The sequence below is a fragment of the Chenopodium quinoa genome, unplaced genomic scaffold (assembly GCF_001683475.1).
Source record: "Chenopodium quinoa cultivar QQ74 unplaced genomic scaffold, ASM168347v1, whole genome shotgun sequence".
In the NCBI taxonomy this organism is placed as follows: Eukaryota; Viridiplantae; Streptophyta; class Magnoliopsida; order Caryophyllales; family Amaranthaceae; genus Chenopodium; species Chenopodium quinoa.
The window spans coordinates 1,772,327-1,833,274 of NW_018742418.1; the positions used below are offsets into that span (position 1 = coordinate 1,772,327).

The following is a 60,948-nucleotide window of genomic DNA, read 5'->3' on the forward strand; positions in this document are numbered from 1 at the left end:
ATATATATTCATCCACTACATATTAATATTTTGTATTCAATAATAAATAACATAAAATGTGGCATAGCTTGGTGGTAAGACATTTAATGTTAGAGGTAGAGATTGCATGTTTGAATTTTTTTATTTTATAATGATAACATGCATGCAATAAGAAACAAATAGAAGAAAAATGATACGTGGCGCATGCAATAAGAAACAAATAGAGAAAAGTGTCACGCGACACATAAACATACTTTAAAACGCCTTTTAATATATATATATAACGTTTAAAAAAATTTATCAAATAATAACGTTTAAAAAAAGGGGGAAAAATCTGGAGTTTCATCATTTCCATCATCAGAATTTGATTTTAGATTAGTCATGTGCAAAAGTTAAATTGGAGTAAATGCTAAAATTGAAAATAATATAATGCACCCGAAAAGAACATTAGGCATATTTTAAAGAACATGGACGAAAAAAAGAACATATTAATGTTTAAAAAAGAACATACTAGTGTTTGAAAAAGAGCATACATATATTTGACAAACGAACATATTTGTCTTTGACAAAGAATATGCCATTACAAATAACATAAAGTCTTTAAAAAAAATGATAATACATTAAAGAACATGTTATTTTTCATGGTTATTCGGGTAGTTGAATGTGTTTTAAGAAGAACCTTATGTTGGACAAAAGAACATGTTTGTGTTTGACAAAGTAGAGGTGTTCATTGGGCGGGCCGGAGTAAAAAAAAATCAACCCACTTCTTAGGCCGGGCCGAGTCGGCAAAGCTTTGGGCCGGAAATTTTGTGCCCAACCACGCCTAGAATGGTCGGGCCGTGTGGGGTTTTTGGGTCAGGCCAAAAAAATCAATTAAAAATGCATTAAATGCATTCCCAAACCCGCACAAAAAAATAAATTTTCAGGCCGGGTCGGACCCGACCCAATTCCGGATCGAAAAATTCTGCCCAAAATCGGGTCGGGCTAACTATGATCACCATTAGACAAAGAACATAAAGTCTTTACAAAAAGAACATGATAATACATTAAAGAACATGTTTTTCATGGTTACTCAGGTGGTTGAATTTAAATTTTTTTTTTTTTACGTACAAGCATTAAAGAACATATTGTATAATGTAAAGAACATATAGTTCAAAATCAAAGAACATAATAATCAAACCCAAAGAACATATTATGCTCGCGTTCTTTATAAATATCTATAATGTTTTTTTTTCGCCCACGTTCTTTTAAATATACCTAATGTTCTTTTCGAGTGCACCATGCGGGTGCACCAACCACACATTAGCCAAAACTTCAATAATGTTACAACCGATTACTTCTCAAATATTTGAGTTTGGACTCGTTTATATACCTCAATCTTCAATATATGCAGAAGTACGGAATAAAAAAATTTCATAACCTCCACAGCAACAAAAGATCTGATACAAAATGTTCTTTCATTAGCTTTACATGGAACCAAAGATTTTCTTTACATTTTAAAAACATTAGCAAACTATTCAGCTATGCTATACTGTACAAATGATGAACAAGCAGATGAAGAGGGGATGAAAAAGGAGCAAATAAGAATAAAAACCCCTGTTGTAAATGCACGATTATGAACAAATTCACCTCCTTCCTTGTCTTGGCATCCCATCTACCATATGAAGAGGACGGAAATTCTTGCATCATGAATCCAATACCTAGAGAAGCATGAAAAGCCCAAGCCTGCCATTAAACACAGATATTTAAACAGATTCAATCTAATCTGCAAGAAATGCATTGACAGATACAAGAAAGTATGATGATAATATCACCAAAGAGGATGGGAGATGTGAGGTGTACTAGGTGAGGAGTTAAGACGATATAAGTAATTTTGCCGGAGTTAGGGGGGGGGGGGGGGGGCGGTTCTTGACTTCAAAAAACTAGAGTCGGGTCTTATGTTTGGATGGAAGTCATAACATGTTAGAAATAAGAGTTATCTCAAACTTTAGACAGTACTATAATTTCTTAGAAAGAACAAGTACCAATGAGGCAATGAAGTATATACAAAACAGCTACTTAGAATGAAGGAAGAACCCAGCAACAAACATTGACTTTCATCCAAAAGGGACTTATTTATAACTCTTAATTAAAAGAACCTAGCACAGCACCAAATATCAGGAATTGATTATGGTCTTAACTCACTAGGAGTGAGCTTTGAACACTAGTCACAGCACCAAATATCTAACTGCATAGGATCGTTCTCCTGAGACATGACAGAGATGATCTAATGAGTTGCCAAGCTAGTTCCCATAAAACTAATATTTCAAATCTGCACCCCCCCCCCCACCCCCAACAAAACCCCCACCCCACCAAAAAAAATAAAAATAAATAAATAAAGCCCCACTAAGAACTGGCCAAGTCTCAGAAATTTATTCTCTTTCAATTGGGATATTTTGCTAGACCAAATTGGATCCTCATTCCGAAGGAGCCCAACTCAAGGAATCTTGTTCAGCATTTACATAGATGAGGAAAACTTGAGGAACCTTACCTAGCATCTGCATTGATGTTGTTAGCCTCACAATCAATATACAGATCAACGCCAATACTGAGCCCATCTATGAATCGTCTCAACCATTTGTGGGAACAAGGCACTAACACTGTCATTGATGAGATCTTGGAAAAAGTGTATGCTGGCTTCATCATCCAGGTCCAACCGGAACTTCTCTTGCAGCTAGAACATCAATGGAAACTTTAGAACTTGGTAAGAAAATAACCATCAGGTTGATCCACACAGTAAATGGAAACAAATGTTACCTTAAGAATACCCTTTTCAGGATCTGAGGCAATGTCAGGAATGTTAGAACCCGCCATCAAATGGAACAAATTCAAAATTAAGTTGCTGGATTTGCGAAGAATATTGTACGCTTCACAACAGTATTGCTTGAATCTTGTGTAGTATTGACTGAAAGAACAAAATAAATAGTGTGAATTTTTAACCCCTGATTAAAAAACATTGATGCATAAAGTTCAACCTAAAGCGACACAAAAAAATATAGCGAAGCAGCAAGCTATTTGTAGGCCAATTTGACAATGGAACCAAAAAGAAGGCCACCAACACAAGATAGCTAATGCATGTGTTTGCAGTTGATTGGTTTTACTGGCATTAAATTAATTTGTTATTATAAAAAAGATAAAATTAATACCTTTCAGCTCCGCCCATTGCCTCAACCATTTCTTTACAAAGTTTCATGGGTGGTGGAAATGGTTTAGGGTCTCGACCTAATATGAAGCCAAAATCTACATGAAACAGTCGTCCATCATCTCTCAAGAGAAGATTGTCTAGATGCCTACAAAGCAAAATATCAATAAATTTATAACCCATCTATTAGTCAAAACACCCAAAAAAAAAAAAAAAAACCAGCATGCAAGAAAGTAACGAAAGAGAAACATCAACAGAAAAAGTTCTAGTCACTGAATGTACAACACAGAATAGGACAACCTGAAATAATTACAGTGCCCCACAGCTTAAGGTTTACTGTTTAAGACTTCTATATTCAACGTTGAAAAAGGAACAAACAAAATCTTCAATAAGGAATGATTTAATCTTTTATGCTTTGACAGCTTTTTGTCGAACCAAACTTAGCTGAACAGCCAAAGAAGTTACAACACTTACAACAAAGTAGGTATATATCAGCCAAAACCACAAGGAATAAACTAGTACATGAAAATAATATTAAAGCTGGCAATTAATAGCTCAGGCTGTAATAATATTTTTTTAAAGCTGATGGATTACCTATCTCCGACACCCAGTATATATGTGATAACAGAATAGCCAGCACAACTCTTAATAAACGTTTCAAGACAGGTAGCAGTTATTCCAAATGGTCCCTCCTCATCAGGATGAAATTTCTGCAGAAAACCAATGATACTGCGATGTTCGGAAAGAATCTGGAGATCAAACAGAATAGACTTTTTAGATAGGTTTCAAATTTCAAGTAACAAAATCCAGCGCCTTACGAAATGCAGGAAACACTGTAGACACCAAAATTTTGTCAATTGTAGGTGTCAAATTTATGTAAACAAGGAGATTATATCACAAAAATATGTGATAATAACTTTACGACCCAAGAGAATATGTGATAACTATATTATCCTCTAACCTACGACTCCCTATATAAAGAGGATCGTTCTTAAAGTTTTCGGAGGCTCAAATAGAACAAGTCGCACAAACCCCATAACCTCCCTACTACCAAACATGTAGCCATATAGTATGGAATAAGTCGACAAGGCCCTGTACTATAATTATGTATCAAAACCCTAGCCTTTCTTGAGAGAGAAATCAATAGATCTATGAGAGTTGTAATCCGACGAATTATCAATAAATATATTGTTTCCGTAGATTTTCGCACCTTTTTATTTTCATATTGCGGGTTTGAACTTTTATGGTTGACAAATATGCAAGAAATACAAAGACATACAGAATAAGCATACTGCCATGCTGCTTGGCCACAAGGGAAAAAAAACATGGGAAGATTCAATACCTGAGCTAAAGAACGCGATGGTATAAATTCCATCATGCCTTCATCTTGCCCAGTTGCTAAGACTCTATATGGAGTAAGGTGGAGGTCGAGATTCTCCAATTTAAGCAATCGATCCATGAGAGAGACCATTTGAATCACCTACAAGATAGTAAGTAACATCACAATATTAGAATGAAACAGCAAAACAATCATTCCTCCAAAATAGTACATACTTCCTCTGTTCATTTTTACTTGACTTGTTTCTTTTATCACGCTTGCCAATGCAAAACTTTAATAATCAATAACTTTAATTCTCTAAAGTAAAATTATAAAAGTTATATATTATGATAGTACTTATTGAGACGAATTCAAAAAGATCTCACATGAATATGTTTTTCCTTACATATTATTCACAAAAGACGGTCAAAGGAGGAGTGGTGAATAGTGTAAAAGTCAAAGTGGGTCAAGTAAAAAGAACGAAAGAAGTACATTATAAACTTTTTACATCAGTTAAAGGTTTAGAATAAAATAGAACTGTAGTATACCAATTGGTCTTGCCGCATATCATCTCCCTTCTTAAATATAATTTTACAACTTTCTCCGCTAGATGTTCGGAAAGTCAGACGTAACGGATGCAACTGACTTTTAAATAATCCACACTCATTTGGCAAAATCCCGGTAATGAGCACTTTGGGATGCAAGGGAGATCGAATTGGCTTCATCACCAACACAAACATGTCAGTATTAAACAAAAGAGGCAATTGCTAGCTTTGACATGGGTACATTAATCACAAGGCTTCAAAGATTATGAATTAGAAGCTCATCTAAGAAATTAAATTCATACCTCCTCAAAATAGGTAAGCTCACAAAGAAGACCTGAAAGAAGCTGTCTAAGCTTTTGCATTTTCTTTTGTGTACTACCACGCACATTACGAACATCCCTCATTATAGAACCCAGCTGAGCTGTCAGTTCTGTTTCACGAACCAAACTTTGCCACAACTTGAATCCATCCTCCCCTCCAGTATTAGCAGTTGATAGCTGCCAGCACATAGATGATAAAGGGTAATTACAACCAGCCAGAACAATACAAAAACATGCTTACCAGTTACCACATTGTAACAACGGTCTACAAAATACAAAATAATGTAGCACATAATCCCAGTGACACAAACATTCAATAATATCTAAATACTTTCTTGTTTTTTAGTTGCACTATTTGGAGTTTCACGCTTGCAAATGCAAAACTTTGGACATTAATATCTTTACTTTGGTTTTAGTAAAAATTACTAATAAAAAATTATATTAGAATAGCATAAAACAAGACAAATCTAATAAGATCTCACACGACTATAATTTTTCAACGTCGCTTAATACATATTTCAATGTAGGAGTCCATTTATTAGTGTGCTATTTACAATTGTTTCATTTTTTAAAGATAAATTGATAGGTTGTAGTTGTAATGTAGAAGCTTCTAATATTCAAATTTCAAAATTGTTAAATATGGTAGCTCTCCCAAAATAAAAAAAGAAAAATAAAAAAGAAAGGCATCATCATTGCATTTAGGCGGGAAAAAATTTATTATGTGAGTGACATGTGGACAGTGATGACGTCAGCAACGTTTTGTTTTAGTAATAGTTAATAGATTTCCTAAAACTTAACTCACTTTCTTAAGGAGAACGCCAATAATTTCTAGGTCTTGTAAATTGCACATTATAAACACAACCAGCTTACATATACTACATCAGTCACAGAACAAGCATTTCTTTCAACAATACTTAAAATCTTAAACAGTTAAAAGCACAGTATATCATTGGTACAGCCATACACATGTTTTCAAAAACCGATAGCATAGACTTCTACCAAAGCCACATATATAGGATGGTTACATTGATGCAAAGATTTTCACAAAATGAACTTCATAAAAGTCATAACAAGGTGTTCTGTAACTTTATAATAAATCATATGAAGACAACTCATACATATAATACGGCTATTTGTGCAAAAACTGTATGACTACAAAGCATTTGACTATTCTCACAACAAGAAATGTCTACCTTCAACATATTCTCTTCCAGCATTTCGTAAGTAGAATAAAAGCGTTTTGCATATGCAGGATCGTGTAGTTCCACAGCTACATACCAGCGAAGAAAACTAGCCAACTCAATATTTCGCAGGGCTGCAAATAGATTTTCAAATCACGTCAACAATCCATAATAGAAACATAATCCATTGAACAAAAAAAGTGGACGAGAAAGTACAGCGCTGCACAAGGAATTGAGAAAGGTGTGATCTATCTGAGCGCTCAAAACGAAGGGCCTGGACTAACTGAAGAAGATAACACTGCAGTTCATCATCATCAGCTCTTTCAAGAACACTCACAGCATAAGCACGAACCTGTTAAGAGACATCAATTACCCTTACTGTTGCTCAATAATGTAAGTAAGAAAAAAAATAATAATAATAATAATAATAATAACAGGAAAAAATGAGCCGCAAACACTCAATCTCCCCTATCCGAATGAAAGAGGGACAAGGTAATAAGATGATAAAAGAAAAACAAAAGGAACCATCCTATGTGTGTAGTACCACAAGAATGCATCAACATCAAGAGAGAGCTAGAGACCTAGAGTATATCTAAAAAAGGCAGATATTGTTTCAACTAATCTATATATTTAAACAAATCAACTACTGGCATCACTGACCTCTTCACTTTCAAATACAGGAGACAACAGCTCTAGTGCATCACAGACATCTATCGTCTCCCATCTTCCCATCAGTTCAACTGTCTGCTTCGCTTCCTGAATATGCATCAATCACACCAACACTTAGACTGATTAATTCTTACAATACTATAGTAGAATGTGGCAATCTAAAGATAGAACATCAGATTAACACAAGCCAAAAATCCCAGTGTCCTAACCTGTAAATCACTCCATTCAACACACCTAAGAAACTTTGTGAGAGCTTTCTTCTCTGACATCAGTGAGAACCGAAATTTCCACAGAAGCTGCTTTTCATCTCCACTAAGAGTCCTTGTTGGTGGGTATTTTAATATCCTTTGTATCACTCTTAATGTAAGAAACAGAAAATTGTTATAAACCTTTAGATTTTGTTATGAAGGTGTATAAGAAGAGCAATAGGTAAGAAACAAAAAAACAAAACCAGTAAGAAAAAGCATGTATAATTAATGCCTATGAACGCACATTTTTACCATGTACGTCAACAAAAAAAAAAAAAAGACATTGAAGCACTGTGCTGTAAACTTTCAAATGCACATCAAATGTGCATAGTATACATTATGGGCAAGTATCAGAGTTATGAATGAAAATACAGAAGAATTATTTTGCAAGAAACAATGCCAACTATATCTTTAGGTTCTTCAGCTGCAAGCCAGATTCAGATGGTACATGGTTATGGCAGTGAGGGTACAAAACAAAATTTCCTGCCTTGAGGAGGGAAGGACAGCTATGAAGCATTGGAAATATCACAATCTCTTTCTTTTCAGAGCAACAGGTATTACTAAAAGTCTCATATACTTAATAATAAAATCCAGATATCAAAACTTACTTCCTTTCATTAGAGCTTGGTTTCAGATCTCGATCAATAATACCACGAGTTAAGCTCCTAGCAAGTTTTATTTGCTTGTGTTCAGAAGGATTTATCTTTCCCACTTCGGGATCCCACACAGTAACAAGTTCATTTGCACCAATTGGGGATGGTAAAAACATATTTGGCCCAGATTCCTACATAAGAAGAAAGGAAACCATACCAACTGTTATTTAAGGGTAAAGTCGTATTCCTTATACAATAACACCAATAACAAAGCCTTAGTCCCAAAATGATTTAGGGGCGGCTAACATAAATCGTCATAAGGTACCATCCGAAAATAAAAAAAGAGCATAGAAAAATAATCAATTGAATAAAAGTTGGGAACAAATGTGTAAAGTGAAAAACAGAAAGAATATACAAAAAAAAAATTACGAGAGAAAACAACAATAAAAATCTCATACACTCAACATTCTTACTATAGGAAACCACAATGTGATTTTACAAACCAAAAGACATACAAGCTTCTTTAGCCTGTTATGGAGATAAAACTATCAAGATTAAAGTTGCCTCAGAGCCCAAAAACTAACAAACAGTAATGTACAAGACTACTCGTTCACCTTTAACAGTCAAGAGGAACATCAGAATTTATTGAAAAGCTAGACAAAACTTTCAAGTTCTTAAAAATTAAAAATAGCAAAATCCCTTGAGAGAAATCCAATAAAGCAATGACGAGCAATAAGCATACTTAAAAAGCAAAGAGCTGATATTTAGTAATTTTATTATTTTTTTCATTTTTAATATAATATATTGAGAATGTGCTGGACTCCATCAGTTTCATGAATATACAAAATCTCACAGCCATTGAAGTCAAACTTTGAGTGATAGTTTCTCTTAAAATATACTTGCATATTGTTAAATTCATACAAAAAAAAAAAAAAAAAAAAAAAAAAAAAAGAATTGAAAACATGAAATGTATTTGGGGATATCAATATCTTATAAACTCTGTCAATATAATTTGAGAGAGATCAACAGGTTAAAATTAAACCTTGAAAAATATTGGTGCCTAATGTATAATGTAAAACTGGCAGGAGTGTATCCATCACATGGAAAGAGGAGTTTTAGGGCACAACAAGGAATATATAAGTTCACAAGAGCGTAAGACAAGACAATATTTCCAAACCATAATTGTCATCTTCCAACAAATTAGTTGTGTTACTGAGAAAGGAATGCAATATCCCCAAACAAGTTTTAAACTTTGAAAGGCAAGCTTATAGTCAAGTAATTAAAGAAGTCATATATCATAAGAACCCAAAGTGCAGAATTTTGTCAATAGAAGACAGTATCATTCAGTAAAAAGACTTACAAAGCTTCAAGTCAGCATAAAGGATGTTTACCTGGAAGACAACCTGATGCTCGAAACTGCAAAAGTCAACAACAATATATAATTGGGAACTCCTGCTTCCACAACTTTCACGATCCTTGATCTTCTCCATTGCTTTAAATGTGAGCCGATCTAGCCAATCAACACGTGGAATTTGTCCCCTTTCATATTTATTCATAAGTTTCTCCAGGCGCTCCAACTCCCCCCGCTCATGCCTTGGTACCTATAAGATCAGATTTTCCACTAAGCAATATAAATTCTGTAGATTGTCAACTTCTTAAAGAAAAAAACAATACAGCATGTGACTAATCCAAAACAAAATAAAATCGATAACCTTTCCAGGTGTGGAAGAAGGAAATGCTCCGTCAGCTTCTTTCCCCAGCCAAAGCCTAAGCTTTTGCTTCCCAGTTCTAAGTTGCTTCTTGCTGTTAAAAAGAAGAATGGTTGCTCCACCAATAAGCCCTTCCTCTTTGCAACAGGAAACATCCCATACCTACATTTTGAGAAAAGCAATCAACAAATAGATCTCAGGTAAACAATAAGAAAACCCACGGCGTATTAAAATGAAATGCATACTTCTCCAAAGAACCAAAGGGAGAAAACGGGATAACCAATTAACCACCAAACCAGAAAGACTAAGTGCAACAAAGGAAAATTGACCTAATGAAAAGGAAAGCAATGCATTTAGACATTCAACAATGAACCAACTTGCAAGTGATGACAATAATGATTGACCTTCAAAAGAGCTAAAACTTAGTGGCATCATTACACAAACTAATGGTGTGTAAAGTGTAATATTCAAAGCAACATGCTGGGGTTGATCCTAAACAAAAGAATATGGCAGAGCCTGGAAGGACACGGATCCTTGTTACATTTGACTCAATGGCAAAAAGGTACAAACTAGATAGTGTAAATCTGCAGTTCTCATTTAAGGTTCCTCAAAAGCCAATGCATAAACAGAATATAAAAACATGCACTTATGCATTAAAGAGGAGAAAGGTGAGAAACTTAGTACGACAGCAACAATACCACATATCAATTTGCTTTAAAAGCAATCAAGTGTACAAATTGGAAGGTCTAGGTTACCGTGAAAGAAAGTTGCGAGTGAGCAGTGAGGTCTCGATATTTAGTACTCAATGTAATTAGCTCACTCCAGCAAAAAGACTGCCCAGATTCCAGCCTACAAGAGCATTTAAAATCTTAATAATTCAGATTTGCAGTTTAGCTCACAGAGAAAGGTGACAGGAGAATGTGCATAAACATCAGACAGAATGCAATATTGTTTCGCATCTATTTGAAATAAGCTAATAAAAAATAGGTTTGGAAAATAATAATAAACTGAGAGTATTCATAATATAAATCAACAAAACCCGAGAATGACATAGGACCCTAGGAAGAAGATTTACGTTCAGCTCTCATCTTGTTTTATTGCCTAGAGCCAAAAGTATATCACCCTTTAAAAAGCAATGAGTTTTATCTAAGATACAGAGACTGTCAGTTCACAAAAGTAAGCAAATGAAGGCTATTTGATGACAAAGAATAGCAACAAAATCACATCATATTTATATTAGACGTCCAAACCAGTTGGCAAATGCCAACAAGATCATTGCTAACTGAATCTCCCTACTAAAATACTTGCAGAATAATCCACCAAATGACCAAAAATCCATATCAATCACATCTTTTCTCACCAAGCATACAAGAAATGTCAGTCAGGACAGCAAGCCAAACATGTAGGAAGACTTCAATATGTAGTGACATTAACGGTTCAAGATCCCAAGGCAATGAAGCAACACATGGCCCGAGTGGAGTTCCTGTGCGCTGAGCCAAGCTACACAGCCAATTTCCAGGCTCCCAGTATAGTATGATGCATCTTTCCAAGAATAGCATGGGTATGCCATGACTATTGACATGGTCATATACAGAAGCGAATTCACATGATTAGCTTCTTTTTAAAAAAATATTGAGCGGAGTTTTGACATAATTTATTCGCAGCCTTTTAAGAATATTCAGGACATAATTTGAGAAATAATGGTAAACAGAATTAATTCTGTGTAACTATGGAAGATTAGGATTTTAGTTAAATCAAAGCCTAGATTCCTAGTAAATTCCAAAGAATACTGGAATGTTTTGTAGTAATTGGCTAGGAAATGTCGGAGCTTAAAATTAAGGGTGTATAGACTAACAAATGTTGCTCTACGGTATCAATGCAACATTACAGGTCATTCAATAGTATTCAACACAACATCAAGGTGGAGCTTCACGATCCCTATGCAAATTTTTATAACATTGACCAAAGTTGTAATACTAATGAAGATGACTATAAGGAGTTAAATTTTGTATCAGAGATTAAGATAGTCAAACCTGGTTCTCATAGGAAGTCCAAAAGGAGCACCATCGACGTACAAGGCACATTCAACATAAAGCTCTCCTCTCCTATCCTCAGTTGCATAACCAGTGTCTACAGCGGCTTTAATCAAAAACACACAGACGATACTCTCAATCGTTACAATAAACACCACCAAAATCACTTATCAAACAACAATTACTTGCTTCGGCAAATATATCCATAATCTCAGAATAAATAAAAGTCCTCTAAATTGTATCAAAATACGAAGTAATTATAAATATGCCTTGCATTGAGGTTTCTTTTAATTAATTTACCTCGTGAAAGTGCTTTAGAATTGTATCATAATTTTAAAAGGAAGGAAATTTTTCGGGCTTCTTCCATGAATAAAGGCAGTAATAATGACAGGATTTGATCAAAGAACTCGCTTCCCTCCTAATTCTTTAACCAACTAAGCTAGTTCACATACACAATGATTAAGATGGGTACTTTTCCACACAAAAATAGAAATTTAACAAATTTGACTGAAATTGAGCAATTAAATTCTGCAAATAAACAATCTAATTGGAAGAAAATTACAAAAAAAAAAAAAAAAAAAAAAAAATCAAAACAAAACAAAACAAATTTAGAATTATGTACCTGAAGTTGAAGATTTGAGAGGGGGCAAAGTAACTTCCAAACGATCAATTCGGAAGGTAACAGGAAGATTGATATCGCAAGATAAGAAGAATCTGAACTCGTTTCCGCTCATCCTTTGCTATATTGATCAGTGTCTTTTACAAAGCATATAATTAATTTTGGAAATATTATCTTCGATTGAATTATGATCTTCCCCAATTTGAATCCCAGAAATTAAATTAAAGGAAATTTATTCGAATCAGAAACCCTAATTCACCGTGTCGCCTGAGATTATCTGTTCTTGCGTGTCTATCGTTTGTATTTTAGATTAGAATATGGTGCGAGTATTTGTTGAGTGTAATTCATATATGAGGAACATTGTTTGAGTTCGTTAGAGTACCAGCATTATTATTAGAATGTTTATGAAGTGCAACACCACCTCAAACTATGAGAAAATGCAAGTTTATCTTCGTGATAAACAAAAACTGTTTATTTTAGGGTATAAACGTTAATTTATGTCTTTAAATTATAGATAATTATATAATTTAACTCAAAATTTTGACTTTTTTGGTTGATGGCTGTTATTATTGGAAAAATTGACAAAAATAATCTCAACTTTTGCCGAATCCGTCAAAATAATCCCAACTTTAGGAGTCATTAGCTCAAAATGATCTCAACTGGTCACTTAACTTGTTATAACAGGTTAATGTGACACATATTGCTATTTAATAGGCTGATAATAAAATAAAAAAGAAAACAAGAACAAAAAAAAAAACCAAAAAAAAAATCTAGTTGCCTGAAGCTCCATCCACAACCACCTTCTCCACCACTTAGCCATGACCCCCTCCCGAAACCCCATCCCCGCCGGCGCCTAAACATTCCTCCCTTACACAAGCGTCGGCGACGCCTCTCCCCAGAACCACCAAAGACCAAACCACCCAAAAATCGCAACCTGAAATCCCAAAAAACCCTCCCCCACCACAATAAACCCCCAAATCGGCCCTCCCCCACCCTCCAAACCCTTGCGAGCAAGGGTTTCGGGTGAGGGAGGGCCGATTTGGGGGTTTAATGCGGTGGGGGAGGATTTTTTGGGGGTTTCGAGTTGCCATACGGGTGTTTTGGGTGGTGGTTTATTAGGTTAGGGTGAGGAGTGTGCCGGCGCCACCGCGAGGAGGAATGCCGATAAAAGATAAAATTGTAGTTATTGTATTTTTATAACCTATTTTCTTATTTGATAAATTTTTATAAAATTATAAAATCCTATTTTTTTTTTAATCTAGTTGAGATCTTTGTATTTATATCCTTTTATCTCTAAAAAAAAAAGAAAGAAAGTTGTCGTTCCGTTATATTGTGCATGAGTTTCATAAACAAAACCCAAATCTTTAGCTTTATTCATATACGACTTACAATAATGCTTTTGATTCCTTTTATTTACCCATATTCTTCCAAACACTTATTTTGCTGATACTGTTAATTTGGATCACGAAGTTTGGTTGTGCGATCAAGTAATTTGATCTACAAGGTAATCACACACACGGATCTATTTTGAAGTTGTTTGTATAATTGTTTTATATTATTATTGTATGATTTGCTATTTATATGCTTGAGTTTATATGTATGATTAATGTAAATAATTTTATGATTTGATCAGATCTAATTGTCTTGTTATTATTGTTGTATATGATTGATCATATCATTATATCAATATGTTAGAATTCTTAATGTTTTTGCTCTATGGAGTATTGTTATATTGAGGCTTTAGAGTTACTCATATTGTTTTTGGGTTGCGAGTTAATTATATTTGGGAACTAGCTTTATTGCCCTATAAGAGTTGAGGTATTTTATGAACCGAAAATGTCGTGTTATATTATATGGGAACATGTGCCATTGTTGAGATATTATTTATTAATCAGTGAATGATTATTTGATCAAGTATGAGATCAAAAGGTTGAGAATTATTATTTTATAGACCTTAGTCCTTGGCATGTTGGTAAAGAGATGATAATCATAAGTTAAGAATGAGGTACAATCTATTTATTTTTCTATGATCCCCTACAATGGGATTTGGCCTGTATGTGGTCTGGTTCAAGGTGTTTGAGAGTATTCAAGTTTTTATACTTGTTGATTTGTTATTCGAATCACCCATGTCCAAGGCTAGGTATAAAACAAAGAGCATGGCATACTTGTGGGATAAACAAGTTAATTGAGTAAAGGTTCGTATTATTATTTGAGGTTGGGTTTAATTTGACAAAGATTATTTTCAAAGTACAATGTGTAATGTAGTTTAGAACTACATTGTTTAATTGAGTTAGTAATGCTAATTATTCCATTATTTTTTATATTATGATATGTGGTGATTACTCAGCTTTTTGCTGACGTGTGTGTGTTGTTTTGTTGTGCTACTTGTGTTTGCGGCCATGTCTTATTCTTATGGTGGCCCTGCGACGATCTATTTTGGAATTTGTCCTTAATGGTGAGCAGTCAAGTTTGTCTAAGCTGGTTAATCGATCGTAGTTAAAGGAGCTCAAGTGTTTCAATTTGTCTGTTATAACAAGTTTGTAGAGTTGTATAAATAGCTCACCTAGTTTATTGAGTTGTAATTATTAGAATTTTGTAAGCCTTAACACTTGACAGGTTGTTGAGTGTGGCGGTAATATCTTTGATTTAGGTGTGTGCTTTCGCAGTTTTATTTAAAGGTTGTTTATTTTTTCCTTTAATTCTTATTTATTTTCAGTTAGTCAATCGGGGGTGTTACAGCCTGCACCCCGGCAGGGTTAGGGGTGGGCGGATCTGGGCGGGGTTAGGGGTTGCAAGGTGGTTTCGTGGTGGTTTGTGGGCTGGTAGGTGCTTGTCGCGGCGGAGTGTTGGTTTCGTGGTGGTTTGTGGAATTTACAGAAATGATTGTTGTGAAGTGGTGTGGCTCGGTGGTTAGCGTACAGGTACGACAATTTAGGTGGTAGGGGAGTGCGCCGACGATGATGGGGGGTTCTAGAAGGGGGTTGTGGCTGTCTGGCGGTGGGGAGGGTGGTCGTGGGTGGGGCTGGGTTTGTTTTTTTAATTTTTTAAAGTTTTTTTTTTTAAGTTTTTTTCTTTATTTATTTTTTCAACTTATAATGTGCTGATAACGTGTCACTCAAAACTAAATAAAAAATAAAAAATAAAAAAAAACCACTTTAACAAGTAACCGGTCACTTGGGATCATTTTGAGCGAATGACCCCCAAAGTTGGGATTATTTTGAGCGAACCGGCGAAAGTTGGGATTATTTTTGTCAATTTTTCCATTATTATTTTATCATGATAATTTTATATGTTATCACCCACAAATAACTCACTTATTGATATTACTACCCAAACATTTTTTTTATAAAATACCACCCAAAAAAACAAAATATTTAGATTTCACCACCAAATATGTTAAATCTAACGTTTTAAAAAAAATTCTTCGATTTTTGTGCCAAAAACATCTTCTTTAGATGTTTTGGGGTCATTTTTGCCATTTGAATCTGATTTAAGCTTAAAATTTGCAAAAAATTATAGAAAATGCCTCATATTGAATGTGTCACGCAAACCGAGGTATTTTTTAGTATGCAAAACGAGATATTTTCAATCATTTTTTGTAAGTTTTGACCTCAAATCAGATCCATAGGACAAAAATGACCCCCAAACCCCTAAAGAGCATTTTTTGGCACAAAAATCAAAGAAATTTTTTAAAACGTTAGATTTAACAGAAAGTGTAAAATAGTGTGAAATCTTTTTTTTTCCTTACTTTTTTGGGTGGTATTTTAAAATAATTTTTTTTTTGGGTGGTAATTTCAATAAGTGAGTTATTTGTGAGTTGTAAACTATAAAATTTCCTTGATTTAATGGGGGGGGGGGGTTGATGGCTATTATTATTGGTCAATTTTGACAATGAATTTAGAATAAACAAATTGTTTTTCTTGTTGCAATTTATGGACTATGGACGATTATGACAAATTTTTTCATGAAGACTTTATTGGATAATAATTATTCCTTGGTTGACAAGTCACGTGTTTTCGGTGAAAGTAGGGTAAATGGGTGGTGATTTTAGGGAAGGTGATGTCTCTGTGAGTGGAGGTGACAATGGATCCAAATTCATTTTATAAGGTAGTTTCTATAATTTCAAACTCACTATTACTTTTTTATTATTTCTTTTCTTCTCACACCTCTTATTTTCAATAAAATATTAACTCCATTATCTTTTATTATAATTTTTTAATACCCCAATTACCCCACTTACATCTTATTATATTAAATTTAATTAAATCACTTCAAACTATGGTCTTGTTTGGCAATTGGTTGTTAGTTGTTGGTTGTCGGCTACTTCACTTGACCGGTTTGACTGGTCGTTAACATTAGATGTTTGATCAATATATAGTTGTATGCAAAAATAATTGGTAAAATCGACTGTTAGACATAATTTTGTGTACTTATTCATATATTATGGGTATTAATAACTAAATATAAACTACTAATTTACACTACATACTTATATATTAATTATTTATCTATTAGGTCATATCAAATTAGAATTATACATAATTATTTATCTATTAGGTTATATGAAGATATAATTACAAATAACTATTTATAAACCTTTTAATATAGTTAATTTTTGAAAAGATATATTCCTCTGTTTTTTTTATAGTTGCAATAGTTTGACTTTTACACTATTCATGTGTTCATCTTTGACTAGCTTTGATGATTTATAGCTATGCAAAAATATAGTCATGTGGGATCTTGTTAGATTTGTCTCGATTTATACTATTTTAATATCAACAGTTTATAATTTTTACATATAGGTAATTAACGATATTAACGATTGAAATCATGCATCGGTAAGCGTAAAGAGAAGTGTTGCAACTATAAAGAAACAGAAGAAGTAGTTAATTTATTATTTTAAAATGATTATTATAGAGTGTTAAGCAATTATTGTAACACCCTAGAAATTTCTATCCTTTAAAATACCTGTTTTGCCCTTTTAAAAATACGAAATAGGAAAATCTAAGACATTACCACCACCGAGATAATGGCTAAGACAATTATCAAAGACACACAGCGGAAGACTTGTTTCAAAAATCAGTCAATATAAGACTAACTTCAAAAGTCAAACTAAACGAAAGTAAATTCAAACCAAAGTCAAACAAAGTCAACCTACAACTTGAAACTATTGTAGGCCCTTTCAAAACCCAAACCAATAATTAAAATATTGCGTTAGTCTAATAAGCAAATAAATAATATTCGAAGCAAATAAAACACATTATATTCTTATAAGAACTAAACAAGATTCGCTCTTCACTCATATCCCAACAGGAATATGCCGCATCACTTGAAAAGCTTCTCTTTACTTTGTCCCCACTACTCACCATAAGAAATGGGTGTCGTAGGGCCAAGATAAAGATAAGGTCAAACAAACACACAACACACAATCAGCAATGTTGAGTACATAAGCGTAAACGAAACACACTAACATGCTTACAACCTAGCATCACATAACTAACCTTTTTGCACCTGTTTACAAGCACATAACAAACAACTCAGACAATAGACAATTCAATTGCTTATTTATTTGTTTACGCATCGAACGGGTTTCCCCCCAACCTGCCCCAATAAAGGGGTACTAACACGGGAACTAACCGTTCCAGTATAAAAAATAAATAAAATAAAATAAAAAAAAAAAAATTAAACACTCATAAGTAGCGGAATTCATGCGCACAATAAAAAGGAAAATACAACGTCCTATACTCCCAGAAGAAGTTATGGTCAAATATAAAGTCACATAACTCCCCCCATATCTTCATACTCAAGGTATATACGCTCCAAGAGTTTCGGTGCTTAACCTCTTTCACTTTACGTTACTTACATATTAGACTTGGTGATGACTCTCAATCCACAAAACAATCCATCAACAAAATTCATTCAATCAACCAAACATTCCAATTTAATTCTTGAATAATTAGTGAGCACGAATAATTTAATGTTGAACCCTTTTCAAACTATCTCGGTGTAGAAACACCTTAAGCGCATAATGCACCGAAAATCCTATCCCCCAGTGTTTAAAACATCTCAAGTGCTCATAGGCACCGAAATATAATTTAATCTTCGTGTACTTAGACACTTAATAACTCAATTCCCATGCTTATAGCATCAATAAAAATTTATATGAACCATAATGAAATTTCTTTTCATTATTCCAAACCAAATTAAACATGTAGTTTAATTAATCATGCTTTTAATCATACCAATAATTAAAGTGTGGTTCATACATAATATACCAATCATCATCGATTCCAACAATAATTAATCATTTAACAACATTCATGCCTCATAAACAATCCACCACATCAATTCAATTCCATCCAACCAATTAAATCCAACAATTTCAACCATTTCCTAGCATGATACTAACTTGGAATCAATCAAAATAAATCCTAGCATGTTTCTACACGTTTAATAAATACCGAGTACGCGTACGTACCTCGAATATGATCTCAAAATTGCCATAACTACACGAAATCGCTCACTTGGAAGTCTCCTTGATAGGTCCTATTTTGCACATGTTTTAGGTGGGTATCTAAGCTCATTTGATTACAAAATTAGAGATCTTTAGTGCAAATTTGCATTATTTGCTTAAGTTGTGCTCTACTACTCTTCGTTTGTGTGTTTTGATGAATTTCAGGTGATTTATATGCAAATGGAGTATGGTTGGCTAATCTTGAGTATAATAATCATGGAGTATGAAAACATATTGATTAAGAATATCAAAACATGTGTTCGAGACGAACTTGAGTGAAAATGAAGCAAAACGTTGATGAAATACTTGACAAATATGACACCTGTTCACTATTATGCTCATAACTTTTGATATACAAATTATAATGGAGTGATTCAAATTTCATTGAAAAGTAGACTTGAAGACCTTTCCAACGATATATTACACGCCTCAAACGGAGCTCCGGATATGAAGTTATGACTGATTTAAGATGAGTTAAATACAAACTATTTGCTGCAGCCTCTACGTGCCCGATCGGGCATGGTCCGCCCGGTTGGACCGGGTACATAGGAGTTAGATGATTTTTGGTATTTTCAAAGGTAGCAAGCAATTTATGAAGACCGCCCTACGCGCCCGATGGGGCAAGGTCCGCCCGGTTGGACCGGGCACGTGGTGGAAGAAGTGCTACGAAGGAAAGCAACTCCGTACTCTCACCGCCCGATCGGGAGGTGCTTGCCCGGTTGGACCGGGCACAGTTATGCGACACTCCGTATTATTATTTTCTTATTTTTAGGTCATTAAGGGTATAAATACCCCTTGTAATCTTCATTAGAAAGGGGTTTTTCAGTTTTCCATTATTCCTCTTTCTCTCTCTAGAATTCTAGTTTATCATTTTGAAGCAATTTTAATTCCTTGCACAAGATTTGAGCATTGTTCTTCAACAATTTAATTCCTTTCAATTGAAGAATCCTTGGTATTCACTTCTACTTCATTCTCTTTCAATTATAATTGCTTTTCAATTATGTTTTCCATATTTATGATTGTTATTGTTTCTTTCAATATGTGTGAGTAGATTTTCTATTCCAAGATCTAGGGTAGCCCAATTATGATTGATGCGTGAATTAAAACTTTAAATTCTCTAATGACTTTTACAATTGCTATGCTAAATTGATTGTGATTATGCCAATACTAGGTTAGACGTAATCTTAGTATTGTGATTATTCCATTGTTTCTATCGCAGCGAGAGTTGGATTTAAACGGATTTGAGTAGATCAATTTAGGGTTTGATTTTCAACATGAGAATAGTTGGGTTGATGATTGGGAAGTTAGAGTAATGTTTTTAATGTCTCTAATATGCATGATGCCATGAGAATAGGCTTGATTGTATGTCAGAGAAGCCATTGATACTCGAGAGAGGTCCTTAGTATTGATTAGGGTTTACTTTTCCCCATTCAATTGGAATTGTATGTTAGAGGTAGAAATATAATTGCATCATTCGTAATTGTGGTGATACTTGATCTTGGATGTTTTAATTATTTGATTTCTTCATATTCTTTAGTTTATTTTCGAATTTTCCATACATTAGTTCCTTAGTTAATCGATCATTATTGATTCTTGCTTAGTAGGAATTTGAGTCTATTTAATTATTTTTGAACCTTAGTCTCTTGGGATTCGACCCTTGCTTGCCTTGCTACATAGTAGTGGCCAGTTAGGTTATATTTTGTTAGGTACGCGACACGCCTATCTCTCGTACAACCAACAAATACCAAGAGACATTAATACCCACTCTTATTAAATTTCCAGCAATATAAACTCACTTTAAAACACTTTTGAACCTCTCAAAATATGCTGAAAAATATTTATAACTACTTAGTTTTATTCCCAATTAATGGGTAATTAATATTCTTTCAAGAAAAACCTTAATTTCGCTTCTATATAAAAATTCCAGTAATATAAAACTCTTAAAACTTGCTGTAATTTGCTTCAAAACATTAATTTCAATAATACAAATCAACCACAATTAATTTCCTTTAATAACATCAATTTAGAAACCTAGGGTTTAATCAATTTGGGGCTTTTTTATATAAAAATCAAATCTGAAAATTATATATATTAAACATCATTAAAAACATCATAATTCCCTCACACAATACCCAAAATCATTAATAATCAAAGCTTAATTAAAAGAAACAAAGCAAGAACATTTTTTAAAAAAAAACACACACCCCGCACGCATAAGGGAGGGGCTGCTGCTGGTGGCAGTGGCCGACAGGTGGAGTGGTGGTGTTGGCCAACCACCTTAGTGCGGCGTGTGTGTGAGTGACGTGAGGGTAAAGGGAAAATTGAGGAGAGAGAAAAATAAGAGGAGAGAGAGTTTACCTTTGGACATTCTTCACTTTGGGCAAAAATCTAATTTTGCTCTTAGGTGGGTATTTATACTCCCTCTTAAAACCCTCATATCTTAACTTTCCCTTCTTACCCTTAATGATTCCCACTTTCTCTCAAAGTGGTTATTTGACTTTATTTAAAGTTCCTTTGACTTTAAAACTCCTTTGTAAATTAAATATACCCCAAAGTTTATAAATATAGATATAAAATATTTTCAAAGCCATATAAATAAATAATAAATGGGTTCTTTGATTAAATACACTTTTAAAAATATTAAAATATAAGGAATAATTCATTTCAAATTACTTAAATACGTTTATAAAATAATATTTTAATTTATAAACCGTATAAAAATACAGGGTATTACAATTATTATATAATTATTAATAAATAATTAGCATTAATTGATGAATATTACTTATTTATGTAATTAGTATGGAGTAATTAATTAGTTTATTACTATTTTCTTATTAATTACTAATAATTTATTACTATTAGTTCATAAGTACTTAAATTTTTAATTACTCCATACTAATTATTAACTATTACTTAATTTTATCAACTACTATTTGCTAATTATAGATATTAATCACTAATTATTAATAATTAGTAAAAAGTAAGGACATAAAAGTAAGGAAAATTTAATAACAATAATCCAACCTTTACCCCGTTCTCCCAAAATAATCCAACCTTTCGATTAACCCTGAATAATCCTAAGTTTGCTATTTATTTTCTCCCAGCAACCCTAGCAGGTCACCCAACCCTTTATCACAGGTTACCATGCACGTGGCACTTCCTTATTGGCCAATTTTTATTTTTAATTTTAAAAAGATTATTTTTAATTTTGAAAATTGAAAGAAAAAAAAAAGCTTCTTCTCTCTTTCCCCTTCCTGCTTGTTTCTCTCACCTCTCCTAACCTCCATTATCACCCACCATGGCCACCAACACCACTCAACACACTATCCATGACCATCACCACCTACAACCACCTCAACACACCAACATCACCACTCAATACAACAACCATGACCAACCCACAACACATCCGCATACAATACCCACAACATCAACGGCTTACAACCACCGACAACTCACAACTACGTGCCGCAAGCAACACCATCAATAAATAGCCAACAAAAATAACAACCCCTACTTATTCCAGCCCATAATTGAAGACACATGCCCCAATTTAACCCCAAATTCAATTGAAAGAGAGAGAAGAGAAGAAATAATAAGGTTTGACGGGGAGGTAGTAAGTGGAATTTGATAAAGGAGGAGAGGTGATGGCGGGAAGGTTCAGGGAGGTGAGGTTGGGATTTCGGCGTTGGGTAGGTGGGGTTGGGGTTTCGGGGTATGGGTGGGGGTGAGGTTAGTGGTTTCGGCTAGGTGGGGTGGTGGTTTTGAATCTGGGTAGGAGTGAGCGAAGGGTTTTGGGTCTGGGTGGGGTAAGTGGTGGCGGTGGCTGAAGTTCAGGTGGTGGCGGAACCTGTAATGGAGTTAAAGAAAGGGAGAAGGAAGGAGGGGAAAAATTAAGGAAAAATAAAAATATTAACCTGAAGTTTAGGTAATCGGTCAAATTGGCTTGGTATAAGAAAATAAGTAGTAAATTTAGGATTATTCAGGGTTAATCAAAAGGTTAGATTATTTTAGGAGAACGAGGCAAAGGTTGGATTATTCTTGTTAAATTTTCCTAAAAGTAATTCTAATGATGAAAAGTTAAAAGCCAACTCCAAAAGGCTAACTTTTGACTTTTTACTAAACACATAAAATGGTTGTTTTAACCAAACAAAAAAGTCATTAAAAAAGCCAAGAGCTAAACAATCCTATATATGCCGATTAGGGTGTAACACTAAAAAAATAAAATAAATAAATAAATAAAATAAAATTGAGTGGTAAGAAATTATGAATTTCCCTAATAAAATTAATGGGTAATAAGCTCAAGAGTAAAGCTGAGCATGGGCCGTGCTAGCCTGCGGGCGACCTAGCATGGCACGGTCGTCGTCCAGCGGGCCATGGGTCGTGCCGGTGCAAGGTAAAAAAAATTGGCACGGCCCGACACGAGCCTGCCGTGCTGACCCGCCATTTGGCACAACAGGTGGCCCGCCAGGCACAGCCCGCGTGCCAGCCTGAAAAATATGGCCGTGTTTAGCCGTTTTTCCCACCTTTTCTCCAACGGCTAATTGGCCAAAACTCTATATATACCTCCATTTCCCAAAATTCCAAATCACAACTCAACTATTTCTTAATCTCTTATCTTCTCTTAATCTCTTATATTCTCTAATTATTATTTATTAATATCGAAAAAATTAAAAGTTCGTAATCGTAATTAGTGGAAAGCGTTGAAGCACGATTGTAAGATCTAACTAATCTTTATTATTGTTATTATTACTTATTATTATTGTTATAATTATTGTTGTTATTAATTATTATTATTGTTATTGTTATAATTGTTGTTATTAATTATTATTACTGTTATTGTTATTGTTATTGTTATAATTATTGTTATAATTATTGTTATTAATTATTATTATTGTTATTACTAAAATTGTTAATTTGTTAATTATGACATCACCAAACATGAACAACCCATCATCCTCTAGGAAAGCCCAATTTGTCCGTGGTAATAGTTCTAGGGAATCGCTTAATCCAATGACCCCCCTAATTTCGAGTCCGACCAATGACCCAAGAACCGCCCCCTAGGTTTTGAGCAATATAGGCATGATGGTACTTCCGGTTTTCAACCCTATAACATGAATATGCTCGGATTTCCATAAACCCAATTTCCACAGAACTAATTTCCACCACAAAACCAATTTCCACAATTCGGTCAATTCCCACCTAATTTCTTTGACCCACAAAATTTTTATACTAGCCTAGATAACGAACAAGATAGCCCATTTGCATCCGATTCTACTACTAACCAACAAACCCCCAAATCTACAAACACCCAAATCCGAAACACACAAGAGCAATGGTTAACCGAATAAGACATGGTAAATATTAAAAGTCGCAAAAGTGATGTATGGAATTTTTTTTTGCTAAATAAAGAACAAACAAGAGCAAAATGTAAAACATGTGGTAAAATATATTCGGCCACATCCAAGGCCGAGACGAGACACTTAAGTAGACACTTTAAAACATGTGTACAACCATCTAGTGATCCAACCTATTTCGGGGTTTTCTGATGTCCTGCGGGAGAGTTACAATTTCGGGACTGGTATCCTTGCGCCTATGCCTGCAAAACAACGGAGACTCCTTGTGGCGGGAGCTCCGCCTCCGACGGTCAAGTTAGTACTTGTTTGAGGAGTAAGTAAATGCGGAAAAGTAAAGGTGGGAGATTTGGTTCCTCAAGGGGAGGAGTGATCAGTGTGCTTAATTTTCTCTAGGTGAGAGTAATTAATTGCTGAATTTATAGTCTTGGGAAGCGTGCCCAATCCTAGGTTTAGGTCAACCTAGAGCTGATTGGGCTTTTCCTGGAAACTGGGCCTAGGTGGCCATTATCATAGGTGGCAAATAGCAGGCCACTTGGGGTGGCATGATTGGTCCTTGGTGGACAAATGACTGTGTGCCATGTGGTAGGCCCTAAGAGGTCCAAATGGAGGGCACTTGGCAGGACATGATTGGTGCACGTGGCGTACACTGATTGGGCGGGGAAAAACCCCCTAATCATTTGCCCCTCACAGGTGGCACATGACTGGGCACATGTCACCTGTGACAGGTGTCGGCCTGTAACAGGCGACGGCCTGCTACAGGTGTCGTCCTGCGATTGGCCAAACGTTTTTTCCCGCTTATTTTTTGAATTTGGAAGTGACCCTTCGTATTCTCATTTTACCCTATATAAGGGTATGTTGACCAAGTCTTTTGTTCACATTTTGCGAACTTTGCAAGAGAACTCTCGGACCCCTGAACTTGAGCTCTGATTTTCTGGACGACTGATTTCACCAACCGCCTGCTTTTATTAGATGCCTGTTCGATCAAGCTCCCTTTCAGAACTTAAGTTTCAGGTAACCGTCTGTTCCTTTATCCTTTTCTACTTTGCTTTTGCATTTTTTCTTTCTTTTTGAAAATGAGACCTCAAAAGCATCCGGCACGGCCTAGGTTAGCAATCAGCCGGTCACCGAGGACGGCTGAGTCTAGGACTAGGGGTGCCGACTGCCCTGCGGTACTTCAAACTTTGCGCAAGTCCCGGAATCCAACTGTCTTTGTATCTATGCAGGACAGTATGGCAAGAACCAAAAGAACAAAGAGGATTGAAAACTCTAATGGATCTTCATTCCGGGTTCAAGTTAGTGAGCTATCGGACCAGATGCCTGACACCGCCGGGACTCGAGGTGGCTCTGCTGCCGAGACCTCTGAGGAGGGAGCCAAGGTGGCCCCTTCCCATTTTAGAGTTGACTTAGCTGATCAAAAGTCGGCTCCTTTTGAAGAAGAGGGGTCGGCCACCTCAGGCAGAGGGGAGTCGGACTCCTCTGATAGCGAGTTCGAAGCCAGCTCTTCAAGCCGCCTCTCCCTTAGCTCAGAAGAAAGACATTCTCGCCTACATGAGGCAAGACTAATTCATTCAGTCGAAAAAGGGGTCGACTGGTCAGAGCCATCTTCCTCCCATAGGGAGTTAAACACCCCCTATTACTGTCACGTCCCAAAGGGCCGAATCAAGGCCATGAAAGAACGAATAGAGACTTTTTTGCCGGACCATGTGATGGGTCCGGATTTTCAATTATTCGTGCCGGATGCTGAAGATGCAGTCGTTTGGCCTGAGGGGTCTAGCTACGGGGACTCCTGTTTTGGATGCTACGAGGCGGCCATTAAGGCTAGCCTTCGAATTCCTTTGCATCCGGCCGTTCCACAAATCCTCGATGGGTACAAGGTGGGGCTATGGCAGTTAGCCCCTAATTCCTGGTTTAATATCCTTGGCTATGTAGTAGGATGTGAAATGCATGGGGTGGAGTCGAATTTTGAGGCGTTCGCTCATATGAACTATTTAAGTCGGACCCCCAAGGCAAGCGGTACCGGCTGGTACCAGATAACGAGCCACAAAGGCTATCTGATGACTAGGGGGAAGGAGAATCAGTGGAAGGATTGGAGAAACACTTTCCTCCTAGTCTCTAGCCCTGATAAACTCCTGAACAAATGGTATAACAGGTGGAACAGGGATCCGCTTCTTCTTGAAGGCGGCCGCAGTATGCCGCCTGTTCCTTGCCGGGCCAAGGAGGAGATCCTTGACCAAGGACTATTAAAGTAGAGATAAGGGCAAACTCTACTACTGGGGTACGGGAGCAGGTGCCTTTAAACTGTGTTCCCAGATTTCAGTGGCTGTATGATGAGTACTTTTTGGCCGCCAGTGGCCTTTGCAGTCGGACCTCCAGAGGTAGCCGGCCTCTTGTGCCTCTACATGTATTTCGTGATTTATTTTTGCATTTTTCTCACTCTTTGTGGTGTTTTCTTTCAGCCGAAGCTATGGACCATATTTTTGCTTCCAAGAAGGTGGCCGCTTTGCTGCGAGCCTCGATCATGAGCCAGAGGCGGTCTTCTACTGACTTTGCCAAGGAGGGCCCCCCCTAGTGAGTTCCGAACCTTCAAATTTTTTTTCTTTGAAAGCTTTTCTTTACCAATATTAATCTTCCATGGTTTTGCAGGTGGGCTCGTCCAAACCCTCTTCCTCCCAGCAGCCGGACGCGAAAGCGCACAAACTGGCCACTGGAAGTACGCCTGGCTCCTCCTGGAAACAGGCGGATGAGAAGCAACCGCAAACCCCCAAGAGTGGGGGAAAACAAATACAAGTCCCAAGAGACAATCGGCCACCAAGAGGTACAATTCGGCTCTACCAGACTTATCTTGACCTTTTCTTCAATACTCTCTTCATGTTCTAATGCTTTCATTTTTGAATACAGGTGGCCCTCAAGAACCGGACTTGGTCCAAATGGCCAAGTTTATGGTTAAGGCCATCCCTCTAGAGGAGAGGGATGCGGGCAAGGGAGTCGGCACCCTTGACCTAGACGGTATCATGGGTCTCCTCTCCGAGGTATACTTAGCATTTTTTGTAAAATGTTGATTGGCTTTGCTTGCCGCCTGTTTTTTCAAATCTGACGCCTGGTGCTCCCTTTTCAGACCATGCTCCGTGTACACGGCCTTCGTAGGCCGATCAGCGCCAAGAACAAAGAGGTAAAGGTTGCTAAAGCTATGGCCACCTCTTACATTGATAAGGCATTGTTTCAAATTGCCCAAAATGAAATATTGACAACTGATATTCTTTATTGTCAGGCGCTTGCCACTTCAGCAATCAGAACTGAGTTGGAGGCGGCCAAAAAACGGAATGAGGAGCTGGAGAAGACGATCAAGACTCTTCGAGACGAGTTGCGGCCATTAAAAAACATTGCCCATAAGGCTGAAGGTCTGCAGAAGTCTTTGGACACAGTCAAGGGGCGCCTGGAGGAGCAGGAGGAGGCCATCACAAAAGATCTTAATGCGAAGGCCGAGAGCAAGAAGCTGGCGCTAGCCCAGGCGATGATGGAGGACTCGGCCAATATCATGAAGATGACCTGGTCGTCCCTCTTCCCCAAGGCTAGCTATGCCGCATGGGATAAGAAATTCAACGCTTGTACTAAAGAGTACAACAGAAGAATCATGCAGCAGGCGGCTGATGAGGACGAGAAGGAAGAGGAAGCGGCCGGCTCCAGCTCCGAGGAGGAAGAAGAGGTGATGGCCCTATAGCCAATGGAGGAGGATGCGCCTAAAGCTCCTGCCCCTGAAGACGAGTCAACAAAAGAGGATGCTTTGAAGAATCAAGCGACCGTCGTTGAGCTCGATCAGCCGGCAGTTGAGACCCAAGCCCCTCCCAATGTTTAAAGCTTTTATTTTTTCAAATTTCCACCGGCCTGCGGGCCGTTGCTTTCCTTGTATCTTTACCTGGCCAAGGGGCCGGGTTTATGAATATTTTGCCGGTATTTGTAGCCGGCTGTTTATATATGAAACTGACGACCACTGTTTGGTCGTCTTGTCTATGATCACTGAATTTTGTTTAATTTTTGCCAAGTATAGAGGCTCTTTGATATCCACTTGCATGCCATACCGACTGTTTCGTTGTTTAGAATTTAGAATTTTGCTTAGAATTTTGCAAGCAAAGTTTATCAAGTACCGACTGCCTATGCCCATGGACAACTTGTTGTCTTGGCTCTAGATTGACGACCAGTCGGCCACGTATCCAGTCGGTTTCCCAACGCATTTTAGGAAACACGTTAGGTCTGTTTAATTTTTTCAAGTTAGAAGGAACAGGCCGCTTGTAATCGGGCCGCCCGTTTGTTTAAGTAGAAATAGAGTCCGTGCTTGCCTTTAACTAGGCAGACTCGTCATAGCTTTTTGGATCCACACTAAGTATGTGGGAGTGACTATGAGTAATCTTTGAGATTACCCAGTCGTCACCTCTCTTTCTTGAGTAGTAGAGGTACCAGGCAACGGAGGCCGGCTGATCCCCTTGATTCGCCAATTTTTGTTGGCTATTAACTCAAGAGGCACCCCCTGTACTTATCCCAAGTAATACAGGCGGTTATCCGACTCGGATGTCAACTGCTAACACTTGTTTTGGTTAGTGTTAGAGTTATCCTTGTCTCGAAACGGCTACGTGGTTTGTCCTTGGGGACAGTCGTTTAGGTGTCGTGTACTTAGTTTATAGAGCATTATTCCACCCAAAAGGGAGCTGCTCTTTGCGACGCCTGCTATGATGTTGGGACAGGTTGTATTAGTTTAAAAGAGAGGATCAGTTGGCTAGGTGCCTAAGCTGATCATCCGGCCATAGTCTTTGTTTTGTTCATGGTGAACAAGTATAGGAGAGTAGCCAACTGTAAAGTTACAGGCGGCATGCCCCTCTGAAATAGTACAAAGTAAAGAAAATGGAGAGTAGCCGACTGCCCATAGAACAGGCGGCATGCCTCTCTGTTTATTTAACATAAATGAAGCAAATTTTGCAAGTTTTATTAGTTGCTCTCGGCAATTACATCATTCAAAAGTAATACTTCTTTAAATTATCTACATTCCAGGTTCGAGGTAAGGGTTGGCCGTCTGGTGTTTCCAGGCGATAAGTGTCGTCCCGAACCTCTTCATAGATTCGGTAGGGTCCTTCCCAATTGGGAGTTAATTTGCCTAACTCATTAGCCCTACCGAATGCTTCCATCTTTCGTAGTACAAAGTCCCCCACTTTGAGTGGACGCCTGTGTACCCTTTTGTTATATGCTCTTGTCATTCTCAGGCGGTAGATTTCATGGCGCAGGGCTTCATTGCCCCTTCGTTCTGGGAGTGAATCCAATGCTAGGCGCATGGCTTCCCAATTTGCTTCTTTGTCATACAGCATTATACAAAGAGTCGGCTCATAGTGTTCAATTGGAAGAACAGCTTCTGCCCCATAAGTTAGGAGGAATGGAGTCTCTCCAGTCGCCCCTTTTTCAGTCATCCTAATGGCCCAGAGAACATGTGGTAGTTCGTCTGCCCATAGGCCGCCTGCTCTTTCAATTTTCTTCTTAATATCGTATGATGATTTTATTGAAAGCTTCTACTTGGCCGTTTGCTTATGATCGGCCGACTGATGCAAAACAGTGTGAGATGCCTTCGTCTCCTAGCCAATTTTTGAGAACAGGCGTCTCAAATTGGGGACCATTATCAAAAACCATAGACATGGGCATCCCAAACCGAGTGATGACATTTTTCCAGATGAACGAGATCACATCCTTCGTCTTGATACCCTTAACTGCTTCTGCCTCCACCCATTTGGTGAAGTAGTCAACTGCAACCAGTATGTACCGCCTGCCGCCTGTTGTAGGCGTATAGGGGCCTAGGATATCCATGCCCCACTTAGCGAAGGGTATGGGACTATGGATGGTCGTGAGGTCTATGGCCGGACGATGGATTAGCTTGCCAAACCTTTGGCACTTGTCACATTTTTTAACCATTTCCATGGCATCAGCTTCCAATGTAGGCCAGAAGTAACCTAGCCGCCTGGCTCTTTGAGCAAGCGACCTGCCGCTTACATGAGAAGCGCAGTATCCTGAATGTAGATCTTCTAAAACCTCTCGTCATTTTTTTGGGGTAACACATTTCAGGAGGGGCTGAAGATACCCTTTCTTGAAAAGTTCCCCTTTACACATCTCAAAGTTGGACGCCCGTTTTTTCAGCAGGGCCGCCTGGAATTGATCACTCGGCAAGGTGCCGTTTGTTAAATATGCCCTGATTGGGTCCATCCAGGTTGAACTTCTATCCAGAACTCCAATGGGATTTTCTTCCATGCTTCTCTTTTCCATAACTTCCCAGAAGACGGTCCTTGGAGTGTCACAGGAGGCTGAAGATGCCAGTTTTGAAAGAGCATCCGCCTGGTTGTTCTCGGACCTGGGTACTTGAGTTAGATGAAACTCTTCAAGTGACCCAGCCGCTTGACGTACCGCCTGCAAATATTTAATCATGGCCAGATGGGTTGCGTCGTATTCGCCGTTGTATTGGCTTACTATCAGTTGTGAGTCAGAGAAGGCGTCTATTTTTCTTGCCCCAGCCGCCTTGCTTCATATTCCGCCTCATTGTTCGAGGCTTGGAAATTAAAACATAGAGCATACTCGTACCTGTCGCCTTCTGGCGACTGACATATTACGCCTGCACCACAACCATTCGAAGTGGAGCTCTCGTCCACATAAACCTTCCAGACTTGGTCTGGAATTTGAGAATCAGAGGGCCGATTCATCTCTACTATAAAGTCAGCAAATTCTTGTCCCTTCATGGCTTTTCTTGGCTCGAATGTAATTTCAAGGCTCTGAATTTCTATCGCCCATTTGATCATTCGGCCTGACGACTCCATGGTTGTTAGTGGCCGCTTGATTGGCTGGTTTGTGTATACCACGACCTAATGTGCCAAGAAGTAAGGCTTCAATTTTCTAACTGCCATGAAGAGGGCAAGGCCAAAATTTTCCACTAGGGGGTACCTCAACTCGGCATTCTTCAACACGTGACTGACAAAATAGACCGGGAGCTGGCAGCCGTCCCTTTCAGCAAGGAGGACAACACTTAGAGCATGGTTGGACACTGCTAGATACATATAGAGGACTTCTTTTGGCAAAGGGCTGACCAGCCTTGGTAAGGAGTGCAAGTGTGCTTTCAGCTTCTGGAAGGCCGCCTCAGCATCTGGCCCCCATTCAAGCATAACATTCTTTTTAATTGCCTGAAAGAAGTAAAGGCATTTGTCGCCTGCCCAACTGAGAAATCTCCCCAGGGCCGCAAGACAACCTGTTAATTTCTGAACCTCTCGGACAGTATGGGGTGACTGCATGTCTATGACCGCCTGCACTTTTTCGGGGTTATCCTCTATGCCCCTTTGATTGATAAGAAATCCGAGGAACTTCCCAGACTTAACTCCAAAAACACACTTCTTGGGATTGAGCATGACTTGGTGCCGCCTGAGTATGGTGAATGTTTCTCGGAGGTCGGCCAAATGGTTCGTCTTGAGCTTAGACTTCACAATCATATCATCTATGTACGCCTCGACGTTCCTCCCAATTTGGTCAAAGAAGACCGTGTTTATCATTCTCTGGAAGGTAGCCGGGGCGTTCTTCAAACCAAACGGCATGACCGTGTAGCAGTATAGGCCCTGATTTGTGACAAAGGACGTCTTCTCTTGGTCCTTCTTCTAAAGGGGAATATGATGGAAACCAGAGTATGCGTCCATGAAACTCATTAAGGCGTGGCCGGCTGTAGAGTCGACTAGATTGTCGATCTTGGGTAATGGATAACTATCTTTAGGGCATGCCTTATTCAAGTCTGTGTAGTCCACACACATGCTCTAGGTACCATTTGACTTTTTCACAAGTACAACGTTTGCAACCCAGTCAGGGAAATAACACTGCCGAATGAACCATGCATCAAGTAGTTTTTTAACCTCGACGGCGGCCGCCTGGCTTCTTTCTTCACCGTGGTTCCGCTTCTTTTGCCTGACCGACTTCTTTTTCGGATCCACAGCTAACTTATGAACTGCCAAGTCTGGACTTATACCGGGCATCTCATGTACTTCAAATGCAAAAATGTCCTTGAATTCCTTTAAGAGTTGGTGAAAATCATCACCAAGTGCAGCAAGGGCAGTCGTCCCAACCTTAACTGTTCGGTCAGGACGTGACTCGTCCAGGACGACGTCCACATGTTCACCAGCCGGCTGGGGGCGAAACTCGTCTGACCGCTCCTCAGCCAGTGATTGATATCGCTTTTCTTTTCTTTTGGGCCCCGGTTGGGCGGCCTTTCTTTTCTTGCCGCCTGCTGCTTGGGCAGGCGCATCCTCCTTGATTTGTTCAAGGTCCGTTTTCTCTCCACTTGGGCCAGCAGTTTCCACAGTGGGTTTAATATCCGAGAGATAACATTCTCGTGCCATTTTCTGGTCTCCCCTTAGGGAGTCGATTGTTCCATCATCCTTCTCGCACTTGAGCAGCATGAGAGATGGAATGATGACATCTTTGGAATTGTTCAGGGTAGGTTGCCCTAAGATCATGTTATAGGTTGAGAGCTCTTCAACAACTAAGAACCGAACCACCATGTGGCGGCCCTCCCCTTTCTCACCCAGACGGATGGGTAGATCCACCCGTCCCACTGGGTAACGCTTCCTCCAAACCCTACTAAAGGGTGAGATACTGGATGTATGCAGTCAGGTTTGTACTTGAGTTTTTCCAAGCACTTGTTGCTGATTAGATCAGAGGAACTGCCGGTGTCTATGAGGATCCGGCCAACTCTCTGGTTGGCCACTTTACATTCAATAACAATGGAATCGTCATGCGGCCTCCTAACACCTCCCAAATCTTCCTCTGTGATGACAATTTTTGGGAACGAACTCTTGGAGGTCCGTCCTTGGTTGACGGAATTAACATCTAACCGCCTGATATTGTCTTTGTTGCCCCTGATAGTGGGGCCGCCTCCTGCCAAGCCGCCTGCTATAGTATAGACGACTGCCTCGTCAGTATCAGAACTGTCAGCCGACCGGTGCTTCTTCTTGGCCGCCTGTTTCTGTTTTGGAGGAGAATTCCCCTTGGACTTCTTGACATAGGAGTCAAGATCGTCTTATCTGCCAGGCGGTCCAGAAAGCGTTTGAGGCTTATACACTCATTGGTTTCATGATCAATGTCTTCATGAAAATGGCAGAATTTTCTTTGGTTCCGGTTGCTAACCGAACCTTTCATGGAGTCCGGCTTCTCAATTGAGATCCGGCCCTTGATTTCATTGAGGATAGCGTGGCTATCCTTGTTGAACTCATACTTGGGAGAGTATGGTTTATATTCTTTCTTCTTTTTTTGGGACGGCTGTTCAGAGGAGTCGGCCGCCCATATTTCTTTTCTCTTTTTCTCTTCTTTATTTGCCGACTGCTTTTGTCGGCTTTCTCTTTTGTCGGGCCTCTTGCTGTCCGACTGCTTCCCAGTACTACAGAGGTCGGTTGCCTGAATACAGGCATCCGCCTCCATCATGGCCTCTTGGAGGGTAGTCACCCTCTTTCTGACAAGGTCAAATTTGAAGTTCGACCCGTCTTTAAGTCCTCTGAAAAAAAATCAGTATAGGACTACCTCATCCGGCAGCCCTTGTATCTGAATCCTCATTAGGTTAAACCGCCTAATGTAGGAATGAAGTCCCTCCTTCTCTCCCTGCTGTATGGTTCCCAAATCAAGGGTCGTCTTCTTAGCAGGAATATTCATCGCAAAATTGGAGGTAAACAAGTAGGCGAGGGTCTTGAAATTGTTTACGCAACCAGTCGGCAAATTGCCGAACCATTGTTGAGTAATGCCCTTTAATGTGGCTGGGAAGCACTTACACCATGTGGGATCATCCAACCCTTGAAGGTACATAAGATTGGTGAACGCCATCATATGATCTTCTGGGTTTGTAATGCCATCATAGGCTCCTACCAACACATTATTCACTTTGGCCGGCTGGGCGGCCTCAATTATTTCCTTGGAGAAGGCGGACGGCTGTTCTCCAAGTCTAAGCAACCTAAGTTGCCAGTCCAAAGGTTGGACGTTTCTTGCCGCCTGTCCTCCAAACAGAGTAGGCTGCATGAAATATTGAGGTTGCGGCACGTATGGCTGGGGTAGCACATACGGAGTCGCCTGGTTTTTCTAGGAGCCGGACCGGTGGGAGGTACCGCCTGTCTGGCTCTTAGAATTCGAATTCGAATACCTCAAGGAAGTATTATTTAAACTGTCTTGAAAATCAGACGTAGAGGCCGACTCTGACAGTCGGTCATTCTTCTTCTGCTCTAGCAACATTCAAGCATCGGAATATGTTTTCTTCGACCCATCCGGTTGAATATGACGGATGGGCTTTCTCTTTCCTGGTGAGGGAAAGCGATACTTCGTTAGGTCGATCACTGGCGGATGCCTTGCCTCAGGCTTTGGGTAAGGGGTCGCCTCACGATCTTTTACAAGCTTCTTCCTCCCAGACTGGGAGGGTCTTCTGGCCGACTGCTCCTTGGATGAAGCAGACGTCTTCTTATTGATGAGATCCTGGATCTCCCCTTTGAAGCTATTCATGAAAGTCATGAGTTCACTTCTAGTGATGGGGGCAGATCCCTCGGCCGCCTGTTGATGATCAAGCGGCTGGCCGACAGATTTACTAGATCTAGCCAGGCAATCCTGTCGTTCCTTCCTTTCGGAGGAACGAGTTCGTCGAGCTCTTAAGGTCCCGTCTAGGGCCGTGTGAGTCTCGACCTCAACCTCATTGTCAGTATCCTGGTCACTATAGACCTGAGGGTCGTCCATAGGACGCTTCTCGCTTTGATTCGGTACAGACTGTGATGCCATCTCGAAAGTACTCTCCCCACAGACGGTGCCAAAATGTTTCGGGGTTTTCTGATGTCCTACGGGAGAGTTACAATTCTGGGACTGGTATCCTTGCGCCTGTGCCTGCAAAACAACGGAGACTCCTTGTGGCGGGAGCTCCGCCTCCGACGATCAAGTTAGTACTTGTTTGAGGAGTAAATAAATGCGGAAAAGTAAAGGTGGGAGATCTGGTTCCTCAAGGGGAGGAGTGATCAGTGTGCTTAGTTTTCTCTAGGTGAGAGTAATTAATTGCTGAATCCCCCTTTAATGAGGATTAATTAATGTATTTATAGTCTTGGGCAGCGTGCCCAATCCTAAGTTTAGGTCAACTTAGAGCTGATTGGGCTTTTCCCGGAAACTGGGCCTAGGTGGCCATTTTCCTAGGTGGCAAAAAGCAGGCCACTTAGCGTGGCATGATTGGTCCTTGGTGGACAAATGACTGTGTGCCACGTGGCAGGCCCCTGAGAGGTCCAAATGGAGGGCACTTGGCAGGACCTGATTGGTCCACGTGGCGTACACTGATTGGGCGGGGAAAAACCCCCTAATCACAACCCAGCCAAAAATTTCCCAATTCCATCCATACGACTTTACCTACAACTATGAGAGGGATAGGGATGAACTAGGGAAAATGATAGTACAAGCCGAACAACCTTTTCTTTTCTTCGAAAGTGACCCATTTAACAGTTACATTAATAAAGCATTACAACCCCAACATAAAAGAATGTCTAGGAAAACCGTTCGTTCCGTCGCCATGAAAAACTTCCTACAGTACAAAATGCGGTTACAAGACATATTGAGTGAATTTAATTGTAGAGTGTCTTTGACTGCCGATTCTTGGGATATTGGTTATAAATATCACTATTTATGTGTGACTTGCCATTGGGTAGATGATCAATGGTTGTTACAAAAACGAATAATCCATTTCAAAATGCTAGAATACCCCCACATTGGTATTAACATTGTTCTCCATTTAATGGAAGCTATAAATGAATACAACCTTGGAGAAAAAATCATGTCTATGACATTTGACAATGCAAGCTCAATGACATATACTGCTAATTTAGTGAAACAAAATTTAACCGATGTAATATTAGATGGTGACGCACTTCATACTAGATGTGTTTGCCATGTTCTTAACTTATGTGTACAAGATGGAATTAAAGCAATTGGTCCATATTATAACAAAATAAGAGAAGCTATTATGTCTATTAATAGCTCAAATATGAGATACCAAGAATGGAAAGGTTTTCTAAGACAACAAAAGATAAGAGCAATAAAAATCAAAACCGATAGTCCAACTAGGTGGAATTCCACCTATGACATAACAATTGAATATAAGAATCCCTTAACAATTTTTTACAACGGAAAATTTTCAAACAATGCTTTATATGAGGATGATTGGTATAAATGTGAAAGATATATGCAATTTTTACAATTATTATATAACATGACATTTTGTTTTTCTTCTGTTTATAATTCTTATGCTCAAAACTTTCTTTCAACTTTATGTTTACTCGCCCAGCTTTTCTCTAATCATCGCAACCAAAGTGATTATGATCAATATCTTCCAGCAATGGAAACAAAGTGGCGTAAATTTTATACTGAAATTCCTTTAATTTATATTTTTGCTTCCATATTAGATCCTAGGCAAAAGTATGAAAATACATTTATGTTAGTTAACATTTATTTTCAATGCATGCTTATTGACGATAATGTAGAAACCTATAAGAGTAATGTGAAGGATTAATTTTTTGCTTTATATAGAGTTTATGAAACCAAATATGGCACCGTTCCTCGCTCGGGCCCTTCCCAACCATCCAAAAATGTAAGTAAAAAGGCCAAGCATTTATTTTCACAAGCTACTAACTTGATTTCAAGGTTTTCAGGTGATTCATCAATAAGGAAAACGCAAAGCAATGTCTCGAAGTTGCAAATGTACCTGAGTTACGACTTCACCAAGGGCATGGACGACGATGAGATAAACAGGCTCGACCTCCTTGCATGGTGGAAACAACAAAGCTCGAAGCATCCAACTTTAGCGGCAATGGCACGAGACATTCTTGGTATCCAAGTCTCCTCCGTTGCCTCCAAACGAGCTTTCAGCGCATCCGGGAGGGTTTTAGACGATAGAAGAACAAGTCTAAAACCCGAAACACTTGAAATGTGCGTGTGTTTCAAAGATTGGTTGGATGCTAAAAATTGCTCACAAGACCGTACTTACGACGACAACGACAACGATGAAGGAACCTCCGCTTCCGACCGTTCGGGTTCGACTAATTCCCAATCTATGCAAGTAGCCGATCAACTTGAACGTGAAGACGAAGAAGAAGAAGAAGATGAAGAACTATAAATAGATTATATACTTCTAATTATAGACAATTTTTGTATAATATCCTTATACGAAATAATTATCATTGTACGATTTTTATCATTATTACTTATTAGATTAATATCAAACATTTATACTAGAGTTTTTTTTTTTTTTTTTGAAATTTATATCTTCCAACGTTAAGAAGTATGTATTTATTTGTAATATTTCAAGTAATAATAATATGAAGTATGCATTAATCACATTCAAAGAATCAAAATCCAATTTCCTCTTTTTTTTAGCCGTTAAGATTTGAAATTTTCATCTTCGCCATTAAGAAAATAATATAAACAAAATAAGTTAATAACTATAATAAATATAAATTATAACTATTAAATAAATAATTATAACTATAATAAATATAAATTATAATAATAAAAAGTGATAAAAAGTATAATAATAAAATAAATAAATTATAATAACAAGTATAATAATTAAATAAATAAATTATAATATTAATAAGTAATAACAAGTATAATAGTAAACTTAATTATAAATTATAATAATAAGAAGTAATATTAATAAGTAATAGCAAGTATAAAAATAATAAATTATAATAACAAGTATAATAATTAAATAAATAAATTATAATAATAACAAGTATAATAATAAACTTAATTAATTAATTTATAATAATAAGAAGTAAACTTAATTAGTTAGTTATTAAAAAAATAATGTGTTGTTTTATTTTTTTTTGAAAAAAAATAAAAAAATGAAGAACGCGCTCGGCATGGCACACCCGGCACGTGGATCATGCCGGGCCGTGGCTGACCTGGTGAAAATGGCGGCACGGCACGGCCCGCGACAGCCCGGCCTGGCCTGTTGCCCTCCTTCACTCACAAGTTCATAAGTAGAACCATTGAAATAAACGAACGCATAAATGTTTTCAAAAAACGCGCGCTCTCATATTCTCTCTCCTCTATTTCTCCCTCAATAACAAACTCTCCCTCCAAAGTTGAACAACACAGCGAAAATCCATCAACAGCAACTTTCGACGTATTGAGAAATCGGAAAATCGGATTAAGGTTGGTAAGTTGGCGCCAATTTTCTGTTCGTACTATTTCTTTAACCTTTTTTTCCCTAATTTTTCGTTGTTGACGAGCTTCTGAATTATGCTAAATTCAATGTTTCGTAATAACGGGATTTCTAGGGTTTGACGTGAATTATTTGTGATAATTGGATGATTTAGTAAGTTACTTGGTAATTTATTTGGTTCAATTTTTTGATTGTTTTGTTAATAATTTCGAACCACTGAACTTGTTTAAGAATTAGGGCTTGTTTTTGGTTTATTAAATAAAACTAGTGATTGATTGACGTGATCGTGTGAATTAGTATTTAGTAATTTAATTGTTAATTGAGTTGGTGTGATTGTTGGATTGATTTGGTGATGAACTATTTATGATTTGATTGGTTAGTTTTTTTCCCCAATTTTATGGTAAATTAGGGATTTCATGTTAGCGAGGATTGATTATTATGATATTTGCTGTGGTTTAGCTGTTGCAAATGTGGAATTCTTGAGGATTAGGAGCAATGATTGTTATGAGATGAGCTTTTACTATGAGATGGAAACTGTCACCCATTGAAGTGTATTATTCTGGTTTATTCATTGTAAGGCTGATTGACTGTTAACGTGTTAAACTTGTGTTAATTACACGGTAATCACTAAATGTCATTAGTCACATTTCTGAAAACATGCTAGTCACGATTCTGATCCCAAATCATGATAAGCTGCAAAAGAACCCAAAGAAAAAAAAAGACAGCCAATAGAAGTACTACTTAGGGATAGATATGCTCAGAAAACTAAATATAAAATCGCATGAGTTTGATTGAATTATAGGGAGAACAATCAGAAAACTATTGCATGGTAATTCTAATTTCTACCACTTGATGGCGATGTAAAATGGTTGATTGCATCGGAATTAAATGGCATGAGTTTCATCCTCGTAGACACTCAAATTTAGTTTGGAAATGGCAAAATTTTTAATGAGACTAAGAAAATTCAGCAATTTGCATTGACTCCTTGAACATACATGCATCGTCTTTCATTTTTCAGTCCCTCTGTGTGTATCTTGCTTTGGTTAAGATTAATGATGTGATTTTCTGTATGATTGTTTCTGATAATGTACTGCTTCAATGATTAGTGCTTGAGCTAACCAAGTCCTTACTATTTGCAGTAGCAATGCAGCTCAGCACAATGGCATACTTCAGAAGGTCTCTATGTCAAAGACTGCTGGGTTTAAGCTCTGATTTGAACAAGAATAGGGCAACATGAGTAACATCGATGGAATTCAGAAAGCAAAGGGAGAATCCGCTTCTGTTGAAAGGTATACACAATTAGATTCAACTCAGGAAGCCTGATTGCCTACACTTGTTACAGGAAGCTAGATTCTAGAAACTAGCGGACTGTCATTTTTTAATCTTTGCATCTATGTTGTGCCTGTAGGATTAGGTGGAACACATTTGACTGTGTTTGGAGTTGAGGGCTATCATTCACTGCCAATTTGCCACTTACTGTCCTTTCTCAAATGATATTGTTCAGTGATAAAGGAGGTACAGGTACAACTTCATGCGCACATGGTTTCATTTACATTATTGGGGAGGATGGATATGCTGTTAATAATGTTCTAAAGTCCCGGAATGGTGGTGCCACATTTTGAAAGCCTTATGTTAACCTTTGTATGAATTAAACTGTATTATTAACTTAAGCACTTAGCTGACATGATAACATATGAGCTAATTGATAAGTTAATTTCAGCTTTATTGTTGATAACTGATATAATAATAATGAAGTAATACACAGAGCCATCGTATGGATTTTTTCTGTGTTCAAGAGGGGTGATATATTCACTCCTGTCCCTCTAAAGATCCCTCTAAAGATCCCATTTTGTCGGGACCTTTTTGTCTGTTGCTTTATTTGTGCCCTTAGCTAGGAAACTAGCATACCTGATGTCATGCTCTCCCAACTTTTTACCCAAAACAGAAGTCAGGATAAATTCAAAAGAGTAGTAAAAATAGTCATCAATGTAGTTGCATATTATGTATGGGGTTATGGGCTTTCATGAATGCTTGTACTCAGAGAGAATTTATAAAAGTCCTTGCATGGGCATAGTCATTCTAATGATTTAGGTCCCTTTTTTTCAGTTTGTCTTGGTGTATGATTGTGTAAATGATTGTACCTTGACTAAGCATGATTTTCATATAGTGAGGTAGTTTACAATTTTTAGCATTTCTTAATCATGCTGATTTTAGATTTTTCTTCTAGATTACTGTTTGACGTGTTTAGTTCTCATAGCAATGTAGACTTTCTAAAAGATTTAACTAAACTTATCTCAATGTTTCAGTCTTGAAGGAAGCATAAAACTTCTAAGGCTTGTACTTTTTAGAATAAGACTTCAATTGTGGGCCTCTAAGATGTGGGATCCTGAAAATTTAGCTTCCCACTAAGTTGGCAAGGTGAACTTCAGAAGTAGTTTATTACTTAGAAATAAGAATCATAACATTTATCTCCTTCCCAAACACTTCAAAATATCTGCTGAGGTCATGTGGATGAGTTTGGAACTTGTTATTCAATGGTGATTTCTACCTAGAATAAGGAGAGGGTAGTGAAGCCTTTAAGTGCATAATTGGAACTTTAAGTACGATGCTGGTCATGGAGACTAAAGATTATAAGATCAAGGAGATTAGTGCATGGTGTCGTGGTTTTACTTTGGGCAGAGAAGCAGAGCTGAATATAGATAATTTATTGATGCCTTTTCATTTTAATGACTAGGTATTGCCCCTTTTTATATTGACTAACTAGGTTTGAACATTATCAATAGTACCCGAGGTAAGAACATTTACGGTTTTGTTTTTTTTTCCAAGTTTGGAAAAGTTTTTGTATGATTAGCTTGGCTTTCTCCAGTAGTACAGTTTATGCGATGGAAGTCTAATATGTGCCATAGAATTCAAAATTGAAGGGTTAAAATGAGAGTAGCTACATGACAATGAAGACCCCTTCTTTCTTCTTCGTTGACTAGTCGCTAATTACCCTTGGGACATACTTCATAGTCTTATTTCTGAATTCAAGCTTGGGTTATTATTTTTTGAGGTTTTGGCAATTGCTTGATCGGCCTGGCACGGGCCTAGTCTAAGTAATACCTAGCTCATCTTAAATAATATTGTGATAGGGTAAGTAGGGTCATTCTTCTACAAGGATCAAGCCGCCCTGTGCTTATATGATCACTAATATAGATCTTTGCTTGGCTAATTTATAAAGAGGCAAGGTAAATGTTACTAATAACTAATAAGGGGCAATTTATAACTAAGGTGGAATAGGGGTTATGGACTCCCCACTAGATTATCATAACAAAGCATCAATTTATTCTAGCAGTACACAATACAATGCAACTATAATTTGTATAATCTTTCTCTAAGTTTTCCTGACTATTGCCGGCGAAAACTTCAAGGAGGTGTTGAAGCCGGTAGCAATAGCAACACTTGACCTATGAGATCTAATATAGCTAGAGTAGAAGTCTACTAGCTAGGTAGTCCTCCAATCCTGGCAAGATAGTCTTCCTCCATAGCATGCAAATATGCAATAAATCTATTAGCTTAACTACCCTCTCTTAGGGATATCTCTTTCGAGTATCCAGTTTCAAGCATAGATCAATTAGGCAACCTCAAACATACAATGAATGAAGTATAAAGGCACAATCTCAACATACCAAGTCACAAAGCAAGTATAATGCTAAACAGAAATCAACTAAGTCATAATCATCATAACCCTATGAGGGGTCATCTAATTCCTTGACCAAGAGAACTACTTACACATAATGTAAGAAAACAATTTAACTTGGCATTAGAAAGCATAAATAGACATATGAGTATTATTTTGGGAACTTCAAACTAAAAGATGAATATATTGCCAAAAAAGCTAAATATTATCAAAATAAAGATGAACAAATTAAACGTGAACAATGAAAAATTGAAGGATATAATTGTATAATTTTGATTCCCTTGGAAAGATTTGATGAAGAAAACATGAAGGCTTCCTAATATTGGATTTACAAAAGCGTGAAGTGCTTGAAGATTAAACTAAGAAAAGTTATATACGTGTTTTAAGAAAACTAAAACTAAAACTAAAACTAGAAACTAAAACTAAACTACTTTGAGGTGACTTGTGTTAACCTAAAAAATTAACACCAGTAAAAAGTGTCTAAAGAGGCTCTCTTTTAACCCTAGGGTGCACAATGGTATTTATAGGGGAGGGGGAAAATCCCAAAAAGCATAAAGTAGCTGTTGAAGAAGCAGGATGAAACGATCGTTTTTATGAGATACAACTGTTTTGAGCTTAGTGATTTCTTCTAAGTTCTAAGCCAACCAACTCCTCTGAAAATGGTTATTTTCTTTAATAGTTGGCTCTATTTTGTCAAAATGGCTCTCAGAATGGTCATTTTGCTCCTGGTCATCTATTCTTGGCTTCTTTGCTTCCTTTAGGCTAAGGGATTTTCTCTTGTTCATTTTGGGCAGGGATGAGCTCATGGTTCTCTTCTCTTATTTCCTCCTACTTTGCTGATGTGATGATGATTGTGAGGTAACTCCCATGAGCTCCATTTCTTTTTCCTCCTCCAATGTGACTCCTCAAATACTCCAAATTTCTCCAATGCATGACTTCTTATAGCTTGAATCTACACAAGGAGAAATACAAGGAAAACCAAAGCACATAAAAATGATGCAAGTATGCCCTAAATGCAATTTAAAATGATCTAAACTACACGACTCCTTATCCTATGAGCCTAAGTGAGTATAAAACACGCTTATCATTGCCACTGAGAAGTCGTGGTGATATTATTATAAAGGTTGTAGTGATCAAGACCCACTACCAACACTAGAAGGATAGCTTGTAGAATAAGGCAAATAATAGGTAGTGTGTAGAATAAAGCAAGCAATAGGTAGTGTGTTATATAAGTCATAGCATGTTACTTGTATAAGTAGCACAAGTAGAAGAGTGAAAATATTACTTACTCTAAGGTTTTGAGAGAAAACACAAGAGAGCGAGTAGTGGTAGTTAGTAGCTTGTGAGTGCAAATACTAGAGAGCTAGTAAGCTCATATAGAGTGTTTGTACATGTGGTTTGGAAGCTTTAATACAATTGTTGATTGTGTTTGAGAAGGGTAACAAAGTTACCCATAAATTGCTTGTGTTGTTTTTTGTTGTTCTTTGGCGTTGTTGTTTATTTTTGCTTGATTTCGAACCCGAATTCCTAACAAAGGTAGTGGGTTAGTTTGTGAGAAACTCTTTAATTTCTGGAGCTCTTATCTTCTGTTATCTATTTACTTTGTGAGCAGCTGAGTAGTTATCATGGATGAAGAACAAGCTGTTCAGGGTCTTTCAAGACTTTTAACTGTCAGGAATTTTATAGGCGGAGACATGGAGCCCACAATTGAATAAACTTAACTTTGGACCATCTTGGAGGTTTGAATAGAACCTAAACAAACTAGTGCATTCAGGAGTTTTGACTGGAGATAACACTTAAGATATGGATACAGTTCAGTGGATGATCTAATTGACAGAAGATATATTGTCTATTGTTTGCTGATCCGTCTTATGGCAGGATTTTAAGATTAGAATTTTGTTGTCTTTTGTGCTTTGGAGTAGATCAAGAATTCTGAATATTAATTTATCTTGTCAAACTGCAGATATGTTAGGGACTGAAAAAGAATACAACTAATCTTATTTGCTTTTGTACTCTTAAGGATCATGAAAGTTATAGAATGTTGATCGTTGTACTTCATTTCCATGGAAGTGTTTTCCTCTTGCTCAATTTTGAAATTTGTCGTATTTTGCAGATACATAACTGTTGATTCTTCTATTCCGTATCATTGTTGCTTTCAGCTCACTGAACTCAGTGAAGCTCACAGAAAGTGTAGGCAGATATTTACTAGTGTTTTGTATTATTTATCAAACATCTATATCAAGCTTTATGTAATATCTTACACTGGGATAGTGCCCAAATAAAATGACAATGCCTGGTAAGTTATAATCACACTGGAATGTAACTGATATAGCCCTACTTAGTAGGGTTCTAACCTACTGAATTTAATCTATATAGTTATATACTCTTCAGCTATCTAGCCAATAGTGTGAAAAGGGTCAGAACAAACAATCATCTGACCGACCACAAAAGGAAAATTGGATTACTTTAAGAGTAGCTATTATGTCCTCAACATATATCATAATCAGTCTGAACTCTATTCTTCAATGGCTTTCCTATTTGTAAACAACCAAGTGGAGGGACAATCGGAGCCATAAGCTCACCAAACGATTGCCAGCAGTATGGATCGTACAAGTGATAACGTGTTTGCAGTGGCTTTAATTGTATGGTATTTAATGATATGTCTGTGCATGGTAGCTCATCACTGCATGCCAAATGTACAGGCTTTACTGTGTATGTGCCTTTTATATTTTGATATGTGACACCTGATACAGCAACCGCTGTTGTTTGATTCTTGCATGTGCTTTTGTCACAATAATATTGGTCGATTACAATCGGAAGCTGAACTTCACTAACTTGAATGTTTGAAAATGATACGCCTTGCACAGATCCCGAACCACCCTGCAAAATACCGCAGTCAGAGGCATATAGATTAATTTTCTTTGCATATGGTGATAGTCTTGCTCAAGTAGAAACCAGGTATAAAATGCTATCTGGGCCTACTTTATGAACTACATTTCTTTTTAAGCTTTGAGAAATCTGATATTTTCTTTTCCATTTTTGAGTCTCGAGCCTTGTTTGAGAAGCCCTGTTCTCTTCACTTGATTATTATTGAAAGTTGATTTTTGTTGATTAAATTGGATTTAACTTTTTCAAAGCTGGTTTTCTCCGAAGTTGAAGAGTACAAGGCCTTTAGTAATAATACAAAATTACTCTGCTATGTTGTATTTTTACCTGCCATGTCTTTATGCGAACTCCAGTCATTGTGCCTTGTATGTTTACGTCTCGGACAGTGACATTCGAGACACAAGCTTTAGTGTTAAACTTTCCAAGACTTCCAATACTAATGCCATGTCCAGGTCCACAATTTACACTGTGGATGTATACATTCGAACATCCTGTTTGTATGGATATACAATCATCACCTGCATTCAGTTGTTCGTCGTTAGATACAGCCAATTTATCACGTGAACCTGTGCCATATTAGTTTTTGAGTAACCACAATTAATTTTCTTGTTTGAGCTATCTAACGCTTTTATGGAAATTGTTCATGGGCTTTGGTTGGGCAGAAGGACCAATTATAAGGTTCTAGCAGATGACATCTTTTTTTGTGGGTTTCTTGTTGTGGTCCTGTATTCATTGGCATCCTATCCCTATGGATGTAGTGGTGGTGAGTGGTGATAATTGTTTTTTGATACATGGTTGTAGGTGGTTGTAGCCCCAGAAGGCTAGAACATATTTTATACGGAAGATGGCACTTGCTAGGTGACAATGGACTAATGGTTGAACTCCTTTGCCAGGTTGGTAAATTTGGAGGTAACTCTCAGATTTAACCCCATGTATCCCATTTGCTGATTTTCTTAATGCCAAATTTCCTCTATAATTAATAGGTTCAGTTTTCTTGATCAAACTTTGGTTACTAATAGTAAATAGTTGTGATGGAGCTACTGCCTACTATTGATCCAGAATAGTAAATTTACCACAGGCAAGGCTGCTAGAGTGAATGAGCACATCTTTGGAATTTTGGAGGTGGATTCCATCAGTATTAGGACTGTCACCTGGTGACGAGACACTAAAAGAATAAACCAAGACTCCATTGCAATTGTCAAACTTGAGATGACATTGAGGACTGTTCTGAATTCTGATCCCTGTGACTGTCACATTAATGCTGCCATAAAATCTTAGCGCCTGTGCAACATGAGAGATGGAGTTAGGAGAATCTCGTGATCCTGAATTGCAGAATTATTATTGTATACAAAGTACTTAGAAATGCGAAGTTTATAATTTGGTCATTACCGTTGGCTTGTTACTAGGCATTTTTCCACTGAGCTCATTTCTCTCCTATAACAAGGTTGGCATATAGTCAGTTTTAATGGACTATAAACATGATTGGGGCAGAGATTGAAAGAGTGTATTTAATTACCGGCATTGGGGGCCTTTTTAAGACCGTGTCATTTAATGGGTTTATAATTTGCAATTCATGATCTTTTTCTGGATCATCATATGGAGCGTCAGTCCACCAAACAGAGCCACTTCCGTCGATTACGCCCTTCCCCTGTATGGTAAGTCCTACCAGCTTTGTGAAGTCCATCCACCACATCAGATTAGCTTTCCAAACGTTAGGACTTGTTGGAGCAATGATAGTCCCGTCAACCTGGAGCATATTTTAAGAAGCCAGGTTAGTACAACTCGTCAATTCCTACGGATTATTACTTCATAATTTAAACTTAAGTGCCTGTTCTATAGTGTTGCTTATACATTCGTCATAACCTGCAATAGTGTATTTACCAAAAAATAAAATAAAATAAAATAAAAATTCTGAAATAGTGCAATACCTCCCCAACGAATTAAAAAAAAAAAAGAGAACTTTGTTGTTAGTAATTACCTGAAATATAATGTTTCGTTGGCAGTAAGGACCAGAGAATGAAATGGGTCCGACAAGGAACTGATATCCTGATGGAATCAACATTGTTGATGATTGAACTTTACAAGCCGCTGCCCACGCAGCTTCGAATGCCTGCAGTGCACAATAACAGAACATATACAAGTAAGCATTAATACATTCAGTGTATCCGTAAAATATTTCTTTAAACATAAACTTTATGGTTGGTTCTCGTGTGGCAGTTTGTGCATTTGCGCATATAATTATTGCTGGAATCTATAGCCTAACTGCCGTAACTAGAAAATTTTTCCCTTTACTTTATTAACCTTGTCCTTTTTTCCTTGGTCTTCCTCTCCTCTCCACCCCCCAAAAAGCTGAGTGACCTATAGTTTTCACTATTTTCGAGGAACATGACCGTGTTTTGCAGTAAACTTAACTACCTGACTAAACTACACTTAAGTTTTTGTTTGCTATAATTAATATTTTCTAATCTCAATAGATGCATCAATTTTGACTTTTTTACACCCATGTAATTGATGTAAAAATTACATAATAGTAAAAATTATAAAATTTTGATAATTTTTTGAAAATATGCATTGTGAATATCCTAGCAACAAATAAAAAAGTATGACATTTAACATTTCATGTAAGTAACTAAACATGATTAAAGTTAGAATATATATATGTATAGTGTAAAAAGTCAAAAGTGATGCATTTGTGGAAAAGTGGAGGTAATAGGTTCCTATGAAGGGTCTTAGCAACAAAATTATTGTAATTATGGAGGTAAAGTTATCTCTGCATTTTTTTTGGAGAAATATTTATTTGTCATTGTGATTTTTTACCTTTTAACCTTTGAACTTTTATACTCTATTGATTAAATATACAAAGTGATATAAATCATCATTATTTCTAATATAACATACATATGATACTCTGTGTTTCCTAGATTAGGCATTCTGTATTGTGCAAAATGGCAATTTATGCTAATGTGAAGGCAATAGTGATAAAAACAGAAATAATTTTGCACCGAAAATACATTTTACATGAAAGAATAATTATAATTGATTTTTTAATGAAAATTGTTAAAATTCCCTGTTATTGACAGCTTTTAGGAAACAGAACAGGCATTTTGTTCTGCCCACTGAAGTATTGAAACTGAATCTAGTTCAGCTCTTCAGGAGTCCCTGTATACAAAAACCAATATGATTTTATTTTCTGCATTATTCACTGTTTTTTTTTTTTATAAGTGTATAACTAACCTAGACACCTAGTCATTTATGCTCTGCTCCAAACTGTCACTGTTTTTTTTGGACTGAGTGTTATGCTGAGTGGCCAGAATCTAAACAAGTGAGTAGTGAATTATTGTGGAGCTTAAAATTTTTACCTTAGTGTCATCAGTAGTACCATCACCCTTTGCTCCATAATTTAGCACACTGAAAATGCTGGAACCTTTCTCTGGTTCGGGTGACGGAACTTCCACTATTGGTGTAGGATTTGGCGGGGACTTGGTTTTAGGAGGCGACCCTTTATGGTATGGAGCTTTGTGAACTGGCGGAGGCAATGGTGATGGTGTATCTTTTCCCGGACTCGGCTTTGGTGGAGAATGCGGTTTCGATTTTGGTTTACTGCTGTGGTGGTGATTGGGGCTGTGATATCCATGACTTTTACTTTTTTTCTTTAGTAATGAGGCTGATAGAGGTCTACTATGTCTCCAATGTCTGTCTCTTCTAGCATTGCATATTTCAAAATTTGTAGACCAAAGGAGTATAACAGTGAGTAGCATTAATGTGAGATTTTTGAAGTCTAAACTACTCATTTTTGTGATTTTATAGCACGAATAATGGGGAGGAGAGAGAGAGAGATGAGGCTGTATGGGAGGAGGGATGGGGAGAAGAGAGAGAGAGAGAGACACACAGAGCAGGTGTTTCTTCTGATAACTAGAAGCAGAGGTGGTTGTGGTTTTTATAACTGGGGAATTTTATAACAACAGACGACTATGCATACACGAGCCAATCTTTCCATAAGGCAAGGCATATTTGTTTTATTCCTCTCCTCACTTCTTCAAAGCTACTAGCTTTTTCATCATCATTCTTCATAAATTAAATTACTTATTTAAAATTTTTTTTGGGGATAATTTTGTAATGGCCCTCAAATGCTTGACATGTGTCGCTTTCTTGTTTGCATGTGAATCATCCAGTTGTTGATACTTGATACTAATTTCTAAATTCTAAATATAATACTCCTTGATTTTATACAAATCTCAGCTAGGCAAAGCACTTTGCATTAACATTCTCGTGAAATATTCTATGTAAGCATAATGATCATGAAATATTTATAAATTTTATATTGTTTACAGCTTAAGATATTGGCCTTGTTTCCAATTATATGTACAATACAATAATCATTAAATGTGGCATTGCATTAATGTAAAATTTATCATTGGGCAAAGAGTATTTTGTTTCTACTTTGATATGTGTTTGCATTTTTACTATTTTGATTGATTATCTTGTTAAGTATGCTCATTTTGCTTCAACATTTCTCCATGTGTTTTCATCTTCTGTATTTCATAATTGAAAATGATTATGCATAATACGCCGCAGTATCTTGATTGATTTATCACAATATTTTTGATGTAAAGTTAATAGGTGCTGCCTCAAATTCTTAATCTCCCCTGTTATTTTTCATTAGGATATATTTTCCCACTTTTCTAGTGGTTTTAAATGCCAATGAGTGCACGTGACTGGATATCATCATATGGCTATAAGTTTTCAAGGGCTCTGATTGTAACAGCTCTCTATTGATCACATGCAACATTCACGGGCAAGAATTTATGTACTTAGTCTTCTCAACCAACAGCAAATACGGGGCCAGAGTATCTGTAAGTAAAGTTTTTAATACTCTTTAAGCTTTGGTATTTTCTTATAATTTGCTTGATTTATTAACAATTTTCTCAAGATTAATCCCCATGGAACCTCCCCAAGAACGTTTAAAATGTTAAGATGGAGAATTTTAATAACGATACATTAAAGGTTAGTTCATATTATTGGAAGAAATTATTAGTATCGAATTAGCAGCTTTCACAGTTCGGTAGGTTCAATTAGTAGTGTAATTTGCTAGTGTGTTGATATGATAGTTACATCAGGTGTTTCATTTACTTATATCTAAATGATAATGCAGAATAATTTAAGTGAGATTTTAAGCTTAAATAAAGATTTAACATTTAAGTATTGATTATAGTTTAGAGAGATAGATAGTTTGTGTTAAACACTTATTAGAACTACATGCGTGTTAATGGGATTAAGCTGAAAATATGCTATTTGTTGTACAATTTATGACTTAGATTAACATCAGCTACTGTCAGATCTTGGCAAAACCTGTTCTACACATAGTAATTACTGCGCTTAGGATCAGAATAGCTCCATAATTTAAAAATACTGTTACACAGCAGCCAAAATAGCCCATTGTTTTGAGCTTTACCTGGTTTGTTATGGCAGAGAATGCTCTATTTTTGTAGTACTGTGGAGAGTGGAGAATGCAATGCATAAAACAAATATTTCACTTTTCAGAATGTCAGTGATGTCATATGGACTATGTGCTATTAATACGGAGTATGTTATAATCAATTAATCATCATTTTGGAGTAAGTTGCTGAATAACAGCTGTTGAAGACCATTCTTAATGTTTCTTAATGGCTGAAGATTCAGAAATTAAAGCACAGAAGTCAGGTTTTCAAGCTACAAAATCAAAATTAGAAAAACTCAAATCAGTAATTCTGGAAAATACCAGAAAAGCTTTAGTACAATATAGCAACCCCAACAAAAATTAAGGCATCCCCTAAATTAACTACCAAAGTGAGTCATAAAGGCCCCCTAGTACAAACATCAAACCACTTTGGCCACCTTTATTGGTACGAAGTAGTAGAGTAGAGCTATAATGTTATACAAACTCGGGTTTGGTGTGTGGGGTCCAAGTGTGGTACTCAGCTATTAGTATGAACTATATTCTTGTTTTTTTGATCCAAAATGATATTGAAGTGTCAAATGCCATACATATCAGAAGGTCAAGGATCCCGAATATTGGGACGTGGGAGTTATTTGAAACTTTAACATAAAAGTTGAGACTTATCAAACGTATACCAGGGATAGGGGACATATGATGAACTCAACCACCAGTAGTTAGTAGATCAACTGTGTATTGACACCTTTTTGTGCATTGTTTGTACGATCAAAGAGCTTCCAATCACATGTAGGCAATATTACTCCGTAGTTTCAAAGATTACCTCTTCCGTCTTTATGTGCGTAAGTTGTGGGATTACACAGTCAATTAGTATCTGTAAAGGAACTGCATGAGTGTGAATGCCAGTGTGAAATTATGAATAATAATTCTTTACCATCAATTATTGTTACATAGTGAAGACATGAATAAGAATTACAAAATATTTATAATTTTATTTTAAACAAGGGCATTAGAAGATTTCTATATTCTAGCTCGGAGCACAGCATATTATGTCAGGTACAGACTTTAGGTGCATATTTTATAATAGTTATTCAAACATATTTTAAAGAATTCATTAGTTCTAACTGCAAGCATGTTGAGTTTTGGTATCAAGCAAGAAAAAATGCGACAACTTGCACAAGTACATAATAGACCTGATTTATAAAATTTTTTACTCTAGAAATTGACTAGTAAACAAAGGATTTAGAATCTTATAATCATACGTGCCTCCTGATATAGTAGCGATTGCTACTTTTAGCTGACAGATAATTTGCCTTGGCAAGCTTGTTTTCTTCCCCATACTTTCTTCTCTAGACATCAAGGTCTTGGTTGTGATAGTTATCAACTTATCATATTGTCACTTGCGAATTATTGAGACTCAAATATCTAGCAACTAGAATGAATTATGTGCAAGTGCGTACAAAGTATGAGCATTTGTGTTGTACACATCTCTACTATGGACTGCACATTCTTCTCTCTTGTAGACATTATCTAATAAGATAACCACACCAAGGCTTTAGTTGATGCAAGCTTTCTTAGGTGTATTGTATACTTTAGATTATTCATATCTTCTTGATTGGTAATTTAGTCTAATTTCGATCATGGTAATAGTTTTCGGAGTTTTAATGATTCACTCTATAGTTTGTTGTTGCTCTCATTATGGTCATAAAAGCAACATCCTGTATCCACAAGTCAGGACTGAGTGTTCTTTTACTAAAACTGTTAGTGGTATATGCTTGAAATAGGGCCATGACTTTAGGTTTGCAACTTGTTCCTTTATGATAGTGAGAAACTAATGGAAAGAATATTTTCCCTCTTTACCTGGCATTGAAAGTGAAATTTTTATACTTTTAGTCTCTCATGTTATTGCAAAAGACACCAACTCACTTATTTGGTGAATTATAGGGAATGAGTTTTTTCTATATCATCGTCTTTTGTGATTGCCTATATGTCCTTGTTAAAAATTAGGCAAGAGAATTAAATTGTGACGTCAAAGTTATGCGTAGGGCGCTAAGGAGGTATAAATTCTGAGTCCTATGAGATTTGATTATTTGAATTCTCTAAATATTTTACTAAGCTAGTTAATAAGGTGGTAATGTAAGCATAGATTCAAGAGAACACTGCAGTATAAAAATTGTTAACTGACACTATAAAGCAGAAATGATGGTGTAATACTGTAAGGTTGGTAGCTAAAGAGATTTTAAGAGGGAGGTAGCACGTCAGGTCATCCCCCAACAATCTCTCATTGTCCATAAGTCCATAACTATATGTTATCATTTTTCTCTTTGGTCTATAGGGAGCCGTAAAGGTAACAAGATCTGCAAAAATGTAAATAAGTATTGATTGTATACGTATATTTTACTAATCAGACGGGATAACATCCACACATTGTTAGGTTGATAACACCCACACATTGTTGTGTCGTGTGTGTATTATTATATTAACCAAAATTAGGTAGCCAGAAACCCTATAATACGAAGCATATCCTAGTTTTACCAAGTAGAGTAGCACGGATAGAATCGTTGAAAAATAAAAAAATGAATGTATGACCATCATAAGAGAATAATGTAGTGAAAAAAAAATCCAGAAAGGAAATATGAAGATGTGACATAGAGAGCCGTCTTTTTGTGGGATCACATGCTCGTGAACTTTAGGGTCCCTCTCGTGATCTTTAATGGGAGGGTGTTAAAGAGAAATGATTGGAGGAATGCGTTGCCTTTTATTTACTCTGTTCCTGAGCTTGTATTATTATTAATTGTAAAACTGTAGATGGAAGTGAAATGTGTTTCCTTGTGGTTGGGGAATTGGTTGTTGAAGGAAAGCTTTTAAGATATCATGTCCTTATTATGATATGCCTTGAAAGGCATGCACTAGACACACAATGACATTATTTCATCCTTCATTGGGTCCAAACAAATCAAATGGATTTTATGAGGTTTGTATTTCCTACTATATCCTCTTTCTTATTAGGGTGTGTTGTGGGTGGTTCAAGTTGAAGATGAAGATGATGAGTCTTAAGAAAATATGTATTGATCCATAATCCACAACTCTTGGCTATCATCCAATGTTAGGTCTAAAATGTTACTGAGTGCCTTCTGTATTTAGCCTTCCTAAGTTTTGATCAATGGTGGAGCCATATGTTTTTTTCCGTATGTTTTGCTCAATGGCGGAGCTAGATATTTTCGTTTGAAGGGCTAAGCTAATGTAAAAAAGAAGTGAGTTTATAATGCATTTGTGCATTTAATAATAATGTGAAGCCTGTAAACTTATAACTTGAAACTTCTCAATAGCAAATTAATTTTTTTTTTTTAATAAAACCAAAGAAGAGTTTTTAATGCATTTGAGGGATTATTAATAAAACCAAAGAAGAGTTTTTAATGCATTTGACCATTTAATAATAACACAAGGCTTGTAATTTGTAAACTAATAAACATAGAACTTGAGACCTCTACCTTTCTCATGACTAATGATTACCTCACTGCCACCAATCTAAAGCTACTTTGCATTACTTAATTGAAAATTTTATTTTTTTTATGTAGGGGTTGTAGCTAGATATGGCATTGGATTAGACATGTCCGAGGCACAAGATGACCCAACACGTAAAAAGCACGACACATTTATGGTGTAGGCATGATATGATATGACATGTTATTAAGTGTGTCGAGTATTGGATTAGGCTCAAGTAGCCTTTTTTCGGAAGAAGCAAAATATGGCACACGCTAGGGATGTCAATTTGGCACACGCTAGGGATGGGGCGGGTACAACCTTAAATCCGCCCCTGTCCCATCACCCATGACGGGTATGGTTTTCATCTCCATCCCCACCCTATCACCCGCCAAATTGAGACCCATTGGGGCGGGGATGGGACGGGTCTCCTACTTGACCCGCCCCACTGACATTCCTAGTACACGCTAAAGTCAGTAAGTTATGGTGTAGGCACACAAGCCCCCAATGGTGGCATGTAGGCTCAGGCTGAAGTGTTGTACACGATGGTTATTGAATAAAAAATAAACATGTTTGGTAAATGAAAATTTAGGAGTGGCAACTGGCAAGTGAAAATTTGAGACTGAGTTCTAATTAGTATCCCCTTATTTACTTGATGGCATGTGGCCTTTGAGGAAGTAGAAATGGAAGAATGTTATATATTTGTTGGTACATAACATGACAATTCGTAAATATTTTAAAAATTAACATTAGTACCACTGAGATGTGAAATGTATCATTGTTATTATAATAATACTGTAAATAGTTAAAATTACACTAAAGATTGTTACAATGGTATACTTTTGAAGTTAATAAATGTACCACTAGGTTGTGAAATTATTCCATTGGAGTGTAATTTTATAATAGTATTTGTAATGGTATTAAAATGACTATAGTGGTACAATTAAAACATGAAAATTAAAGTGATAATATGTTGTCCCATCACCTTTTTGTTGTACTAAGTTACCATTATGCCCCTGTTATGTATCAATAGGTACATAACTTTCCTCCCTTTAAAATGCCTCGTGGTCTTTTGGAGGCAAACAATAAAATTGACCAATCATCTTACACGTCTGCTTATCAATCAGATAACCCTATTCATATGCTTTATTACTAAATTTATTACTCTCTCCGTTTCGTAAAAATTTTAGCACTTTGACTTTTGTACTTTTCATATGTTTATTTTGACTATAAATTTCACTAATATATACAAAACATATGTTAGCATATAAAATATTTTTGGATTAGTCTTTAAGTATATTTCGTTACATTAACCTTTTTATACCTTTTAATCATATATAATTACAAATATTAATGATCAAAGTTGTGCATTGACATGTGTGTCGATCAAAGTGTTACATTTATTATGAAACGGATGGAGTAATAAATAATAATAAGATGGTGGGGTTAAACTCAATTAAAGAATGAGGACTATCTATCTCAAACCCAACTCATTTAAATTTTCTTATTCTCACAAAAAAAGTTGAAACATAATGAGAGATGACCTCTTATAGTCTTATACCTCTTAATCCTCTTATAGTCTTATATCCCATCCCAAACCCACTAATTTGTTAAACAACGAAATTCTCGGTAATTTCAAATGCAGAGGTTGTTAGAACATTTTGGAGGATAAAATAAGAGGGATCGGATATTTCTTCTAGACACGATATTTCTTCTAGACACGTAACTTAATGTCGCTTTTTTAATAGTTTATTATCGCCCTTTTACGAAATAATAGGGTGAACACGATAAAACTATTGAGATACAAAGGAGATATCAATTGATTTAGGTTGTTTAACTAAATCAATCTACAAGAAGTTTGTGAATAAGTGTTGTAAAATTTAAAAGAAAATAGTCTAGAAAATTTTCTCAAAGGAAGCAAGATAAATGATGTTTGATTCTTTTTCATCTTTTTTCATACATTCACATTAGGAACTATCTCTATATATAGAGAAAGAGGGATATACATTAAAGAGTGTCCCTCAAAGAGGCATGCCTTTTCACCCAAAAGACATTAATGTAACTTAACTATAATAAATATCATAATTAACTACTTACGTTACTAAGTACATGAAAAGCTAACAAAAGACATGTATTTTCACTCAAAAAAACATCATTGTAATTAAATATTCAATTACGTTCCCTTGTTATTTTTCTTATTTATACTCCTCTCATAACAAGACCATATCATTAATTTCCACAATTTTTAACGATATTAATGTGAATCCAGAAACAGATTTAATATATAAATGTTCCAACAGTGGTGGTTTATATGTATTCCAACCAAAATTATTACTTGGTAGCATCCAAACCATAATTATTCAATTTTGTACTTCATCATGTTGGTAAATTATGTTCTCCGATCCATATCATTATTATTGTTCCCTCAATCTAATAGACCCCACCTTAGGTAATATTTATCATCGTTGTATCTTCCTTTGTTGTTAGTTATGAATTGTTAATCCAGTTACATCCAATTAATGTGAAAGGGACACCAAATGTTCCAAAGTAATCCAACTCAATTCTATATGTTGAATATAATGCTTCCTTTCTTTGGATTTGAGGTCAATTGCAATCCTTTGTTTGATAGTTCACATGCATGTGGCATTCATCACCTTTGTTACCTTCTTCAAACGCAGACATTGACATAAAGTTGTTATTCCTAGAGATGTCTTGATCATCTTGTGATTATCAATTGCCATCCCCAAACCTTTGTTTCGTTACTTAAAAAATGGTACAGTAAAATCAAATATACCTTCTTTGTTTCTTTTTTTTTGTTCTATTTGAATACTTGCAACACTTTTTATTTTGACAATGACTCCACTCCCTTTGTTTTCAACTAAGTGCGTGCATCACTTGTTTTATTCTACCGTTTTTAAATAAGTGCACCATTCCTTAAATGGAAATTATTATTATTATTATTATTATTATTATTATTATTATTATTATTTTTCTCTCGTCTTACAAGCTTTGTTATTTTTAATTTTCTTCTGTTACGATATATGAGAAAGATTTGATATGATTTGGTTAGGATACTTAGTTGGCAAAGATAAGTTATATGTTAAGTAGATAATATTCTTAATATTCTTGCCATAATTATCTTGTACTCGATTATATATTTCAGCCAAGAGCCATGAATGAAGGCTAAGCAAATATTCTTGATTATTGTTTCACATGGTATCAAGAGTCATAATTTCTTAACCGTAATCTATAGCAATGGTAAGTGATACACCGCCGCCGCCACCTCCACCACCATAAAAAATTGAACCAAACTCCCCGTTTTACCTAGGTTCGCAAGATCGTCTAGGTGATTTTATAACACCGACTCGCCTTAAGGGTGATAACTATGATGGTTGGGCTGCCAATATTCGTATGGCATTAGAAGCACGGCGGAAATATGAATTTTTGGATGGCACAATAACTGGTCTGATACCTCCTTGTACTCAGTCGGATTGGAACACCATTAATGCAATGTTAATAACAATTGATCCGGAGGTCAAATCCACCTTGACTAAATATCGAGAAGCCAAGAAGCTCTGGGATCATCTCCAACAACGCTTTGCTTTGGTTAATGGTCCGCGATTCCATCAATTAAAGTCCTCTATTGCGCGGTGTGAACAGACAAAATCCATGTCCGTTTCAACATATTACGACCAATTGAATGCCCTGTGGGAAGAGCTTTTTCGCCATGAACCAATTATTTCATGTTCGTGCTGTTCGAAGTACAATGTAGGTGAATTACACGTCCAAAGACGAGAGACAGCTAAACTCCATGAATTCTTAATGGGGTTATACTCTGAGTAATATGCCTAATTACGTGCTAATATCCTTTCACAAGATCCCCTACCATCTATTGATAGAGCATATCAATTAGCTGTTCAAGATGAGCGAGTTCGTCTCGCTAAAGCCATCCCTGATAAGAAGCCTTCGGAAGTAGTGGGATTTCCTCTCAAAGACAACACGGGGACTGGCCGTGGGCGTGGAAGAGGGAGCGGCAGTTCAGTGTGCTCCAAGTGTCAGAGACCTGGTCATGATGCCTCGAATTGGAGTAAACCGGTGTGCTCGCATTGCAAGAAACGTGGCCATGATGTAAGTGGCTGCTATGAGCTTCATAGGTATCCAGAGATCACCACAAGACCGACGGTGCTGGCCGTGGGAGGGGGAGTGCATATGGCAGAGGGCGTGGCTCAGTGAGAGCTAATGCCGCAAGTAGCAGCAACATTGGGTCTTCGAGCAGTGGTAGTGGTGCCTCGGAGTCGAATTCTTCTAATCAAGTATTTACCTCTGACCAGCGGAAAGCAATTGCGGGATTCTTTGGTAACACAATTCTTGACAACCGTTTGAATGGTAAGTGGATTATTGATACCGGTGCAATGCATCATATCACCGGCGATGAGACTTGGTTATTCGATGTAACCAAAATTATGCAAATTCCTGTTGGTCTTCCCAATGGAGGGACCGTGCTTGCAAAGAAGGAAGGTTCGATTCGATTGTCGACCTCAATTACTCTTAAAAATGTGTTATATGTTCCGCAATTGAGTTGCAATTTGCTTTCGGTTTCATAATTAATTGAAGATTTAAATTGTGATGTAAAATTTAATTCTTCTTTGTGTGCTATACTGGACCAAACGGGGATGCTGATTGGAACGGGAGTTAGGCAAGATGGACTTTACTACTTCGGAGAAGCTTACTCGGTATAACATATTTCTGTGAATGGAGCAACCTCTTGGTTGGAGCTATGGCACAAAAGGATGGGGCATCCTTCAGAACATGTAGTAAAGTTACTTCCCCATGTAGTTGATTTAAAGGGTAGTTTAAATAAATATTGTGAGGTTTGTTTCAAGGCTAAGCATCCTAGGGACAAGTTTTCGGCTAGTGATAGTAGAGCAAGTCGTATTTTTGAAAAAGTACATTGTGATTTGTGGGGTTTCTATAGGCATCCTTCGTCTTGTGGAGCTCGTTATGTTTTAACTGCAGTTGATGATTATTCTCGTGCCGTGTGGGTTTATTTGTTGGATGATAAAACGGAAGTTTCCGTATTTTTATGAGTTTTATTGCCATGGTTGATCGTCAATTCTCACAAACGATAAAAATTGTGCAAAGTGATAATGGTACGGAATTTAATTGTTTACATGATTATTTTTCCGCTACCGGCATTTTATTTTACACTTCTTGTGTTGGGACACCACAACAAAATGCTAGAGTTGAGCGAAAACACAAACACATTTTAAATGTAGCCCGTGCCTTACGATTTCAAGCTCATTTACCGATTTATTTTAGGGGAGAATGTGTTCTTGCCGCTGCACATTTAATTAACCGGACCCCAACTCCTTTGTTACAAAATAAAACACCCTTTGAATTATATTTGGCTTTCCTCCATCTTATAATGTCATCCACACTTTTGGTTGCTTATGTTTTGCTCACAATCAAAAAACGAAGGGGGATAAATTTGAGAGTCGTAGTAGAAAGTGTGTTTTCTTGGGGTATCTCTTTGGTAAGAAAGGGTGGTCCTTATATGACCTTGAAAAGCAGGAATTTTTAGTGTCACGGGATGTGAAATTCTTTGAGAATGTTTTCACGTTTATTGATGCAAACATGCTGAATATTGAGCCAGAGAGGGTTGTCCCTATGTATGATGATGTCGTGGTAGACGACGATTTTATTGATGATGCTAGTACAGGGGATACGGCACAACAAGGGTCTCCATCGGGCGATGGATGCCTGGCCGACCAGCAGGGCTTTCCTATTGCCCAGCCTGCTGGCCGACCAGCGCCCGAGTAGCATCAGCAGCGAAGGCAGCAGGGCCAGCTAGAGCAGCTTGTGCAGTCACAACAGCTAGCGCAACCCCTGCACTCGCACAGTACCGAGCCTCAAGGCAGCCAGCAGTCAGCCGAGCTTATTGATTCAGCAGGTCCGGATGAATTGGGAAGGGGTTTGCGTGTTAAAACTCCGTCGGTTCTTTTACGAGATTATGTGACTTATACTGTTATTGCCAAAAGTCCATCTTTGCCTACACCGCTTCCGCAGTAAAAGTCAGGTAATAGCACACTACATTAATTGTGATATTTTTTCTGTTAATTACCATCAATTTTTGGCAGCCATCATTTCGGGTAATGATCTGACATCTTTCAAGGAAGCAATGAGGCATGAAGATTGGCGGAAATCAATGCAAGAAGAGATCCGAGCCTTGGAAGATAATGGGACTTGGACATTGGAGGAGTTGCCCCCCGATAAACGTGCACTTATTGGTAGCCAATGGGTCTATAAGACCAAATATTTATCCAATGGTGATGTTGAACGATTGAAGGCAAGATTGGTGATTTTTATCAATCATCAAACCGAGGGCATTGACTACATTGAGACTTTTGCTCCAGTAGCAAATATGACAACTATCTGAGCTTTCTTAGCAATAGCTGCCTACAAGAATCGGAAATTACATCAGATGGATGTGCATAACGCATTTTTACATGGTGATCTTGACGAAGAGGTGTACATGAAATTGCCCCCCGGGTTCGAAAGCAAGAATCCGAAATTGGTGTGCCGATTGCAAAAGTCATCGTATGGTTTGAAGCAAGCTCCGTGTTGTTGGTTTGCAAAGCTTGTTACAGCTTTGAAAGGGTACGAGTTCCTTCAATCCTACTTTGATTATTCATTATTTACGTTCACTAAAGGGCATGTTCAAATCAATGTGTTAGTTTATGTTGATGATTTGATTATTTTTGGGAATGATTTCGGTGCGTTATTGACTTTTAAAGCCTATTTGGGTGATTGTTTTAAAATGAAAGATCTAGGGCCCTTGAACTATTTTCTTGGCATTGAGGTTGCACGGAGTGCGACAGGTTTATTTCTATGTCAGCGTAAATATACGCTAGACATAATTTCCGAGGCAGGCTTGACAGGTGCAAAGCCTAGTGATTTTCCGATATAGCAGCAT

The 60,948-nt window shown here is 37.1% G+C and overlaps 2 protein-coding genes and 2 long non-coding RNA genes across 7 annotated transcripts; 2 read left to right on the forward strand and 2 right to left on the reverse strand.

The window, feature by feature from the left end:
- Window positions 1-1,371: 1,371 nt before the first annotated feature.
- Window positions 1,372-12,813, reverse strand: LOC110708791 (phosphatidylinositol 3-kinase, root isoform-like). 2 transcript variants are annotated; one of them, XM_021887026.1, is made up of 18 exons: window positions 12,399-12,813; window positions 11,777-11,882; window positions 10,499-10,592; window positions 9,747-9,905; window positions 9,426-9,635; window positions 8,050-8,225; window positions 7,403-7,550; window positions 7,185-7,280; window positions 6,741-6,876; window positions 6,537-6,658; window positions 5,326-5,520; window positions 5,027-5,197; window positions 4,503-4,640; window positions 3,755-3,909; window positions 3,165-3,308; window positions 2,776-2,923; window positions 2,510-2,692; window positions 1,372-1,679 (listed from the first exon to the last, which is right to left on the reverse strand). In XM_021887026.1, the coding sequence occupies exons 1-17, from the start codon at window positions 12,508-12,510 to the stop codon at window positions 2,555-2,557; spliced, it is 2,448 nt and encodes an 815-aa protein (XP_021742718.1). In that variant the 5' UTR covers window positions 12,511-12,813; the 3' UTR covers window positions 1,372-1,679; window positions 2,510-2,554. The 2 variants fall into 2 exon arrangements, with proteins under 2 accessions (XP_021742718.1, XP_021742710.1); XM_021887018.1 differs by having other exon boundaries at window positions 1,372-1,704; window positions 12,399-12,812.
- A 25,449-nt stretch (window positions 12,814-38,262) lies between these two features.
- LOC110708813 lies at window positions 38,263-46,229 on the forward strand. Of its 3 annotated transcripts, none has more exons than XR_002508798.1 (6): window positions 38,263-38,490; window positions 39,636-39,785; window positions 39,905-40,017; window positions 45,043-45,133; window positions 45,863-45,970; window positions 46,140-46,229. It is a non-coding gene; the product is annotated as an uncharacterized LOC110708813 (long non-coding RNA). The 3 variants fall into 3 exon arrangements; XR_002508800.1 differs by having other exon boundaries at window positions 38,263-38,486; XR_002508799.1 differs by lacking the exons at window positions 45,043-45,133; window positions 45,863-45,970; window positions 46,140-46,229 and adding an exon at window positions 43,788-44,360.
- On the reverse strand, window positions 44,456-49,071 carry LOC110708804 (polygalacturonase At1g48100). The gene is made up of 7 exons (XM_021887034.1): window positions 48,421-49,071; window positions 47,040-47,171; window positions 46,578-46,808; window positions 46,451-46,495; window positions 46,135-46,342; window positions 45,389-45,579; window positions 44,456-45,055 (listed from the first exon to the last, which is right to left on the reverse strand). The coding sequence occupies exons 1-7, from the start codon at window positions 48,850-48,852 to the stop codon at window positions 44,663-44,665; spliced, it is 1,632 nt and encodes a 543-aa protein (XP_021742726.1). The 5' UTR covers window positions 48,853-49,071; the 3' UTR covers window positions 44,456-44,662.
- Window positions 46,712-55,159, forward strand: LOC110708822. Its single transcript, XR_002508801.1, has 4 exons — window positions 46,712-46,832; window positions 47,065-47,201; window positions 49,725-49,914; window positions 54,071-55,159. It is a non-coding gene; the product is annotated as an uncharacterized LOC110708822 (long non-coding RNA).
- The last annotated feature ends 5,789 nt before the right edge of the window (window positions 55,160-60,948 follow it).

Coding starts and splice junctions, on each gene's coding strand:
- LOC110708791 (XM_021887026.1), bottom strand. CDS start 12,510: ATGAGCGGAAACGAGTTCAGATTCTTCTTATCTTGCGATATCAATCTT. Junction 11,883..12,398: donor TCTCAAATCTTCAACTTCAG/GTACATAATTCT, acceptor TTTTGATTAAAG/CCGCTGTAGACACTGGTTAT. Junction 9,636..9,746: donor CTTCTTCCACACCTGGAAAG/GTTATCGATTTT, acceptor CTGATCTTATAG/GTACCAAGGCATGAGCGGGG.
- LOC110708804 (XM_021887034.1), bottom strand. CDS start 48,852: ATGAGTAGTTTAGACTTCAAAAATCTCACATTAATGCTACTCACTGTT. Junction 47,172..48,420: donor GTACTACTGATGACACTAAG/GTAAAAATTTTA, acceptor TGTGCACTGCAG/GCATTCGAAGCTGCGTGGGC. Junction 46,343..46,450: donor TGCCTAGTAACAAGCCAACG/GTAATGACCAAA, acceptor CATGTTGCACAG/GCGCTAAGATTTTATGGCAG.